General features: G+C 32.1%; 3 protein-coding genes across 8 annotated transcripts; 1 reads left to right on the top strand and 2 right to left on the bottom strand.

The window, feature by feature from the left end:
• Positions 1-23258: 23258 nt before the first annotated feature.
• Positions 23259-26315, top strand: LOC7471841 (eukaryotic translation initiation factor 4E-2). Its single transcript, XM_002316710.4, has 5 exons — positions 23259-23597; positions 24070-24235; positions 24324-24449; positions 25750-25815; positions 25921-26315. The coding sequence occupies exons 1-5, from the start codon at positions 23332-23334 to the stop codon at positions 25966-25968; spliced, it is 672 nt and encodes a 223-aa protein (XP_002316746.1). The 5' UTR covers positions 23259-23331; the 3' UTR covers positions 25969-26315.
• A 2621-nt stretch (positions 26316-28936) lies between these two features.
• LOC7471842 (transcription factor GTE10) lies at positions 28937-32955 on the bottom strand. Of its 4 annotated transcripts, none has more exons than XM_024581532.2 (10): positions 32780-32955; positions 31420-32275; positions 30945-31170; positions 30796-30860; positions 30653-30716; positions 30479-30562; positions 30265-30383; positions 30078-30144; positions 29510-29631; positions 28937-29403 (listed from the first exon to the last, which is right to left on the bottom strand). In XM_024581532.2, the coding sequence occupies exons 2-10, from the start codon at positions 32173-32175 to the stop codon at positions 29152-29154; spliced, it is 1755 nt and encodes a 584-aa protein (XP_024437300.1). In that variant the 5' UTR covers positions 32176-32275; positions 32780-32955; the 3' UTR covers positions 28937-29151. The 4 variants fall into 4 exon arrangements, with proteins under 4 accessions (XP_024437300.1, XP_024437299.1, XP_024437301.1 ...); XM_024581531.2 differs by having other exon boundaries at positions 31420-32324; positions 32780-32952; XM_024581533.2 differs by having other exon boundaries at positions 30653-30704; positions 31420-32324; positions 32780-32952.
• A 17321-nt stretch (positions 32956-50276) lies between these two features.
• LOC7483599 (exonuclease 1) lies at positions 50277-57232 on the bottom strand. 3 transcript variants are annotated; one of them, XM_052445148.1, is made up of 14 exons: positions 56953-57232; positions 56355-56474; positions 55573-55696; positions 55273-55410; positions 54936-55145; positions 54579-54753; positions 54411-54484; positions 53462-53591; positions 52804-52997; positions 52646-52700; positions 52036-52544; positions 51894-51942; positions 50680-50899; positions 50277-50589 (listed from the first exon to the last, which is right to left on the bottom strand). In XM_052445148.1, exons 1-14 carry the CDS (start codon positions 57111-57113, stop codon positions 50508-50510), a joined length of 2241 nt encoding a protein of 746 aa, XP_052301108.1. In that variant the 5' UTR covers positions 57114-57232; the 3' UTR covers positions 50277-50507. The 3 variants fall into 3 exon arrangements, with proteins under 3 accessions (XP_052301108.1, XP_052301109.1, XP_052301110.1); XM_052445149.1 differs by having other exon boundaries at positions 50680-50869; XM_052445150.1 differs by having other exon boundaries at positions 50680-50866.
• Between the last annotated feature and the right edge of the window lie 14857 nt (positions 57233-72089).

Below are 72089 nucleotides of genomic sequence, written 5' to 3'. Positions count from 1 at the left end.
TTAAATTGTCCTAGTTTAATTTCTAACTAATGGTTCTTAATGTGTGTGACCCATTATGTTCCTAATATGTTAATCCAAATATAAATATAAATTATAATTAAATAGAATTAAATACATTAAAAAATTTAATTATTATTAATTAAACAATTAATTAATTCATATTTGAAGATCAGGTGCATCGTCTAGTAATATGTCACGATCCCCCAAATATTAGAAAAGTCATTAGTGGTTTGACTAACCTTTCAATGACCGGTTTCTCAGTGTAGTTAGTATCTTTTCATTAATAATGTTTTGATTTAACATTAAAGCATGAAGTATGTCTGCCATGTTAAATCATGTTTGTTCTCTACATAATAGTCTTTGATCGTTTGAATTAGATTTAAAACTCTTTTCAAATCTCATTTCACATTGACCAAGGATTTCTTAGTTAATACTATTTGAGAACATATAAAACATTTTCTCTAATTCACCTAGGATGATGAATACTTTCTTGATCACTCAAACACCTTCATATAATTCATGTTATACCAAATGTCTACCATTTCGTTATGTCAATTAAGATAACATTTAACAAAATCAAAGCATAACATTCTGTATATAAGATAACTTAGTAATTTCAAGTCTAAGAATTGCTTACAAAATCGTCACGTGAGCTTTTCCATAAACATAAGTGATCTCTCCATATGGAATTCTCATACGGGTTAGTTCAGTGTACGTGTCTTATGACAAGCACTTACATATTAGTTATAGGTGTTTCTTATACCTCAGCTTATAAGAACAACTGTTTTCTTTTATATATATATATATAAAAAGAACATAATATGTATGAATCTTTATGGCTCTAATGAATGTCCAGTATTTAAGAAAGCATCGACCAGGAACATTTTAGGAACAAAGCTTTGATGCAATAGGAATCCCATAATTATAACTTCATAATTTCTTTTGCAAAACATTTTTTATCTCATGGACTTTATCTTTACTCTAGATTCATTAATCTAATTTTACATGAAGATTAAAGATAAATTAGGCCTTTATTAATAATAAATATGTATTTATATTAATATAATAATATCACATGTAACCAACCGATTGGTTGCAGGGCATATTAAACTAACAATCTCTCATCTACACTAAAGTCAATCGCTCATGTATCTAATATCATATTGCTCCATGTAGCATTAATGCTTCTGCATGGATAGTGACTTAGTAAGAGGATCTTCTAGATCCTCTTAGGTGGGTACTCATTCTAACTTTACATCTTTCATTTCATTGATTTATAAAATCAAATTGAATTTTTTAAGTACTTATTTGGATCATTGATGAGACCTTGGTTCTTTTGTTGATGCAATGGCTCCATTATTATCACAATACTGGGCAACTAGATCAACAATGCTAGCAACCAACCTAGTTTATTGATGAACTTTTTTACCCAAACAACCTCTTTGTTTCCTCAAACGTGGAGGTGTACTCTTATTCAGTTATAGAATCAATTGTGCTCTCTTGTTTAGAACTCTTCCAACTCAGAACACTACCATTTAAAGTAAAACATATATTGACTGGTATTTACTATTTTTCAAACATTTCATTGAAAAAATCTTAATTCAAATAATTTTGAACTTCTAGTTTATCTTTTTCAATTATGGATCCTATAGTCAAGTATAGGATACCATTTCCATCGTATCTCTCTCATTATGTGTCTTAAAACACATGTCTTTGGAGGGAGGTATTCCATGCAAAATAGATGAGAATCCAATCTTATATATTTTTAGCATGTAGTCTATATGCATGGATTGCGACAATCAAAACAACCTTCTAGATCTATCTTTATAGATCTTTATATCCAATATATAGGTTGTTTCTCCCAATTTCTTTTTGGAGAAATTCTTAGATAGCCAAAACTTTACTAATAAAAAAGAATATGTCATCTACATATAATATTAGGAAAACTTTACTAAACTTTTGTAAACACAAGGTTTATTCATATTTTTTTATAAAATCAAATCTGTTGATTATATCATCAAAATTGGATATTCCTACTCTTTAAAGCTAGCATTGTACATTTGTATATTGCCTTTCATGATAGTCTTTCTCTTAAAGACTAACTTAGATCTGTCGCGGCGTGCGCAACGTCAAACTATGGGTCTGCCTCCTAAATGATGGTGAAAAGAGGTTTTGGGTTTAATCATAAAAATTATGATTATAAAATTCAGGAGTTGTCACATAGTATTATGGTTACTAGGAAACTTAATGGTTTGCGAGAGTCTAAGTAAGAGACTAATTGTACAAGTGGAAGACACACCACCCCCAGTGCACCTTACCTAAGGTAAGCTATATTGTTGTTTGATTGTTATTCTAAGTCATGTCCCTATCGGTTAGTCTTGTTTGTCTAATGTTCAAGACATATCTCTTTTTGTGAGGAAGTCTTTACTCTATTGGGTTAAATCTTAACCATTATAAGGGTTAGACTTATTTATTTCTTGGATATATCTAAGTCCTAGCATTCTAAATGAAAAACTAATTATAATAAGAATTTTTGTATTTTGGTCAAACTCTAATGGATAATCATAAACTGGTTACGATATCCATTTTGTATTTTTTTAAAACATGATAAAAATGATTTTATCTCTCTTTATAACATATGTGTAAACCCCGGGGAAAAATAAAGGTGGCATAGATTGCAAACTAACTACATGAGAAATAAAAGTGAAGAAATTCATGCATATGGTTAAATAAAAACGGGAATTCAGAAATTTTTGGATATAAGTTTCTGGATGAAATATTTCGAGACATTATAAATCAACCCGAAAATGTTGAGGGTTGGATTAAATAAAAGAAAATAAACTAAACTAAAAGTTGTGGGGTGAAATCATAAGATATGAAAAGAGGTATAACTTAATTATAAGAAGGAAAAAAAAATGTAGGGGCCTAAATGCAAATAAGAAAAATTATAGAGCATAAATACTCGTATTCTCACCCAAAAATCTGCAGAAATCATAAGGAAAGAAAAGAGGGAGTTTTTGTATTCATTCTTGCAAAATCAAGAGAGAAACATCAAAATTTCAAAAAGCCATCCAAGATTAAGGGTTTATAGATGGAATAAACACTTGTGGGCAATGGATTAACAAGGAAATTAAACAAGAAGAGAAGATGGAGGGCTGGCTGTCATTAGATAAAAAATGAGGGAGTTGAAAAATCTTCAACTGGTTGAAGATCAAAACCTTAATTCGTACTGGGTAAGGTGTTCTAAACATGATCTTATAAGTCATTTCAAATTCGATAATGAATTGGTGCCTTGATGTGAATTATAGATTAGGGTTCTTAGACTTGAATTGGGGGAAAAGTATTTGTTGTTAAAATTAAGTTAATTCATGTGTGGTATATGATGTGGGGACGTGAAACCATGATAATTTACCCAGAAAATGTAGTTGTGAAAGTTATGTGTGAAGGGAAGGGGAGGTGACGAATCTGGATAGACTCGTCTCCTGACTTTCAGTAAGATTTCGGATAGGAGGATGAGGGAATTAGAACCAGGTTCCTTACAGAAATTGTAGTTTTGGATGTTAGATAAATAACGAAATTGGTCTTGCTCAATTTGGAGCTGTAGAACTCCATTTATGGGTTATCAACCGAGACTAGGTCATGATAGACCCTGTAGAGCAGTAAGTCTGATTTTTTCATGAGCAGTTTTGACTATCTTAGAGGTAGAACTGGGTTCTCCTTTCTCAGAGAACTTGTTGCCTTGTGTCTTAGCTTTCCAACGAGACCAATATCGCTTGAAATAGAGTTCTATAACTCTAGATATAGATAAAAATCTGAGAAAAAGTTAGACGGTAATGGTTGGACAATAACAGTTCAAATGTCTAGACAGTAACAGTTCAAAGTTAGACAGTAACGATTGGACAGTAACAGTTCAATGTGTAGACAGTAACAGTTCAATGTGTAGACAGTAACAGTTCAAATGTCTAAACAGTAACAGTTCAAAGTTAGACAGTAACGGTTGCACAGTAACAGTTCAATGTGTAGACAGTAACAGTTCAAATGTCTAGACAGTAACAGTTCAAAGTTAGACAGTAACGATTGGACAGTAACAGTTCAATGTGTAGACAGTAACAGTTCAAATGTCTAGATAGTAACAGTTCAAAGTTAGACAGTAACAGTTGGAAATTGGACAGTAATAGTTCAAAGTTAGACAGTAACAGTAGACTTTCACGTGAATACTATAAATAAGAATATAAAAGAATTGAGTCATACGAACACTTGCACATTGAGATACTAACATTGAAAATATACATGATATATGTATGTATGTTATTATGAGGAAATGAACATGTATAGAAAGTAACATATGAGTAATGGATGACTATGGATTCTCTGTAATATCGACTTGAAGGAATGATAACTATGGTTGGATAAAGGAGGACAACATTAATGGGTGTAATGAGAAAAACGTACGATATAAAGAAAGAAATGATTGAAAGAAAGATCTATTAGCTATTGATATGATTATTCTAACACATATCCTTGAATGAGGAAAATTTATGAGATGAGTCTGTGACTGCAGGAGGGACCACCGGTGTGGTGCAACAGCAGCAATAGGGGATCATGAGTAGAGCTTCTACTGCAGGTAGGTGACTTCACCTTCCTTTTTAATAATGTTGAATAATGAAAAATACTTTATCATGAATGTTACTGTATTGTGTTAATTCAGATATCATATTTTCAAATGCTTAAATGTTAACAATTGATTAGCTTCGGCTAATGGCATCCAAAAGGATGGCCGGGACAAATGAATGATTTGTTTTGGCTAATTGCATCTGAAAGGATAACCGAGACAAACAATTGATTAGCTTCGGCTAATGGCATCTGAAGGGATGGCCGGGATAAATGAATTATTTGCTTTGGCTAATTGCATCCGAAGGGATGACCGAGACAAACAATTGATTAGCTTCGGCTAATGGTATCCGAAGGGATGACCGGGATAAATGAATTATTTGCTTTGGCTAATTGCATCCGAAGGGATGACTGCGACAAACAATTGATTAGCTTCGGCTAATGGTATCCGAAAGGATGACCGGGACAAATGAATTATTTGCTGGCATCCGAAAGGACTGCCGGGACAAATGAATTATTTGCTTTGGCTAATTGCATCCGAAGGGATGACCGAGACAAACAATTGATTAGCTTCGACTAATGGCATCCAAAGGGATGGCCGGGATAAATGAATTATTTGCTTTGGCTAATTGCATCTGAAGGGATGACCGAGACAAACAATTGATTAGCTTCGACTAATGGCATCTGAAGGGATGGCCGGGACAAATGAATGATTTACTTCGGCTAATAGCATCCGAAGGGATGATTGGGACAAACAATTGATTAGCTTTGGCTAATGGCTTCCGAATGGATGACCGGGATAAATGAATGATTAGCTTTGGTTGATGGCATTCGAAGGGGTTGGCCGGGGTGAGTGAACGGTTAACCTTGATAAATGATGCCTTAAGAGGATGGCCGGATTTAAGATTATGGCTGATTGTAAGAATTGGTGCATCTATATGTACTGCAAGTTGTGTATACCAAGAACATGAAGGAACTACAAATGTCACGCTTCAAACATGAGATAATGTTAATGCTTCATTAAACTGCCAGACCGTTTTCTTATTATTATTATTATTATTAAGTAATTACATTCTTGTAAATGTTTTGTACTGCAGTAGAGACGTCACACCAACAAGGTGCCTAGGAAACCCAATACACGGGGACCTACTTTTGCAAGGAATCATGTAGTTGCATTCTAAATCATGATGTACTTTGTATGTATCAATGTACTGAATGTATAACTATTATTATATATATTGGGCTAGACCCAGCCCAACCATCTAGGCTAGGCTGAAACAGGTCTAGCCCGACTTAGTCAGGTTGGGTCGACTGGCGACCCATCAACCTTCTCTCCTTTTTTTGCTAAGCTGGACTCGGCCCAGCCATTTGGGTTGGGCTGCAACAAGTCCAACCCGACTAGTTTGGGCCATGTAACAGCCCAACAACTTTTCTTTTTCTTTTTTTCTTTTTTATATGTTGGGCTGGAACGAGTCCAGCCCCGTGACCATGCTTAATTATTTCTTCCATTACATGTAGAATGCAGTGGCCGATGGGGGAAATAAGAAGAAGAAAAGAGAAGATGCCTTTCCTAGCTGGAGGGGTTGCTGGTGGCGTTCTTGATGGTGCTAGGAAGTCTAACGTGTGGCTGGTGGCGGCAACGACAGTGAAGGCTCGTCAAAGGAAGAGGTGAAAGAAGACTGACATGAATAAGAACCAGGGGGAGTTGGTTTTTCTTCGACTTTGGCCTTTAATTTCTGCCTCTTCAATGCATGGAATCCACCCTTATTTATAAGGGGTGGAAGAGGGACATTTTATCTTTATTGGATACAAATATTGGCCCTTGATTTAGCCTATAAGGACCTCAACCGTTGGCCCAAAATGACCATCATGAACTGTAAAATTTTGACAGTTAAAGGTTACCAAACTTGGCTTCTTTTAGGAGGCATCGCGGTGGTTGAGGTGTCAATCAGCCAGAAAGAACCACATCGGGGTGCAATCAAATGTTAGGCCATCATGTTGGTGTGTGTTTTGTCAAATTTGGTGAAGAGACAAAGCATTAAATGCTCCTGAAAAATAGCTACCCGGGTAGCCTTTTCCAAACAAAAAAAGGAGAATATGAACAACCTTTTTTTTACTATTTTCAAAATGACAATGTTTTTGGCTTAAGGGTTTTAACTTAGAAATTTAGTCAAAGTTCAATTTGGTCCTCTATCTTTCGATTCCTATTATTGCATCCCTAATTCACCTCAAACTTTTGGTTTAATGTAATTTTTTCCTTGTTGCACTTCAACATCAGCCCTGAATTTTAGAGTCTTTTTCATTTTGGTCATTGGCTTTGAATTTATGCAAATTGACCCTCAATTGACCATCACACTTTTAATTCTCTTCAATTTCACTTGTGATTTTACTGAATTGAGTCTCTAAAGTTCGGCGTCTTTTCCAAAAAGATCTTTGGCTGTAAATTTCTTCAATTTAACCCCTAATTAACCTTAAATTTTGATTTTCTTGCAATTTTACCCCTGATTTGAATTAATTGACTTTGTAAAAATTAAGTTTGGTCCTCTAAAATTTTAATCTTCTCAATTAAGCTCAAATTGAGCTTCCAAACTTATTGTTTCACCATTTAAGACCCCAATAAAATTAATTTAACCCCTTTAAAGTATAATTAAGTCCTTGCATTTAATTAAATCATTTAATTTGACTCAAATTAATTCTTAAACATAATTAAACTTTTAATTTGGCTCATGATTAAATCAAATTGACCTATTGAAAATCTAATTATGTCCCTTGGCTTAATTTTTATGTAGATTTATTCAATAATCATTTAATTTGACCTTAAATCTGTATTGTCTCTCTAATTTTGGATATAATGGGGTATGATTAAAATCCTGATTCCATTGAAAATTGTAACTTGATTTTTCTATACATTTGACATCCTCCTCGGCTTGTTTTTGCCAAATTGCCATCTTTCTTACCATTATTTTTTATTTTGAAAGGAAAAAATGTAAAATTTGGGGAATAACAAAAAAATAGGTTATGACAAGATCCATTGAGTTTTATCCCTTCAGGTGGATCAGCCAAGATCCATACTTGGTTAGTACATGAAGTTTATAGCTTCAAGTCATTTCTTTGAATAAATATCATATATTACTTCCAAGTAATTGGTATGCTAAAAAATTATGAGCAACATGTCATTCACATCTTCCATGAGAGGTCATTATCTCATTGATGTATGACATTTAGGCTAGCCCGACACACTGTTCACTGCATGAACAGTGGACGTGAATTATAATTCACGCCCATTGTTCATATAATGAACAGAGGAGGATGAAATAGAAACAGATGAAGGGGAAGGGGAAGGGTAACTCACATGGATTAAGGGTCGCGGTCGCCGTCACTGGTCTTGTTGAGGATGGTGGCTTCGCTGGCAGTGCTGGTTGTCGCTAGCAGAGGGAGAAAGCAGAAGAAATAGCTCTGCAGGTGAGAGAGAGGGAGTTCGCAGCAGCCACTCTGTCGCCGGCGAGGAGTTGGGTTGGTGGAGATGGTGGTGGTGAGAGTAGTGGTGGCCAAAGGCCACGGTGAAGAGAGAAAGAAAGAAGAAAAGGTCGCAGAGAAGAAAAAGATGGGGGGAAAAGATGGTTTTTTATCGACTTGGACCCAATCTCCTCTCTTCTCCGGCCATGAAAATCAAATTTATTTATAAGGGGTCGAAGAAGGACACTTTGTCTCTTGTGGTGCCAAATCTCGGCCTTTGGTTCAACCCAAAAGCATCCCAACCATTGGTTCAAAATAGCAATGATGAACTGTCAGTTTTGTGCAGGAAAATGGTTGGTCAAGTTGGCCACTTTGGGGCGGTGTGACCGCCTCTGAAACCTCGATCAGCCCGAACAATTCACATTGACATGTAGTAAGGTGTCAGGTGATCATGTCGGTAAATGTTTTGTCCAATTTAGGAGAGAAACGAGGTGTCAAATGTCTCTGAAGAAGAAGATGAGCAGTCATCTTCACAATGGCGTTGTTTTGGCCAATTGCATTTTAGTCCTTCGATGTGTGATTTATTCCTAATTACACTCCTGATTGGCTTCAAACTTTTAATTTTGTTCAATTTTTCCCCTGACGAACTTCAATTAAAGCCCCAGTTCAGCACCTTTTTCCCTTTGGTCCTTAGTTTTGGATTTATGCAATTTGACCCTCAATTGATCAATAAACTTTCAATTTCTTTAATTTAGCCCCTTATTTGGTCAATTTCAGCTCCTCTATTTACGCATGTTTTCCAGTTTGATCCTTGGTTTTGGATTTCTTCAATCAAGTCCCTAATTGACCATCAAACTTCAATATTTATGCAATTAAGCTCTTGATTTGACCAAATTAACTCTTAAAATTATAATTTGACCCCTGAACTTTAATTTATTCCAATTAAAGCCCAAATTGACTAAAAATATAAATTTTCTTACAATCAAACCCTCCATAAATTCAATTAAACCTTCAATAAAATTTAATTGGGTCCTTAAACATCTGATTTTGGATTTTTCTTCCTCAAAATGAATTCTCTTTGTCAATAGAGCCTTCATCAATAAAAAAATATACCGTCAAATTTCGATTTTTTTTTTGTTTTTGAACTTCCTCAATCAATTTTTGGTCATTTTCTGGGTGCTCTGGCATTCTCTATTCACTGCTATTATTATTTTTTTCTTCTGACTATATATATTTTTTTGTATTTTCTCCTTTGTTTTTGTGTAAGGACCCAAAAATAGGTAACACATGCAATTGTAAATGTGAAAACTACTTTTGGTATCCAATACCTAAGAACTACAATGTAAACTAGTAAGATAGTTTTCAATTATAAACATACCTGAAGTAAAAGCTTCATTAAGCTTTTTTGCATTCACGGTTGCAAGGTATTCCTTGCAATTTCTCCTCCAATGTTCTTCCTTGCCATAATGATGACAAGTGCCCTTGTCTTTCGTGATGCCCCCAGTAGGTTTGTTTGCTTTAGAGACAACACCCTTATTCTTTTTATCCTTCTTCTTAGACATTCTAGAAGACTGAATAAGAAGAACTTGACATTTTTCCTTCTTAAAGGCCCTTTCAGCAGTCTTTGCCATATATTATACAACTTGTTCATGTGATCGTTCATAATGAATTGCAAAAATTTTTAGGGTAATTACTGCAAGACCAAGCCAACACTTAACTCATGGTCCATGACAAAACCCAATTGGCCTAATTTCTCAATATAGCCAATTATTTTCAAAACATGGGTGTTCACTAAAGAACCCTTTGTCATTTTACAGCGAAACAATTCCTTAGAGTTCTCATAAATTATAATATGGGCATCCATATTCTCATGTTGCCCTTGGAGTTCAGGTGACATACTGGCTAACATTACACATGCAGTCTGTTCATCATCATCAACATTACGTTGATGTTCATTTCTAACTTCTTCTTCAGCATCCTTAGCAAGGGCATTTGAAATTGGATTTTAAAGAATATACAACTTTTTTTTTCTTGCTTGAGAACAATTCTCACATTTCGGTGCCAATCCAAGAAATTTGGTCCAATAAATTTGTTAGCATCAAGAATGCTTCGTAGGGATATGTTACTACTCATTTTGATCTACCAATCTATTTATATAAAGATAATGAGTATTAGCTTCATGCATATATATTTATATCCAAATTTAGATAAGGACTTTAATTGTAATTTGATCTCCCATTATTTTCTTTCAAATTAATAGCCCTCCCTATTAATTCGGGAAATCTCACTTAAATTTTCATAGTGAGTTAGGATTCCATTTAATTTATCCAACCTTGAGTGACTCAACAAATCAAAATAAATTAAATTAGATAATTAACATATTTTATTAATCACATCTCTAAGTGATTCCTAGATCAGTTATATGATAACTCTTTATCTAAACATATCTTATATGTTTCGCCTAACTCATGCCTCTAACCTTATATGATCATAAGTAACTCATCCAAATCATATAGGTTAGTTAAGTATAACTCAATAAACATATTCGAATAACGATAACCTTGAGTGACTCAACAAGTTATCCATGAACAAAACTCTGGTTTTATGCATATAAAATTGGAAGGCAACTTTTCATGTTCTCAACATGTACTTAATATTTTAATGAAGGATTTAATAATTAAACAGGTCTCATTAAAAACATGGCATAACAAATACATATTTCATACATAACAATAACAATAACAATAACAATATATATATATATATATATATATATATATATATATATATATCATCCACCCCTAGCATGACATTCTAATTGTATGATTATGGATATATTTAAGTTAATTCCCTCGAGTTATTAAAGGAAATTAGAAGGTTAAATTCCAAGTAGTTGTAGCAAGTCTTCATAAGTCCATTGCAAGGACTCCGGTTGTAGTCTTCATCACCATTTCTTTATTTGTCTTGGATTACATAATAATTTCTTATCTAAATTCCTACATTTCTAAATTACATAACATTTACATAATTAATTTAAAAACCTCAAGTTACATTTGAGGGGAATTAGATGAGAAAAGAATTACAACCTAGAAGAAAAAATAGAGATAAGGCAGGATATGCTGGATATTCAGACCCTAAGTAATAAAATTATAATCATTCAACCATTAAATAAAAGCACAATCACATTAGTCTTTAATGTCCATAACCATCCATCATGACATATTAATATGCATAATAAAATTATTGCATGCTTCAATTCTAATTATTGGTTTTATGTGTAATTTTTTAAAATAATATTTCTAATATTTAGAAATATTAAATCAAATCCAATTTTATAATTTCCCAAACAAAAAAATATTTAACATAATTTCCATGAAAAACATTTTTAAAAATTTAATAAGAAAATTAATCACATTAAAATTCTTATTAATATCCTAAACTATTTTAGGATTAATTAAAAAAATGTTTTGGCTTAAAAAACTCATTATTTTAGAAAAACCATTTTTTCTAAATATTATTTAATTAAACAATTTAATTAAATAGTCCTAATCCTATTAGGATATCATAGAACTCAAAAAACTAAATTAAACATTTTAATTCAATCCTAATCTAATTAGGAAAATTAATTTTATAATAAATTTAATTTAGGGTTTTAATTTTAATATAAAATTATTATTTTATACATGGAGGCTTAAAATTTTAATTTCAGCACTAGATATACCAAAAAGTAATTAGATATAAGTTTCAGGTGTAGAATTGTAATTTTATCACTCAAAGAACCCTAAAAAGGCTGCCCACACAACCACGACCCTCAGCAGTGACAACAGTGTTATCGCTTCACCTGGCGGCACTGCAGGGCAACAACCCTCGCACTACCCCATTTTGGCACTATCGTGGCCTTTTGCCAACAGAGATTGGTTGTGCTCATAGCACAGCCAAGCACGCCAGCCATTACTGGCGGCTGTAGCAACCACCTAAAACTATATTTTTATAAATTCAATGGTGAATTCCAGCCAGAATACTAGATTTCGGTCATATTCAGATAATCTGGCTGGAATAGTAGCCAGTCTTTAAAAAAAATCATGAGAGAAAAAATACTTTTGGGAAAAATAATTTTTGCACGTAAAATTAATTCAAAATTAACACCAATAACAATTAAAATAAACAATCAACAACTCTAATTGTTATAACGAAGGCTCCGCTACCACTGTTGGGTTTCTCGAATATCATGCACGTAACGAAAACTATGAAACAAAATTATCCAAGAGTCCTTAGGATCTCATTAGATAGATCTATAGTTGTTTAGAGATATATTACCTGAAGATCTGATCTTATTCGACTTTGAATAATTCTTTAAGGATGAGTTGTCATAAATCACAAGTCATCCAATTGTCTGGCTTCCAACGGCAATCCACACGAACCACCCGTAATAAATCTCATAAATCCCTATTTAAGAAAGAGGGAATGTTATGCCTAAAGTGTTAGATCTAACCCTGTGTTTTTATAGTTTTTTTGTTTAACAGATAACAACACCTAAAATAAGAGTTATAGCTTACTATTTAGAGGGCAATCTAAAAAACCCTATAAATTGGAAAATATCAATTTATTCCCTGAATAATGTGCATAAATTAATTCAAGACAATTTTAGAATTAACTTAATCAAGTCCTTATTTAATTTTTCTAAGTCTAGAAATATAATCCATGTATTAATTATATTATAATCCTTAATTTCTAAAGTATATTTTAATCAAGTCATACTTAATTAATCATACCAGTTTAATTTCTAACTAATGGTTCTTAATATGTGTGACTCATTAGGTTTTTGATATGTTGGTCCAAATATAAATTCTAATTCTAATTAAATAGAATTAAATAAATTAAACAATTTAATTTGTTATCAATTAAACAATTGATTTATTTATATTTGAAGATCAAGTGCATCGTCTAGCAACGTGTCATGATCCCCTAAATATTAGAAAAGTCATTGGTGATTTGACTAACCTTGAGTGATAGATTTTTCATTGTAATTAATATCCTTTCATCATTAATATTTTAATTTAACATTAAAGCATGGAGTATATCTGTCATGTTAAATTATGTTTGTTCTCTATATAATTGTCATTGATCGTTTGAATAAGATTTGAAAAGAGTTTGAATAAGATTTAAAACTCTTTTCAAATCTTATTCCACATTGACCAAAGATTTCTCAGTCAATATTATTTGAGAATAGATGGAACATTTTTCCTAATACACCAAGGATGATGAATCATTCTTTGATCACTTAAGTACATTCATATAGTTCATAGTATACCTAATGTCTGTCATTTTATTACCTCGATTAAGATAATATGTAACAAGATCAAAGCATAATATTATTTATATAAAATAACTTAGTGATCTCAAGTCTAAGGATCACTTACACAACCGTCACGTGAGCCTTTCCATAGACATAGGTGATCTCTCCATATGAAATTCTCATGCAGGTCAGTTCAGTGTACATGTCTTATGATAAGCACCTATATATTAGTTCTAGGTATCTTTATACCTCAACTTATGAGAACAATTGTTTCTTTTCATAAATAAAAGAACATAATATGTATTAGTCTTTACAGCTCTAATAAATGATCAATATTTAAGAGAGCATCGACAACGAGCATTTTAAGAACAATGTTTTGATGCAATAGGAATCCCATAATTATAATAATTTTATAATTTCTTTTGCAAAGAATTTTTTTCCCCATGGACTTTATATTTACTCTAGATTCATTAATCTAATATTATATTAATATTAAAAATAAATAAACCTTTATTAATAATAAATATGTATTTATATGAATATAATAATACCACGTGTAAACAACCAATTGGCTATAGGGCATATTAAATTAACAGTTGAAAAAGTCTTAGAGTGACTACGAAGCTCTATAAAAGCTACCCTCTTTCTTTGTTTTATAGGCTATGTATCATTGATGAAGATAACAAAACCAGCCTTTAAGAACACGTGGCTAGGAAGCGTGCCTTCATTTAATCAATATATATTTTATCCTTGTGGTTGTTAGTGAGTAGATCAGATTTTATGTAGCAATAATGCATATGGAGTATGATTAGTACTTAAAAGTGCATTTTCATTAAGGCTTTATATCATCGTTTTCATTAAAGTATCATTAAATTCCCTAATTAAAGCATGTTTTATAATAACAAGTCTGATAATATAATATATCTTTAATTTATGGTAAATGCTTGTTTTGAATGCAGGTATATCTCACAATTCAAAGGATTGATTGATGTGATTAACTATTAAAAGTGAAGAGACAAAAGGAGGGCTAGGCTAAGAGGAGAGATGCTGGTTCAATTCCAAACTGGAGCACCATTCTGTTATTGGATCATAACTGGCGTTGTAGAACTCGGATTTAGGTCTACTTTATATGGATGGAAAGCTAAGACATGGACCTAAAACTTTCATGAAGAGTCCAAGACTCAATTCTGCCGTTTTCAAGTTCAAATCTTAGCAACAACGGAGAAGTCGGAACATGTCCTGCAGCTCAAACACTGTTCGGTTTTCAGCTCATATCTTGAGTTCTAGAAGTCCAAATGAGCTCTGGTTTTTTTTGTTGGAAAGCTAAGACAATTGCCCACAGATTTCATGGAACAAATGGCTCAAATTCTGATGTTAGCAATGACGTTTTGGCCAGCCAACAATATCAATAACCAACCACCAATGTCAATAACCAGCAGCCAACAATGTCAAAAACCAGCCACCAAATCAATGGTTGGCCACCAACCAAATATTTTGTCAACCAAGCAATAGTTCCACATCTTAGCCTATAAAAGGAGGCATTTGCCATGTATTTAGTCATCTTGGTTTTGAGATCAAGATCATGTTCTTGCTTTCTTTCTTTATATTTTTGTAATGCTTAAGTTTTGCTTTCATTAATCTCTTGTTTATGCTTTTCATCATAACTATGTTCTTATCTTGTTATTTATGTTTTTCTTCTTCATTATGTTTAGCTAAGTTAATTATGTCAGGGTGAAAAGGTTTCACTAATGGTGTTAGAATAGGTATAATATAAACTCAACATGGACTTCAATGTTTATATCCAAGAAAGTTTGTTATTAACATGTTTTATCTTTTTATCTTACTAATTCTTAATACCTTGCTTGTTAAATGGTTAATCTAGATTTGTGTTGTATAACACTTGGTACATCAAATGTTTGATCCTTCATAGTCTTCGGCCGACATCGTTATTATGATAGGAACTCGATTTGTTGTTAACATAAGCTAGCAACATGAATGCCTGATGATATTTATAAGTATGGTGTTACTTAGATAAGATGATTAATATGATCATGTTAATAAATTATAATGAACTAATAACGATAAATCATTCGATTGGAACCTCCTTTGTGTGTGGTTTCCAATTGAGTAATAAAAAGAGTTTATATTATATTTATTTGAAATACCATTAGTGGATCCTCTAACCTTGACATCTGTTTTATTATTGTTTAATCCTTACATCAATATCACTTCCCAAAACTCTCTTCAACTCTTTTTCTGTTATTATTCTCTTCAAATCTTTCTCTTTATTTGTAATTTATACAATTCACCTCTCTGTGGTTCGACCCCGGTCTTGCCGGGTTATTTATTACTTTGACACTCCTGCACTTGGGATAAGACATCAACTCTTTGATTGTGTCAGAGTAGTAGTTGGCTTTAAAGTGTAGCTGTCAAGTTCGAGGTTGGGCTTGTACGGGATCTCAATGTATTTTTTGTCTAGAGATGTTTTCTTATTAAGCTTTAGCGACTCATCAAGTCTAGCTTGATGATAAGTGTAATGGACTTGTTGAGTTATTAGGGTTTTTAGAGGCCTAAATCGATTATCCTAGTTTTAATGAAGCATTAGGCCACATGATATGTCAGGGCTTAAATGGATGTGAGCTCATTTAGGCCTTGGAATTCCTAAATGAATTTTATGACCCATCATGGCTTTATACTTAAGTTTCTTGTAGGACTTATCTCAAGTTTTAAGATATGGGTAATGTGATTGGGGGTGTAGACCTTAGGCATATCAGTTTCCCTCCAAGTTTTTATGGTGTGGCTGGCATAAAAACTTTACCGATACGAGGTATGTCATGCCTCATTTCATATTTAAGGGTGGTGAGTGCTTCCTTTATGCATTCCTTTATCTCTTTTGCATTCATTCAAAGTGATCCTTGCGAGTATTTTCATATATGTCACTTGATCATTGTCTATTATTCCTTTAACAATCTTATCATTTTATCTCCCTAGAAGCCTTACTATGATAGAGCATATACTAAAAACCTAAAGGCTAGCACATAGGTGTATGAAAGAAAGCCAATAGTTGGTGTCTTTTGCAATTCTAAATACATGTCATCCATCTACTATGTGTTTCACTAATATGTTGGGTTTCTCAAAATTCTTAGATATAGTGAAAATGATAATTTAATTTTTTTTTCAAAAGTTCAAGGATCTCATTAGATAATCTAAGGTTGTTTATGATTTTTGTTAAGATTACTTAATGATTAGATCTTTTTTTAAGGTTTGATCAACTTTTTCTAGGTTGGATTGTCGCAAATTACAAGTCATTCAAGTGTCCAACCTCTAATTATAATCCATATAAACCACAAGTAAGAAATATCCTAAAATCAATTTGGAAGAGAAAGATCATTATGCCTTTGAATGCGAGCTCTTTCTTTTTGTGTTTTAAGTGTTTTTATATCGAATATTCTATATGGTAGCTTTCTATCTGACCACATCATATCTTCATCAAAAAATATAAGGCAAATATAAGGCATAATAGTTTATTATAAGGAAACCTAATAACCCTATAAATGGAAAAATATCACTTTTCCACCTAAAAAACTATTACGTATATTATTTCAGAATAATGTTAGAAATTTACTTAATCAAGTCTCTATTTAATTTTTTTAGGTCTAGAATTTTAATCTCTTATACTAATTACATTTTAGTCCTCAATTTCTAAAACTTATTTACAATAAAGTCACATTTGATCAATCATCTCTTAATGTATATGACCCATTGGGTTCTCTAATAGTTTGGTCAAAATATAAATCACAATCTTAAATAAAATAGGATTAAATAAATTAAACAATTTACTTTATTGTCAATTTAATAAATTGATTGATTTATATTTCAGGATCAAGTACAATGTCTAGCAACATATTATCATCCCTCAAATATTAGAAAAGTCATGTGTGATTTAACTTAACTTTTGAGTGACTAGTGTCTCAGTATAATTATTATCACTTCATCAAAAGTATTTCGGTTTAGACATTATAATATAAAATGTGTATGCTCTGTCAAATCATGTTTATTCTTAACACCATAGTCATTAATTCTATAAATAATATTTGAAAATCTTTTTAAATCTCATTCCACCTTACACAAGAATTTCACGAATAATATTATTTAAGAACATCTGAAACATTTTTTTCTAATGTATTTATGGTGATGAATCCTCTCTTGATCACTCAAATACCTCCATATAGTTCATGTTATATCTTATATTTTCTTATTTATTACCTTTTATTAGCACAACATATAGTTAAGATCAAAGTATAATATTTTCTATATAAGATAACTTAGTGATCTTAAGTCTAAGAATCACTTACACAACTATCATATGAGCTTTTCCATAAACACAAGTGATCTCTATATATGAGATTTTCATATGAATCAGTTCAGTGTACATGTCATCTGACAAGTACCTACATATTAGTTTTATATATCCTTTATAAATCAACTTATGAGAAAATATGTTTTCTTTCATAAAAAAATAACAACATAATATGTATGAGTTCACAATAAAAAGGAATTTATAAAGTTTGACTTCCCTATGTTAAATGTCAAAACCCATTTCTAAGTTATTCCCCTAAATTTACCTTTTTTCCTTTTTAAAATAAAAATAAAAATTAATAATAATAGCAAGAAGACTGTTGATGAGGAAAAGGCTGGTTGAGGAAGGATTTCAAATATGCATAAAATCAAGCAGCAATTTTAGACAAAGTCGGAAGCCTAATCGAACCCCGTTGTTCCCAAAACTAGAGAGACAATGCAAATTCAAGATCAAATTAAATAAAACGACGCATTTTGACCAAAACAACATTATTTTTTACCTAAACAGTAAAAAAAGGAACCTGATGACATGTCTTCTGGTTACTATTCATCTTCTTCATCATTTTTTTTTCACTTAAAAGCTTCTTGGATGGCTATATTTTCAAAGCATTTAATGCTTCATCTCTCAACCAAACCAGACAATATACACCACTATAATGGCCTGACACTTGACCATACCCCGGTATGGTTCTTTGTGGCCGATTGACACCACAGCGGCATCGGCGCCACCCTAAAATAGCCAATTCGGACAGCCTTGAGTTGTCAAAATCTGACAGTTAATAATGGTAACTTTGAATCAACGGGTGTGATCCTTCTGGTTTGAATCAAGGGCCAATATTTGGCACCAGTAAAGATAAAATGTCCCTCTTCCCTTATAAATATGTGTGGATTCCGTGTCTTAGAAGAAAGAAATTGGAAGCAAAAGTCTGGGAAAAAAAAACCCTATCATCCCCCCTGTTTCTTTTGTTTTTCTCTCCTTACTAGCTTTCTCCCACTTTCTCTGCCATGTCTCCACCGCTTTTGTTGTAACCAACCACACGTCGATCTTCTCTGCACTGTCAGCTAGCCACAACCTACGCCAGGTAATGTACTTCTTCCTTTTTGGTTGCAAAAAATTGCAGTCATTTGCATGCAGAACAAGAACCTGTTCTCCATGCAAATGGAAGATTAATTAACATGGTTGTTGGGTCAAGCCAACAACCATATGGGTTGTGGTTTGACCCGTTCCAGCCCAGCCTGGATGGTTGGGCTGGGTCCAGCCCAAACAAAAAAAAAGCTTATTGGGCCATCAGTCGGCCCAACCTAACCGAGCTGGACCCATTTCAGCCCAGCCCATATGGTTGGCCAGGTCCAGCCCGCTTCACAAAAAAAAGGGAGGCTAGGTCTGTTGGGCCACATGTCGGCCCAACCCGACCCGATTGGGTCCAGCCCATTTAATAAATAAATAATATTAAAATATTAAAATAAATATATATAAAAAAATTCAAATTTTCAAAAGGGCATTTTAAAAATATTTGTGGGTCCCTTCATATGTTTTTTCAACAATTTTGCATAATATTGGGTTGTAGACTTACATTGTAAGATACGGACCTAGTATTAAAAATACAGAGTTTCTTCTGAAACTTCAAAAAAAATTAAAAACAAAATTCCATTTTAAAAAAATATTTTTTTTCATGCATACACCCAAATCCTAGAAGTTTTCCAAGCATATCTTCATAAAAAAACAAAAAAACAAAATTGTATATTTCTCATGTTTTAAAATGTAAAATGGATATCATAACCAATTTATAATTATCCATTAAAGTTTAGCCAAAATATCAAAAATCCTTCACTAATGATTTTTTTCACTATATATTTAAAGTGTTAGGATTTAGCTATAGATTTTAATATACACCCTCAAATATTAAAAATACAAAAAAAAAAGTAAATGTGATGCTAAAATTTAGCTCTTAGAACGGTTAAGATTTAAACTGAATAAGGTAAAGATTTCCTCATAAAGGGAGATCTGCCTTAAACCTTAGACAAGATCAACGGACAAGAACACAACTTAGAATAACAATCAAATAATAACGCAGCTTACTTTAGGTATGGTGCACTAGAGGTGATGTGTCTTTTCATTGCACAATCAGCCCTTTACCCGGACTCTTGCAGACTATAGGTTTCCTAGTAACCATAATACTAGGTGGCAACTCTTGAACTCATAATCATAATTTTATGATTATCCTCAAACCTTTTTTTTAACTCACACATCTCATGAGGCAGACCCGTCATCTCCGATGCTGCGTGCGTCGCGACATTAAGCATATAGCACATAAATCAATAGAAGAAAAATAGATGTGAGTGAAGGTACTCTTTATTTTCAACTACTCTAATCAATGTTCAATCTTAACAAACCATCGACCAGAAATATTTAAGAGCAATGCTTTGATACAATAAAAATCTCATAATTATAACAGCTTTATAATTTTTTTTACAAAGTATTTTTGTTCCAAAAACTTTATATTTATAATAGACTCATTAATCAAACATCAATAAATATTAAAGATAAAGGATGCTTTTAATAATAATAATAATAATAATAATAATAATGTTTTTATATGAAAAAGGTCAATGCCACATGTAACCAACTAATTGAGTACATGACATATACATTAACAATCTCTCACTTGCAATAAAATCAATTACTCATGTATCAAATCCCATATCACACCATATGGCAATAATGCTTTTGTTACAATAGTAGCTTAGTAAAAGAATCTATAAGATTATCTTTACATCTTTTTTATGATTCTTTAATCAAATGGAATAGTCTAAGTACATGTTCTGATCATTAGTAAGACCTTGATTCCTTGGCTTATGCAATAGCTTTGTTCACAATATAGAGATACTAGATCAATAATGCTAGAAACCATACCTAGTTCATAGAGGGGTTTTTATGGAAAAGATAAGGTTAGGGATTTTATATGGGAGAGATAAGATTAGGTTTTTTGTGTGGTGGCTCCAATTATCTTCAATTTACTTATCTATTTATAGCCCGTAAATTTATCATCTTTTTTATAGTTACTTGGTTCCCAAGTAACTCAATTTTATTTTTGCCCCTCATTTCTCTTATTTTACACTTTAGCCCACTTGACTTTCATCATTTTCCTTTCTTAATTACTTGGTCCCCAAGTAACTTTATTTTATCTTGATCCCTCGTTTTTCTTGTTGCACTTTAGATCCATGTCCATTTTTCCCTCTATTTTGAATTTTTTTATATTTTGATTTTAAAAAAAAATGCTATCATCAATTCGATAAGAAAAGTAATTAAGAAATACAAAATGGAAGTGAATGCATTAAAAACATATTTTTATAAATTTGATTTTTTCAAAAAGACATCAACGAGAGAAAAATAATTGAAAAACACACAAAAAAAAAGCATGTAAACAACCAATATGCATTGAAAACATCTTTTTTTTAATCTTTTACTTTTTTTGGAAAATGTTTTGGAATTAGAGGACAAAACTTGGATTATGACATTAATATATAAGCAATCTATATGTCATAAATATAGAATATATTTTAAATTGCATCCTGGATAGATAGATGTATAGATAGATTGATACATATAGATATAGAAGTTAGATAGTTTGATAGTGAGCCTATTAATACAAAATATGTATAAGATTTCTAGATTGTTTGGAAACGTGGTGGCACCCGCGTTTCTAAAAAAAATTTAAAAAAAAATTTAGCTAAAAATTAATTTTTTATATATGTATTTTGGATTGTTTTGATGTATTGATTTCAAAAATAAATTTAAAAAAATAAAAAGATATTATTTTAATGCATTTCAGCATAAAAGACACTTTGAAAAAAACTGCAACCACGTACCTTTCATCTGACATGATATCTAGAAGTGATGTTATATGAACAAACTTTTTTAAATTTTTATACAAACAAACGTGACAATGACTTTTTCCATGAATTACAAATTGGTGACGACGTCATTTTATATGAGAATTGAGTATTAAAAGTTTGTTTGCAAATCAATTCATTCATGTTTATCTACATTGCTAATTAGCATTTTCATATTTTGTATAGGTATAGATTGGCTTATAGATAGATTAATTGATTGATAGATGAATGAACTATTGAGATTGTAAACATTAATTTGGTATTGTGGTAATATATTAAAATTATGTTTTTTTAATAAATTATTTTTAATATTAATGTGTTAAAATGATTAAAAAATATCTAAATTTTTTTATATAAAAAATAATTTGAAACTATGCAGTGCAAAAAAGAACTATTAATTTGGTCGGTTATTATACTGAATTTATTTCGGCAATTACAATCTAACCCTCCATAGCTAGCCATTTTATTTTTTTATTTTTGTCTATTAATTCAACGAGTCAAGCTTTGACGGTGGACCCAATTTTCTTAAAAAATCACTTTTTAGTATCTTGAGTTGAAATGTTCACATATAATAAAACTTTCAATATACTTTAAAAAAAATTTAAAATTTTTGAAAGTCATAATCATTTTTTATAAATTTTCTTAAAAAACAAATATTTAATAAAAGTGTGAGTAGTAGAAAAAAGAATTGGAAAATAAGCTAAGGGTGACTTTTTCCATAAATGTTTTTTATTTATTGGAATTAACAATACATGGAGTCCAAAATAGAATAATAATAATAATAATATCTTTATATATTATTTTTAAATAAAAATTTTCTTTTTAAAGAAAAGGAAGTTAATATTGGTTACAAATTAAAATCAAAAGATGCAAATTAATTTATCATATAAAAAAAGGGAAAGAAATAAACAGCATGTGTTTTTCTAGAGAAATTTCATGGTAATTAGATAAAATATATATATATATATATATATATATAAAAGGAAAAAAACAATCCTACGTAAAATTATATTATATTATCTCTCTTCTTTTTATTTATTTATTTCTTAAATAATATCTCACAATTCCATATAAAATTTTCAGGCTCTTTTATTTTAATTAATGTGTATATTCGAGCCAACTTGTATATATTTCAACTAATTTATGGATCCAAAAATTAACGATGTTTTTATGTTTTTGTAAATTTGCAATAACTTTAAAATTTATAAGATTTAAACTATATAAAAAAATAAATTTAACTAATTAAATTACATCTCTTTTTTGTTTTTTGTTTTTGAAAATAAGGCGTTTTGGTTGTGTGTTATGACTCCGCGTATTTCTAGAGAAATTTCATGGTAATTAGATAAAAATATATATATAAATAAAAAAAAATCCTACGTAAAGTTATATTATCTCTCTTTTTTTATTTTTTTATTTCTTAAATAATATCTCATAATTCTATATAAAATTTTTAGGCTTTTTTATTTTAATTAATATATATATTTAAACCAACTTGTATATTTATGTAAATCTTCAATTACTTTAAAATTTATAAAAAACTCATGATTCACAGGGAAAAAAAAAATTGACTAATTAAGTTACACCTTTTTCACGTTTAAAAAAAAAAAATTCAGGCGTTTCTGTTGTGTGTTATGAATCCGCGTATATTAACTTTCATTTTCTCTATTTGTATAATAACCTAACCTAGAACTTGAAGGAACAAAAACAAAAGAAATATGGATGTTGAAGACCCACAAAAATTAGCAACAGAAAAAACTCCAAACCCTAACACCGAAGACGATCTAGAAGAAGGAGAGATCGTTGCAGGAGGAGATGACGACTCATCGTTAAAGAAATCAGTTTCTTTACCATACCAGCCTCACCCACTTGAACATCAATGGACTTTCTGGTTCGATAATCCATCTGCCAAATCCAAACAAGCCAGTTGGGGTAGCAGCCTGCGCTCCATCTTCACTTTTTCTACTATTGAGGAGTTTTGGAGGTTGCGCCTTTTTTCCTTTGTGTGGTTCTTGATTTTCTTGCCTTGTTCTCTTGATCTTTGATGGGAAATTGCCTTTGTTTTTTCTTAAGAATAATTTATCTTTTTTTTTGGGTTTTACAAGAAATCGGTAATGCAAGCTATAGATCTGAAAATTCACGTATACCTAGAGAAAGTTGCTATCCTATGATTTTAATGTTGATTGCGTCAATTATGCACGTCGTTATTGCTTTCTTTGTGATTAATGTGAAGGTTTTTTAATGAAATGTTTTTCTGTGTAATTGTAGTAAACTCATGTTACTATAGAAAGTTGTTATCTTTTGTTGTTGGCTTCTTACGTCTTTGGTTAAAGTTGGCAGCTTGAATTGTGATTTTTTATTTTCTTTGTGAATGAGTACTAGCAGTTTCTTCAGTGATTTAATGGAAATTAGTTTTGATTAATGCGTTGACAATATATATTGTGTGGTTCATTCAGTGTTTACAACAATATACATCACCCGAGCAAGCTGGCTGTTGGAGCAGACTTTCATTGCTTCAAAGATAAAATTGAGCCAAAATGGGAGGACCCTATTTGTGCTAATGGAGGGAAGTGGAGTGTAACTCTTAGTAAAGGAAAATCTGATACTTTTTGGTTGAATACGGTATGTTTCAATGTTGTTCAGATGGCAGTATCTGACTGCAGTTTTATGTTGCTGCTTATTTTGTTTATACACTTGTTTTTTTTGTTAGTTGTTGGCATTGATTGGAGAGCAGTTTGATCATGGAGATGAAATTTGTGGAGCAGTGGTCAGTGTGAGGGCTAGGCAGGAAAAGATTGCTATCTGGACTAAGAATGCTTCAAATGAAACTGCTCAGGTAGTGCTATTGAAAAGAAAGGAGGATTATATATATATATATTGGATTGTTTGCTTTGGATCGTAAATTGCAATGATTTGCATTCTTCATGGACATAGTATAGAACTGGAAACTTTTTCATTCTTGTGGATACTGTTACAGATTGTCACTTCTTAGATTCTTTCTCCTTGGATAAGTGTTGCACCATCATCCATTACTTTTGAGCATGGTATTCCTTATTTTTCATGTACACTCCCATTGGTTTCCAATTAGACAAAGGAAACAAAATCACATGTAGGAAGAATTCTGTTTGAAGATGGCAGTTACTAGGACCTTTGTGTGTCTCTTTGTGGTCTGCACTAATGACAATAAATCAAAGCTAGAACTAAACCGGCTTAGGAGGAAACTTAGCATCATCTTCTAGAATATTTTTCCTGATAATGACATTTCCATTAAGATGCAGCTGTAGTTGTTTATCATCATGAACTAGTCAGTGGCTTGGGGATAAAAGCATATGAATCTAAAGCTGTAACCCTCTATATTGGTGCTTTCAAGTTAGGAAATAAATTTGCATCAAGTGTCTCTCGTATTAATCCAACAATTGTGAGAGCTATGACTTGCTCATTGGTGTATGTAGTGCTAAATAGTTTGGGCATCACAAGGCCTAGATGCTATTACATGTTAGAGCATGTAGGTGCTGGGTCTCATTTATTGCTCTAATCCTGCATCATATTTTGATTGCTTATAGTCTAGGTAGTGATTGGCTTTTGCATACATAACCTTTTTAATGAAGGTTGGCCATAAGTCACCAAATGGTTATCTCCACATTTCATTTGGTTACATATGGATTTTCATTTGCATCCATTAAAGAGGCGCATAAAAAAGTCCTGGCCGGTCAAAAGTCCAATTCCTTTGCAAACGAAGTTCAGAATCAACAAGGTTGGAATCAAAGGGGATGTACAACTGGCACCACTTGATGAATGTAGCCTGGACCTGTCATATTCAGCTTTCTAATGAATAGAACAAGTTGAGCCTCATAATAGCTGTGTCATCTTTGAACAATGTCAAATCTATCATATTGCTTGTAAGGGCGTTAAACTTGTTTACTTCATTCAGCCATCTGCAGCAGATTGTAAAAATAGTAGCAGCTACTGTGCTGGAAAACTTTGAATTTATTCGAGAAATAAACCAAATGCTGAATGGTGAAACAGAATGAGTTGTTTTCAAAGCTATGGAACTTGGAGGGTTATGGATTAAGATAAAGTCAATTAATCTCCTTGAGATTTCTGATCGGGTGAATTGATGAACTGCCATTTTGCAGGTGAGCATTGGAAAACAGTGGAAGGAGTTTCTCGATTACAATGAGACTATTGGGTTCATATTCCATGTAAGGACTTTGCTTTTTATGCATGTATATTGTCAGATACCAACTGCTTTTAGTTGTTTTGCATGGTGGAGGATATTGAGTTTATGTTTTGAACTGTGTTTTCAGGATGATGCGAAGAAAGACAGAAATGCCAAGAATCGCTACTCAGTATGACTTGTAGAGTCTATTCTTGAAAGGTTCATGTTAGGCGGATGCTTCGTAATGCAGGACTCGGCATGGTAGAAGTTTAGATGCATATTAGGGTTCTGGAACTTTTGATTGACTTTTTGTGTTTGCCTGGTCTGCTATAATTTTAGTTGTACAACACCAGCATCATCTTCTTCTTTCTTTTTATTATTGTTTTATGTTTTGAGTTGATTTTCTGGTCTTTGAATCCGAAATGATTGGTTATCTTGGAAATTGTGAACGCGCATGAACTGCCCAGTTTGTGAGTGAACATGTTAGGAACTTGTAATCCCAAGTTTGACCTAATACAACTGTTTCTGCTGTTGCACGCACAATCATCACCAAGCTCGCCTACAAGCCTGATGAGCAATGGCAAATGAAATGAAATGAAAAAAAAAAAAGGGAACTCCTCACAACTTACTTTGCGAGGTTCAACGAGTAAAACAGAAGTTATGGGATATAAATGTTTGTGCTGTTTTGGAGCGAGCAGTTGCACCTTAAATGATAACTAATAGAAACCTGCATTTTTACTGTCAATAGGTTCTGCTCATGATCTCTGTCTGTTCATGGATCTACGAAAACAAGATTGTTGTTGTTCTACCTCTACCATGTGTTAAATGTCTTAATTACTCTATAATTTTAACTTCTATTGATTTCCTTTTAAAAAAAGTAACAAGAAGAGACTAAAAACACTACACACAAAAAAAAAAAAAAAAAAAAAAAAAAAAAAAAAAAACAATATTTTTACGGTTCTATTTTATCTTTGCATTTGGTTCAAATTTTTTATTTTATAACATATATTTTAGAGGATCGGACTTGCCAAATAGTGATTAATATCTATAATTATTAATTTTTTTAGTTCCTAATATATACCTTTAATATTGACGTTTAATACATCACAATATTAAAATACTAGTAATAATTTATGATTTATAATAAATTACATTTGGGACCCGAAAAAATTAGAACCATGATTGATTAACTTATTCATTAATTCTACAAAATCTACTAATTTAATATTAAGTTTGTTAGAACAAAAATTACATGATTTGTAAGTTTAGAAAATAATTAATATTTATGTAAAATCTCCTATTTTTCTTGTATATTCTCATTTAAAAAAAAATACAAAGAAGATTGATTTTAAATTGAATTATTTTTTATATTGTAATAATAGAAGAAATATATTTAATCAAGCTATTTTATCCATTATCAGGTAGTTGTCCACGTGTTGCCGTGAAAAACTTTTTGGAGCTGACCTGGTATGATCTTATCGACTTGACAAGTCCACTTGCTGCTCGAACAGCCTAGCCAAAACTTAATTTAACTTCTTATAAAAAATTAAAACGACATCATTATGACCTTTGTTTTTAATATTAAACAGTGATATTTTGGATTGACTTGATTTAACTTGGGTTAACTTGTTTGATTTGCTACTTAGATTATAGACCCAACCAAATTTAATAACTCTTGCCTTTTAAAAATTTATTTTTTAGAAATAACTATTGCTTTTTAGAATCTATTTTTTATTAATTAAATGATGGCACAAATAAATATTGGAAAGACAACATTTAAATTATGGAGGAGAAAATTTTTTTCATCAAAATTATCTTTTCTGATTCATGTAATTTTATTTTTTCAACAAAATAACTTTTTACTTTTTAGTTGGCAGCATGCTTCATTGAATAAAAACAATAGCAATTAGAAAAAAAAATATCTGGAAAAAATTAAAACGAGTTGAACTAAAAAGGAAAAAACATATATTTTTAATTAAAAACCTAATTTTCTTATTCATGCATTTCTTTCTATTTTAAGAAAAACATGTAAAAAAAAATTTACGAGAAACATTATTTTTAAGTAAAAATTTATTATGATTGTTAAAAAAAAAACTTCAATTAAAAGCTTAAAATATTTGAATCAATCATTTTTACACACTTGTATTAAAAGCCTACAATTAATTTTTTTTATGATATATTTAAAGGAAAATATTATCATCATTAAACCCTTCTCGTCAAGAGGAATTTATTGACACTAGATTAGTCTTTTTAGTAGTGGCCAATAAATCATATTATCTCTCTTGCCTCTAAAATTTCAAGAATAAAAATATAAAATAAATAAAGTTTTAGACTAAAAAAATACTCTTTGTTTTTATGCTAAAGTTGGTACATATTGTTTCAATTTTTTCCAAAATGATAAAATTAATTTTTATTGTAAAAAATTGAACATGGCATGATATTTTTTGATACCATAATAAAATATAGTAAATAAATCAAAATAAATTAAAAATATATTATGGGAGTCGAAAATTGAAAAGAGAATTTAGCATCCGAAATGAATAGTTGTCAAAAGGACAAAAGGAGGGGCTACATTCATACGTAGTGTAGCAATCCACGTCGCTCCTGTGTCTGACGCCACAACAATTGAAACAGCAAAAGACCCTCCTCATTAGTTCATTGTATAATATAATAATAAATTATGGAGGAGGAATAACAAGACATAAGGAATTCTAGCAATAGGGTATATCTTCTAAATAAATACATCCACAATTCTAGCAATAAGGTATATCTTTTCAATAAATATTACAAGCTATTAGTAGTTATGACACTACCCTTTAATATTCTAATGCTCAAGGCCCTAATTTACAGCGGGAATTCAAATGGTTTTCTTTTGGTACTGTGACATGTCTTCAAGAGTTCATGAGAATGCTAAAAGGCATTTTTAGGTTTTTGGCAGGCAAAATAATCGCCCTAGAGCTCGCACATTCATTAATGGCTTATTTTATTATTTCTCTTGCTTTTGGCCCAAAATTGCCTGCCTGCTCGCTACCGAATTCCTGCTTTCAAGTCGCATAGAAGAAGCTCCCTGATATGGTCGATTGCTTAACTCTGTGTGTGTGTGTGTGTGTGTGTGTGTGTGTGTGTGTACACATACATCCAGATACGGCTGTCCACACGGTATAAAACCCAAGAGAAAAAAGGAACGATTTACAAGTGCTCTCAAGAGTGAAGAGAGACGAATGGTGAGTTAACCAGAGAACTATATATCCATCCACCTATAGATATACTAGTTCAGTGCTACATTGATCCCTCTATCCCACTACAAAATTAATACATTTACACCCTATGTTTTCCCTGAAAAAAACTTACTTGACATGCTTAGAAATCTGTCGGGTTTTTAACAGAGTATCTCCCCCTCTTCTCCATCTCCATCCAGAAACTCCCCACCATCCTCATCTTCAATGTCATCTTTCATAAACAAACCCAACCGCTCAAGCGGGCTACCGATGCAAGCTCCAATTTCTCCCTTTTTTACCACTTCCATCTTTCCACTGCCAAAACGGAAATCGAATGATATTGAACAGCCACAGAGCCTCTCCAGTTCTCTTTGGATATCTAGGTTCTGTTCAATCTCAACAGTCTTTTCCATCTGCAGTGGCAACCAAAATCAACAGGTAAGAGGCAATTTAAAGTAACATCAATCAGGAGGATCCACAAATACAAGTTCAATTGTGAAAATCAATTATCAAGTAAACCTTTTGTAGCGCAATTCGAGCAGCTTCTCTTTCCCTCTCCCGTTGCATTTTCAGTTCCATCTCTTCCCTCCTTCGAGAGGCAGCTTCAGCAGCTCGGATTTGTGCTTCAATCCAAGACTTCTCTATATTGTCATGAAATCAAAGTCCACAATTAAAACAAAATATGGGACACTGGCATGAACAAAAAAAGATCGACAAGCCATGTAATAGACAGAGATCAATCTTAGAAATAGAAAACATGTGAATTCACATACCATACGCGTGATCCCACACAAAATAAAATTGGAAAAATTGGACACCGTACCAACACAGACAAATAATATAATCATCTAATTTCAAGAATAACAATGACAAAAATTGGAAAAATTTGACACCAGCCCAACATGCCCATCACAAAGTTAACCATGCCTGAATGCTGAATATCAATAACCAGGACAATTATGTTGAACATTTTTTTCTTTTGATTGTTAATATGATATATAAGGACCCACTACCATGTTTGTGTACGATTCTAACAAGGAATACCTGATATAGCATATTTAGGAAGACAATAAGTGACCTAAATTACCTTCCCGCTGCCGCCTTTCCAATCTTTCCTTCTCCTGCCGCATCTTCATTGGATCAGCTTTATCACCCTAACAATAAGAAAGACCAAATGAAAAATCAGGCACCTGTACCATTGGCTACCCTCATTTCACAGTAAAGAGTCAAAATTCAACAACACCTCAGACTGCCACACAAAGAAAAAGGCTTACATCATGAAGCGGTGCCTTATTTTGAGCTTTTAAAATAGTATCTGCAAATCGATGTTTTATTGTTGCATAACGGAGAGCTTTAGTTGGAGACAACGGAACATCAAAGAGAGAGCTCCAGTCTAACAAACAAAAGCAAAATTTAAAAAAAAAATCAGAATTAAAATCAGGTTAAAACACCAGCACCAGCACTTAATTCAATTACATGAAAGCCAACCTTCTCCAGATGCTGCATCTGCGGCCGGAGTTGTAAGCTGGGAACTGGGACATATATTTTCATCATCCAAAGCACTAACAGCCCCTACATATCAGTTGGAACAGCATTACAGATGTCAGGTAACCATATGGTATGCATTTTAATATTACAAATACCAAAAACAAGTTTTCTCACCATCAGAATCTGGATCTGATTTGCTCATCTGTGGTACAGGCATGCTTTTTTCCTGGAAAAATAACTGACAAGCATGCTTGATCAGACATTGCAGAAAATTGAATTTTGACCAACACTGGATCATGATGGACATGTTACCATACCGGTTTGGAGGTATCAGTGCTACATGCACGCTGATCTCTCCCTGATGATCTCTCAGATGATATATCTAAGCCAAGGAAAAACATACAATGGTCAGAAATAATAGGTAACAAAACCATGGCAAGGGAAAAAAATAAAGTTAGCTATCCACCTGAGTTTGTATGGTTTGAATCACTTTGGAGCCTGCATTGACAAGTATTACTGCCACAGCTACTACAGTTTGAGGCAACTGGGATCAACAATGGCTTCACATTCTTAGAGACGCATGCATGTCTTCCACCACCATCAGTGCCTATAACACTACTCTGCCACTTCACACCTTTGTAAGAACTTGGCACGTGAGACTTGCACACCCCTGCTGGTTTAGTAGGCTTTGCCTATAAACAAAGCAGAAATATATAAACTTCAACTACAAAGATTTTGAAAATATATAAATATACATTAGAAAGTCAAAGTACTTAGAACATAGCAGACTTCAATTACTAAAAAACTGCAAAAATATATAATACAATAGCCAAAACACATGGGTCAGATATATATACAGCAATCAGAGGTTTCTAGTTAGAGCTGTATTCTAATTTTTCATTACAGATCCAATCCATCCTAAATCTAAAGGAATGACTTACTTCCAAAACAACACTTGCATTGGATGAGCACCTTATCACCTTTTCTTCAGATGGTTTTGACTTCTTTGGCAAAGCATTGCTGTGCAGAGGAGGTGTTCTGGGACAATTCGGTCTGGAATCAATGATTTGTGTTGTCTGTCCACTTATAATCTTTCCACTTCCAAACTTAGGTCCTTCATGATTCCATTTATCCTCTAAAGCTTTCCAACTTGTCTCAAAAATCCCATTCAGTTCCTCTGCCATTTTATGGACATTATTTGTCGGAGGATTATACAGCATGGCATTTGAAAAGGTCAGTCTGATATCATCTGCAAACTCCTTGATGCTAGCATAACAATTCTTTCCCAGCTTAGACTTTACTGTTCCTAGATCCATGGGAATTGATATAATAGAGAAATAATCAGGAATATTCAGTGCTACTGGATCCACAGGCTTATTGAAAACCCAGCCAGCTGGATGAACCATCAGTGATTTTAGAAGGGCAGAACACTGTTGTGTCACTGCACGGTCCATCTTCAGCCTCTTCTGCTGTTTACACTCTATCATCTTTGGTGGTCCACGCTTCCTAGAACCTGACACAGAAGATTTCTGCTTCACAATTTCTGATTTACTTGTCTGAGAACCAGGATTCTCACTCACAGAAACACTGCAACTACGTTCAGCAGCAAGCAACTTTTTCCCAGGAATAACTTCTATTCTTTGGGAAGCAATCTTAATTGTCAACTTCTTCATCACTACACTCCCAGCAGCAATCATTGTGATGAGCTGAAAGCACCTGAGAGGAGTAACCTCAGATTTCCAGCTTACCAGGCACCACCAAAATTATATGACCAGCAGCACTGTGCCAAGCAGTGCCCTAACGTCAACAAAACCAACATGCATAAGCAAGGGAAAAGTATACAACCCTGCATAAGTTTCAAAACAAATACGGAAGGCCCAGAAAAGGAAAAAAAAAATGTAGATTTAAATGAAAGAAACCAGCAACGCAGGCGAGCCACGAAAAACCCTCAAGTCAAATATCAAACAGAAAAAAATATTTATATATATATTCAATTCAAACTCGCATCACACACACAAAGTTTTAATGTTCTTCGCATTGCATTAAATCACAACAACAGTTATTTTACCATTAACTTAATTCACAAAAGCAAAGTATAAACACGAAAACCAACAGAGAACAAGATTGGGGTTTCCAGAATTTGAAATCGAATAAGAAAAGCAATCAAACAAAAAAACCCAGATATCGATATCCAAAAAATAACCCTAAAGTCCGATGAGTCTAGCGCAAAAAAAGATAAATAAAACAAAATCCGAAATCACAATTCAACAGTTAGATATTAGGATTTAAAGAAAGACTTACCAGGATCCAAAAGGGTAGATCACAGGCTGCTCTGGAAGAAGATTTGACTGCAAGAAGGGCAAGAGGCAAGGTAGTTTTGTAGGGCAGTGTCTACTTGAGAGTGAGCTCTCTCGCTCTCGCTCACGCTCTGTAATCTATTTTAGGGTTTTTTCTTTTTCTTTTTTTTTTTATTTTTTCTTTTGTCTCTCTCTCTCTCTGTTTGGCTTTATTTATACTACTGGCCTACTGGGAGTTGGAGTAGGAGATCCAAGTAGCATTACCGCGTTTTGTTGTAATGACGCTTTTGTCCTCGTTAAGGTCCGTCGCGGTTTTAATTTTAGTAGCGTTTCTTTTTTCTTTTGGTTTAGATGATGTACTTGTTGGTAATTCTAGAAATTTGTGTTAAATAGAAAATACGATAATTGAGTTTTTTATTTATTAATTACAAAATCGGGCGGGAGTGAATATTTATAATTATAATTATATGTAAATAGAAAACGTCAGGGGAATTCATTGGGTAAAACGCACTATGTTCACAATGCTTTTTTTGCATCTATTTTTTTTAATAATTTAACCCTTATTAGACTTGTAGATTAATTTAGGCTAACTTATCATGATGAGATTGAAAAACAAATATTTAAAATGAAAAATATAGAGAAAGTGGGTGGTTTATTTAATATTTGCGGTGAAATATCTATTTTACTTTTAAAAACTAAACCAAGAAACGCATTGTTAGGGACATAAGATCTTTTTGTTTTTTCTTAAAACAATATAATTACCAAAGTAATCTTATAGGCAAAAAAATAATTTTATGTTCAGGGGTTTCATGGTAATTTTGCTTTTTGTTGCATAGTAAAATGATGAACATACCCTCATGAAAAAAAACTAAAACCATCTTGTAGGTGTATTTTATTCTTTCTATCTTGGTTTTTTTGTTATATTTAGAAATAATAAGGGACATTTTTATATTTTAATAATAAAAATATGAAAAAAATTGATGGCGTGTGTCACTCATGCGCCAATGAGAGGATGTTGCTTGCATCCTTTGGGTGACGCGTGTGGTTGCGATTGGTGGTTGAATACTGCTTTCCATGACGACATTAGAATCATCACCACGTCCTCTTGCATTTAGTATAATGCGTATAGACAGCAGGTGGTTGGTTCATCGCTGATGAACATTTTTTTTTTCTATTTTCTCTCTGCTCTCCTAAAAAGTACACAATGGTCCTTTTTTTGTTTGGTATTTTAATTTTAATTCCAATTATTTTTTTTATTTCTGATTTTTTGTGCTTAGCTCTTTTATAAAAGTTTTATTTGTTTTTCAATTTAGTCTTCCCATTACAATTTCTTATATATTATTTTGTCCAATTTGGTCCTTATTCTTTTGGTTTCTATATTTTTTTTCATTTGCTTTTTTATTAAAGTTTTATTAGTTTTCAATTTCATCATTCAATCAAAGTTTATTGTATATTATTTTTTCTAATCCGGTCTTTTTTTTTGTTAAAGTTATTTTTCTTTCAATTTAACCCTCCAATAAAAAAAATTTGGTTGCCCTCCAGTTTATTTTTTTCATTTTTATTTCCACTCTCATTCTTTTAATTATATTTTTTTTGTTTTGGATTTTTTTGTGTAATTGATTTTTTTTCCTTGTTTAATCTTTTAGCGTTTGATTTGTTGGGGATTGGACTTCACGATCTTTCCATTAATGGTGATTCTGATCTAATGACTTGGGTCATGGGTTTGAAAAGTTAATGTAGATTAACATCCTTTTTTTAACTCCTTTTCTTTTTCGATTTCATCGTTTGATATTAGTTTTTTTTCTAATATTAGCTTTGTGGTTTTTTTCAATTTATTTTTTATATGGTTATCTCAATCTTATAACCCGTGTCACGGGTTTTGCAAGTTAACTCAAGTTTTCTTGCCTCTTACTACCGATATTATATGTCTATCATGCTACCTCAGGTTGACTTGGCCTTTTTTTTTCTAGATGATATTTATAATGTGTGCAACCTTACATAATATTTTTTTTCTTTTGTTTTATTCAATCAATTCCACGTGTGTCTGTTCCTATTATTGTTTGATTTTAAAAAAATTATTTTGATAAAAAAATTCCATAAACACAACTGGATAAATGTCACATATTACGATATCAAACATCTTAATCTATATTTATCACTTGATTTTTCCAATTTATTTTTTATTTATCGTTAATGGTTCTATCTTTATTTATTTACACATATAATTCTTGATTTATTTAATAAGATATTTGCATGAGATTTTAAGATTTACACTCAAAAGAAAAAATATACAACCCACGACATGGCACAGGTTAACTAGTACATGTTATATATTGGGTTAGGTTAGTTCAAGCAATGGTTATCTTATGTTGTTTAAAATCAGGATTTATGAAAAAACGAATAAAAAAAGTTGATGATGGGATGGGATGGGCACGAGTGAATTTATCCAAAATTTTAATTTTAATGGAGAAAAAAAAAACAAAAACAAAGATGGTTCGTAACTAATGTGGCTTAAAGGTATTAATAAGTTCCTAATTGATGGTTCGTCTATAACTTGAAACAAAGATTTACGCTCATGAATAAATATAGTATTTTGAATTTATTATGGGCTCGTATATACAAATAAATTATTGTGGAAAAAATTCATATAGGTGACCTGACAAGGTTCACCTTTCATGGAAGGCGAAAGGGTTTACCACAACTCGTATATTATGGTGAAAAATACTCCCAATTAAAATTGGTAAATATCTGAAAAAATTCTCAGAATTTTCTAATCAACTCCTAGTATTTAAATACCAGCTTACTTGTAAGTCTATTATTCATATCAAAATGTTAACCATTAATTCTTAGAAGAAAAAAAATTAGGATTTTCAAATATTGTCTAAGTTCTCATGGATTCAATAAATCAGTTATTAAATCAAAAAATTACATGCAAAGATATTTTTGAATTTTTGTGTATATAAAAAAATATTAAATCATACCATGTATTTTTTTTATATTTTTTAATCCAAAATATGATTTTTATTTTTTTGAGAGATTTGGTTATATGTACACCAAATAAAACACATTTTTTGTATTTTTTGAAATGAGAGTTTTTAGAAATTGTGCAACTTTTTTGAGATTTTGACGAAAAGAAAGTATTTTAATACTAAGACAACATATTACAATATAAGTTTACAGTCCCAATATTAAATAAAATTACTGAAAAAACATGCGAAAGACCCATAAATAATTTTAAATTGGTCTTTGAAAATTTTTAGAAGTATTTTGGAATTTATTTGGAGACTATTTGGAAAAAAAAACCATTTTTTATTCAATGCAAAATTGTCAAAAATAGGTTTAAGGGTGTGTTTGCCGTGTTTGCCGAACAACCCCTTAGGCCAAAAATTCCTCAACAAAAAAAGTAACCAACCAAACAAAACCTTAGTACCTGACCGAGAATAAAATCAATCGGGTTAACTCGAAAACACTGGTTTAACCTTGAATTGAATAGAAAACCATGATTTGACCCGAAACTAAAGCAAAACAAACAATTAAACCAAAAACATAAAATTTTCTAACAAAAATAAATCAAACACCAAGAACGTGAAAAACATGATAAACATTCAAATCGAAACCCAACAAACACAAATCACAAATAATTTTTTTTTTTCATACAATCAAAGGCAAAGGCAAGGTTTTGTTTATAATCATGTGTGGATAAAAAATCAAGCATCCATTTTCTTCGATTAACACTCAAATGTCACGATTTGATCAAAATATATTTGGTTAATCGAAAGAACCCTAAAATCTAAATGGATGAATACATGTTATTGGTGCGTTTTAACCCTAGATTATTTGCTAAAATGACAAAGTAACATGTATGTGCTAGGAATTAACCTAAAATAGCTCAAAAACAAGAGGGGCAAAGTTCACGCGATGAACATAAACCCAAAATCTAGACAATTTCTAGAAATTAAAGAACTAATGCCAAAAACCCAAATTTGGCCTTCTAGGCCTTTAAACACACTACTTTTGGTCCTCACAAACTACATTATCAATAACAAGCATAGTTGAATCCAAAGAACTAACAAAAAATATCAAATCATCACAAACATGAATTAAATTCCAACTTCATAACTGCAACCTCAATAACAACCAACAAAAACATCGAATTTCAATTCAAAACTGACTCTTTAAACACTTGGAACCTAAATCATGCTCAGAAACCAAGAACATACACTAACAAAAATAGAAAAAGGCATCAAACACTCACTGTCAACTTTTAGCAGAATCCAAAACTACCATATTTTATCAAAATCAGTCACAAACATATTATCTTGACACTTAATAACATCAACACCAACTCCAAACAAGATTTAAACAATAAAATTGTTTTACACATCAATCAAAATAAAACTCGAAAACATTATAACACTAAAACAAGTTTAAAAAACATCAAAAGATGTTTAAATATTAATAAAGCATGAATGAACATGTCACATGGACTTCACCTTTGAGTTGTTACATGACTATACCTTTTTCAAGCTTATTGACTATAGGCTGATATTTTTTCTTCTATTTTCCTTCATTCTTTTCCTTTCACTCCTTTTTTTTCCAAACCTTATTAGACCTTTTATATTAGGCTTTTGAAGCTTCACAATAGGTTCTATTAACAGAGTATTTCCCCACGTTTTTCCTCTCTCTTTTTTCTCCTCTAATTTTCAGGGGTATTTATTGGGTTTTTCTAGGTTTTTTGGTGGATTCTCTCAAAGATTGACCCCTTAGCACTTTGATCAAAGCGAGAGGGTTCTGGACAAAAGTTAATAGTTGAAAGCTCTTGTACTAGGCTGATTTTGCAATTATGGTTTCGGTTTTAAGGGTATTTAGTGGTTTTGCTAGACTTGGAGGGTAAGAAGCTATTTCTGGCCTTTCGATCTTGAGGGGAAGGTTTTAAAGCCATTGATAAGAACCTTTTTTTTTCCTTACCTGAGTATCCTCACACCCTTTTAAAGGGTGAGACTAGTCTCATTCGGGGTTTGTGGCTGCCCCTCCCAATAAGTGCGCTTCCTGGGATCGAACTTGTGTTCTCACCCTTACAGGGATATAGTAGTGCCTTAACCGCTAGACCAACACTTCATTGGTATTGATAAGAACCCTTTGAGAAGCTTTAAGTGTGAACACATGAAAAAAATTGTGGTTTTTGAAAAACAAGTATAACGGTCAAAGCTGGCTAGGTTGACCATTTTTTAGGCTTCGTTGGAGCAACTCTAATGTGAACGTCATCGGAAACCACATGAAGTTGGTAGAAGAGATGCACACCTTTCATTTGGATCTAACCTTACTTAATTTAGAGGTCTGTATCTTCATATTCATTCATTCAAAGGTGCTAACTTGATCAACCCTGAATCTAAAAATATAAGGAAGCTGATCAGGGACAAGATATTGGAGACTTCTATGGAAGTATTAGGGTGTATACGTTCAATTTAATAGGCATGGGGTTCTAAATAGGGTGTTTGCCAATTAAATGGTGGTGGTTATAGCCCCTGAGGTGGTCGGAGATGCCACATTTATTTGCTAAAAGATGTTCACTCGATCATCCAAAATTGCCAATGAATGAGATGAACAATAGGTGAACAACACGTCGTCTAGGTTAAACCATAGAAATTAGGGCCTTTTAATTTTATATTTGGCCAATTTTAATTGTTCCTTATTCTTCAAATTCCTTTTAATTGCACCCATAATTATCTCCTAACTTTTAATTGCATGGAATTGCACCCCTGCCAAATACAAATATCAACCTCAGAGATCAGCGCCTTTTACAAACGAGTCCTTGGTTTTCAATTTTTTTCAATTTCATCTTTAATTGACCACCAAAATTTCAATTCCTTTCAATTTGGCCCATGATTTGACAAATTTCTACCCCAGAAAATTGCATGCCACTTATAAGTTGGTCCTTGATCTAGGGAATCTGCAAGTCCTTAATTGCTTTCAAACTCTATTTTTTTTCACAATAATTTGACCAATTAAAACGTCCAAAGTCTAATTTCAATCCCCAAACTTCAATTTCTTCTAATCAATACCCAAATTGACTTCAAAAACTGATTTTCCTTACAAACAAGTCCTCAATAAAATTAATTAAGCCTTCTAAAATTCTAATTGAGTCCTTAACCATCCAAATTTATATTTCTTTACCCCAAATAAAAATATTTTCACCAATTAGGCCTTTTGTCAATCAGAATTAAGTTGCTAATTTTGTTAATCTTATACATTTTGGTCCTTCAACTTTTTCACTTATCATCGTGGTCCTCCACTACCAATATTAGATTATCTTCTAGGCTTTCTTCATGTATAATTGTATATCCTATTATGTATGTGTGTGTATTATGTGGTCAAAAATGGATAACAACAATAATAATTATAATCTGAACAGTAATCTTAAATGAATAGTCTAGATAGACTAAAAATTGGTAAATTTCTACCTTGCTAGAAAAGTTGTTTTGATGGGAGACTTGAGCCGGTAATGATTATAAGAAGGAAATTTGAATGTGCATATTTGTGCGGGTGAGTTACTAAAATTTGCTTTTGTTTAGAGAACAAAGGAAAATGAATAGAAAAAAAAGTAAAACAAGAATTTAATTGAAAATGAATGTTAAATTGATGAAAGTAAACTTAAAATAATATCATGTGGAATGAGAATGCAAAGGAAGAATAATGTGGTATACTTGTTGATACAAAGAGGCCACAAGAGCTATGTAGCAACAGGGAGGTACTACTCGAGCTCTAACAATAGGTAGGTGTCATACACCTTGTCATTTTCTTCCTTAATCTGTCATTGTATTATGCTGGAAATGTTCTATTATATCATATTTAAATTATGGTTTTTGACAAAGAAATTAGTTTCCTAGTAATAGGACTAATGTCTGGTAATGAGACTAATGCTCAGTAATGGGTGGAGGAATTAGTTTCTAGATAATTGTATTAATGCCTGATAAAGGGAGAATAAATTAATTTCCTGATGATGGAACAAACAAGAAACCTCAATGTGGTGAATGAATAATGTAGATGAATAGATGGATTATGTTGATAAATAATTGAGGAATAATTGACAATGACGACCTATAATTTAAATGCAATATTTTATTTGTTCTATTTGCTTTAGTAATTTACATGTCATAAGGTTAATTGATATTTATAAATTAAATATAGCTACCTCACAACCTTGAATAGGATGACAAATATTTATAGGACAACCTTTGATCAAAACTTGTATTAAATGCACCTTTTGTTTTGTAATGAGTTATGTATTTAAGTATTAATTATACCAAGGTTTATGTAATTTGAACTCAACTTAATCAAGTAAACTTATAATGCCATATTAGTTCTTTTATCGTATCCTAGATAATTAGTGTGTGATTAGTTAAAGATTTGAATATTTTGTATTGATAATTATATGCATGTGGTGAACCATAATAAAATATGATGAATGTGATGTGTGAAGTTGTGATGAGATGAGTCCAGGATGATTGAAATGTGAATTGGTTGAATATTGAAGTGTAACAAGTCTTTGTCGATAACTTCGGATCTCCCGGTATAAAAGAGACTCTGCTGAAATTTCGATATATATCCAAAGAAAAAAAATCACTCTAAAAGTTGTAATATTCATGAGAAATTAAGTAATGATTGCATGTGTTTATGAAGAATGTTATAGTTGGTATCAAAGCCTTGGTATGGGTTCAGGAACTATTATGAAAATTTTTATATGTTGAATTGTTTGAGGATGGTTCGTATGAGATATGGCACTATGATAGACCCCTCTTGAGCGAGGATGAGAGATCGGGATGTAGATCTTGAGAAGAGTCAGAGGAGGATCCCCTAGCTGATATTGCCTCTTATGCGCCATCGACTTCCATTTAGAAGAGATGGGATGGATCAGTTAGACTCCTAGATGATACCACTTCCAGACAAGCTTGGGTATCACTTATGAGAGCCCCTGCTTTGTATACTAACCCTATTTTTATTGCACAAATAGTGAGGTTAATAATGGAAAATATTAATAATGTCCTGACCCTTGCAGCCCAGTAGCCTTAGTAGTGCCACCATCTCCAGTGGTTATGACACCTACAAACAATGTAGTTGCCTTGATATAAATTGTAAAGAGCATGAAAGAGATGAGCTATGAGCCTTTCCTAGGGGATTAGGATGTAAAAAATTACTGGCAGATGAATTAGAAAGATAGAGAAAACTCTAATTTAGATAAAGGTGCCAGATGAATTGAGGGTAGATATGACATGTAACTGTTGTCTGATATAGCATGGTTATGGTGGGAGACAATACAGTTGAGGAGGGACACCGGGTTATGGACGTGGGGTGATTTTAGAGTTAATTTTGAAAATCAAGTTTACTCTAGATATCACCGAAAAATGAAGAAACATAAGTTTTTGACATTAACATGATGACATGTCAGTGCTTGAGTATGAAAAGAGATTACACGACCTCTCTATAATTGCCTTGTATCATGTTTCTACTTCATAGGTATACTTCATTTCATGGCACCTTATACACTACAATGTTAGTATCTAAACCAAACATATCTGCGTAGGATCAAACAAACACATCGACATACTCGTGTAGTAGTGAGATCAAGTTTTCCCTTTATCTAGTAGTTATTAGAGTCCCTATTTTCAATTATCTTTCATACTAACATTAATTGTCTCTAATTCTTTTTTTTTTTCTGGTTTCCAAGCTCACTCTGATTGTTCTACTAGCTTAGCAAATTCTTTTACATCATCCTCTTCCCATTCATTTTCTTCCATTGCAATTGTGTAGTCATCAAAATTTGGCCATTCATTCTCAGTGAAATGTGCTCGTGATTTTATGGATGATCCGCTTTCAGATTTCCTGAAAGCGGAAGGTGTTTTAGTGTAAGTATGTATTTTGCAAAGATAAAAGGGTGGAAAAAATTGCAAAAATACATGATCTCATTGATAAAAAAGAAAGGCTCAACTACAACAAAAACCATATATTAACTTTCCCATGAAACTCTTTACAGATGTTTCTTCTACGATATGAACAATTACTAGTAGTAACAACTCTTCTCCTTCCATAGTCTTTCCTTTCTCACTACAGCTCTTAACCTTACTGCTATCATGTTCCAATATGTTGATGCCTATAATAGTCAAGCCTTGGGTAAAGACATTCATCATATCTTCAGAGTGCATTACACAAGCAGCCTTAGGGAATGATACTTAAATTAGAGGGATGGCAATCTCTTCCTCTTTTCTCGTTTAATATTGGCAACTCTTTAATAGTCTCTCTTTTAAGGCTTAAAGTCAAGCACAAATCTCTTATTTGTAGTCTTCAACCGTATCAGACTTATCCTCTCAAGATTTTAAGAGATAGAATCATACTAGAAAAGAAATCTGTGCCTTAAGAAATATTTGGCCACCATTCTTGTGGCTTCAAAAATTACCAGTTTTCTCAATACCGTGTCTTTTGGCACCCATTTTGTATTAACAATTTCAAAAGCATGGAAATTTCCATCTTTGCTCCGCTCCCTTTGACTTTATATAGGGAACCGTCGCGTTCTATACCATTGATAAGGTCTCTTCGACCTTAACTATTACCAATGTTCCATTCATAATATACTTCAAACACTGATGCAAGGATGATGTCATGGTGCCAGCGGCGTGTATCCAAGGCCTTCCTAATAACATGTTGTGTGATGTTCATCACTTGTAAGGTTACTAAAAACACTTGCGGGGATAACTTTATTTCAATGGTCCCCACCACTTGCCTTAGGAAACTATCATAAGCCCTAACTATTATGGTGTTTTGCAGCATATGTGTTGAATCAACTGACATTTCATCTAGCACATACTTTGGGAGTACATTTAAAGCTAAATTGTTGTCCACCAATACTTTGTCAATGGTGCAATCCTTGCACCTCGTAGTGATGTACAGAGGTTTATTATGACTCGTTCCTCTAACATCGAGCTTGTCTTTAGTGATGTATAGGTAATTTGTCGCATTGATTCTTTTGACTAGATACTTCATAGTCCTTTGGGTCATGTTCTGGGGCACATATGCCTCGTTCAATACTTTCTGCAGTGTATTGCAATGTGGCTCAGAACTTAGGATAAGAGACATCAGGGATATCCTGGCAGGGATTTTCTTCAGCTGATTTACCACACTATACTCACTATGCTTCATCAGCTTCAGGAGTTCACCGATTTTTTTCTCACTCGTAAGTTTTTTTTATTTACATCTCTTTGATGGCATCTACAACCTCTTTGCCTTTAGCTTTTCATTTCATTTCTAGTTCTTTATGTGTAAAGCACCTACCATTTCAAGTTAATCCATCAATCTTAGTCTGAAACATAGGAGCATGACCCTCAATATTGGGAGAATTTTTGTAATTATAAGGCAATGCATTATAGTTCCCATTATAGGTAACGACATGCCTTGTTAGGACGAGCTTCGATGGATTGTTCTCGGTATGTTGAAGCCTACACATTTATGCTTTCTTCCCTTGAAAACTTATCATGCCTACGGTATCATCATTTTCCTCATTCTCTATTTGTAACAGACCACAAGTCATCATTTGTATTAGCTTATGGTGAAACTGTTCACATTCATCAATGTCATGTCCTATTACTTCGTAGAACCTATAAAAATTATCACTCTTTCTTGAACCTGATTCATTTTTTATTGGCAAATAACTTACTTGCATTAACATGTCATACAACTTATCCATGATTACCCTTAAAAGCTTCTCTTTCTTTCTTCCAAACTTCACATCATTTACTCCTTTATTATTGGAAGCATGATTAGGCAAGGGGTTGAAATTGATGTTAGGGTTATCTTCAAAGGTTATTCATCTTGCTTTGAATAATTGCAAGAGCTTTCTTTTGAATGTTGAACAAGTATCAATATTGTGGCTAGGGTTATTGGCATGGTACTCATAGGTTAGGTTTGGTTTGTACCAATTGGGAAATGAGACTTCAGTGGTGGACATAGAAGAGGGGCCACATGACCCATGCTTAGCAATTTTGTATATATTTCTCCTAAGGGCTTAAGTAGAGGTGAGAGTTGTTCCTGGTTTCTTTGGTATGCTCTCGTTGGATTGTTTTCGACTTGGTTTTCTAGCGGGTTAGTATGTTGGTTTATCATAAGAGGCTTAACAGAGTTAATACTGGATATTTGAGAAAACGGGGTCTGATAGCTTTGGGTTTGGTAATTCTTCTTACCTTTATACCCTATTTCCACATTACTCACTTTAGCATTCTTTTTCCTCCTAGTAAACCCCTTCTTCTTGGTAGGTTTCAATATTCTACAAGAGGATATTCTATTCTCTCAGCAATAACAACAACATCATAAAAATGTTGGGTAGAGCTACCCATCATATGCTCATAATATGAGAACTTTAAAGTATTGGTAAATAGAGTCACCATCTCTTTCTCCAAGGTGGTTGTACATGCATTGCATTGTTTTTCCACATATAGGTGTACTTTTTTATGGTTTCCTTATTGCTTTTGTCCATCACCATTAAACTCGTTCGGTATGGAGCGATGTTAATATTGAATATGTTATTTCAATAAAACATTAGCAAGATCACTTTATTTCTTGACCCTTGTGTTATCCAAGGTTATATACCAGCTTAACACATAACCAATCAAGTTGTCTTGGAAGAAATGGATGAGCAACTTCTCATTGCATATGACTTCTACCATTTTTGTTTACAGTTGACCTCATGTGCACATTAGGGCATTTCAATCTTATATATGTGACAAATTTTAGCACCCTAAAATTCTTGAGCACCACTACATTTAACATCAGCATATCCCAACTGCTCTAACAAGATCATAGACGTCAAATTCCTCAACAACCCTCAATATTTCTTCTCGGGCAACCCACTTTTCTTGTTCGAGAAGATTGGAGGATTTAACCCCGTAGGATCCCTCCATTGTTAAATCTATTATAGTCGACACTTGAGTAAGTATATCAAGTGAGTCATTAGAATGCTCGTTGTTCCTTGTGGTCTAGTAGCAGGATTTGCCCTCAAGTTTTGTGAATCGAGGATAACTAGAGTTGTTAGCGGCGGTAACATGATTGGCTACTGACTGGATGTCCCTTCCCTAGACTACGCTCGTAGGAATTACTCGAGTAAACTAGTTATATAAGCCATATTATTTTTAACATCTTCCAACTTTTTTTGGTAGTGGGCTTCAAGGTGAGCCCCGTTTTCATTTGCTATATTTTTATGAAGCCTAGTATTATAGACTCTAGCAAGGGAACCTATATTTTAAATATCTACCATGCACATTCTATAATTTATAAATGCATATGGATTTATGATTATGCTTGATGATGTATATTTGATATTGAATAGCTATACCTTAGGCTAATACATAGCCACCATTCCTATATAAACGGATAGGGTTCTGATCCTTTCATAGTTGTCGAGACAATTTAATCTGAGCCAATGCTTAATAAAATATACTCATCATAAAGAAATATTGCTCAAAAGGTTAGGTCTAAGACCTTTTCATTAATACTTGATGAAAACTTTTACATTTGAAAGCTAGTCTACTCATCATCATCGTTTATAGGAAGAAAGGCAAAACCTTTATTTTTTATGTCCCTAAGAAAAGCATTAGTCCCAACCATACTTTATTGATATCGATTGACATCCCTTTCAACCTGCTAGGCATTGTGGTGGATTCTTCAGGCATATACAGAGGCTTGGTTAACTACTCATCCATATTTCTCATGTTCTCCAAGAGTAACACGTTCCTATTCAGTTGATTATTGTTGGTGTCAATCATCTGGTTATGACACTCGAGCAGTTCGTTCTTCTCTTCCAAATGTTTTTCCTTGGCTTTTTTTTTCCCATTGAGCTTCTTCTCTAGTAGGTTGATCTCATTTTTCTTATTATCTAAATTAGTTTTAAAGACCCCGACAGCTTTTTCTTTAGCTTTAGCTTCAACCAGCTCACTTTCCAGCATCACATGCTTCTTGTAAAGCATTTCATACTGCTCAATCTGACTTTTTAACTCAGCTTGGGTCCTTGAAGACATATCAGCCTTTTCTTGGCAATCATTGAAATTGGTTTTCAAAGCCTCTAGCTCAGTATTGGTTTGCATCCAATGTGTTCTCAATTCTCCTCGCTCTTCCTCAGTTTGGTTTCTAATTGTCTTTTCTTCTTTCAATTGCTTTTTTAAGAACATGATTTTCTTGTCCTTTTCCTCCAATTGTTGCTCTACAAACTTTCTCAATTTCTCTCAGTAAGGAGTTGCTCCTCAAAGGATATCTTGAGGGCTTTATTGGCGTCCACCTCTATTTAGAGCTTTTCCAATTGTTCTCTTAACTCTTCTTCCTTGTTAATCCTATTTCTTTTAATTGGTTCAATAGCTTGTGAAGTCTCAACTTCAAATCCAAGAGTCACGAGGATGGTGACTAATGATGGATTTATCCATTTTGGATATTTTTCACTAGTAACTGGATCTCTCAAACCATCTAATTCCTTTTTTACTAATATCAGAAGCTTCCAAACTTGGTTGATGTTCTCCACAACTTCCAAAATAGATTGGTCCTTGAATGACCTGGAGAATTGGGATAACTCAGTTGTCATTGACACATGTTATATGCCTCTAAGTTGCTTTACAACCAAAGCGGATGCATAGCTGACATATCCAGTCACTCCAATCAGAGGCATCCATTGTCTTTGCCCACAACTCATCAAGCAATTTGTTGCTCTCATCCACAGGGCTTTTCACTCCACTTCTTTTTATAGGGTTCCTTGCAATTTTACTTTCTAGTTTTCCTCGCTCAGGTCCTTCCACTCCTTTTCTTTAACTATCTCTAGTGGTTTTTAACTAAACCATTAGAAGTTGTTTAATACCAGCTTCTTGGTTTCAATATGGCTAATCAGCTGTATATACAATATTTTATTCACAACATCTCATCGATCCCTTATCAACCCTCCTACAATGGTTGAGCGCCAAGATAGTTTCTACTAGTATCACCACAATGAGATTTATCTAGTATTTTTATATACAACAAAAATTGTGGTTGCCTCTAAACTGATTATTCTAGTGAGGTTTGAAAATAAAACCAACTCGAAGATTCCTAAAACATGTATTATGTTCTTTTCTTTAACATATCTAGAGTCATTCTTTTTCCTCACGAGCACATCTTAAATCATCTTCCATTTCTAACCATTAGGACTTTCTCTAATATCTTATTATGATTTAGAACTCTGATCAATTTGGTTAATTCAATTAGCACTTTGTCACACCTTTGGTTGGAGTAAACTTTGTATATATTTTAAGGGAATTCAGTCAGTAAACCATACCCTTACAAAATAGAACACACGTCTACATTTCTAAAAGTGAAACACCGGTACTCGTGGTTCTAAAAATGTATCAAGGCTTTAGTTATTGAATTCTGCATAGACACTTTTGTGATTTCCACCATCCTCTCATATTTCTTCAAAAACCCATCCTCGTGGATGCTTTTCATGTGTGATATGAGCTTCTTCAAGTCATTTCTGGAGCAACTCATATTTCTGATGGATAGTGATTTACTATCATTCAATATCAGACAATCCTCTTCTAATAGCTATAGGGATTCAGAATCCAACCCGTATTCAACAAAGGTCATCTCTTTAATAGTGGTCATTTTATCAGTCCTAAGTCCTACAATTCAAAATGTTTTTTAGAGTTGAGCATGTCTTAATGCAATAGTGTTTAATTGTAGAACATACATCCTACAAGCAAGTTTTATGTCTTTTATGTGAGACATTGATGTAAGTACGATCTAGTCTTAAAAAAGTCTCTTGTTGTCCCAATGATTACCCTTGTGAAGGTAATATAGGGGTTTAGTAGGTAGTGGGATGGTACGTATACCAATCATTATCAGTCCAAGCACTCTACAAAAAGTTGAATGGTTTCACGAACTTAAACCCTGATTGAAAGTCATAGGGTAAGTCGTTACTCTCACACCAAACCTAGAGTTTCCAAGTGTGTGTATTCCAAAGCAATATATCACAAATGGACTAGTGATGCATGAAGATATTCATCCATATCCAATATACATGCATAAGTAGAATAAAATATGCTAAAACATAAATAAGTATATAAAAAAGTAAGCCAAATGTGAAAATTTCAACATATCAAATCACATAAAACACTCAAAGTCTGGTCCAATACTGTAAAAAATAGAAGATCCCCAGTGGAGTCGTCATTCTGTCGCACGTGCGCGCACGACATAGCAGGACATCAGGGGGTCAAGGAGTTGCCACCTAGTTTGGTTTAGGGTCACTAGGAGACCCGAGTGGACTGGTCTTATTTGAAATTCCTGGGTAAGGGGATGGTTATACCAAGGGAAGGTATTAGCACCCCCAATACACCTTACCTGAGGTAAGCTGCATTGTATGGTCTGAATGTGGCTTAAAGGCTTTGATGGATTCCTAATTGGTGGTTCGTCTATGGCTCGAAACAAAGATCTACGCTCATGAACAAAACTAGCATTTCAAATTTATTATGGGCTCGTATGCTCAAATAAATCCTTATAGGAAGAATCTATGTAGGTGCCCTGACAGGATTCACCTATCCTGAAAGGTAAAAGCGTTTTCCACAACTCGTATATTATGGTGAAAAATACTCTCAATTAAAATTAGTGAATATTCAAAAAATATCTAAGAATTTTGTAATCAATTCTTGATATTTAAATATCAGTCTAATTATAAATCCAATATTTATACCAGAATGTTGACCATTAATTTTTAGATGAAAAAAATTTAGAGTTATTGAAATAGTGATCAAATTCTTAAAAAATCTCACAAACATATTTAAATTCCCAAAAAAATATAAAGAAATAAATTCTAAAACAATGCTAAAAAAATTCTATTTTTTATGAATAAAATGCAATTTTTTTTTGTAAGGATTAGATCGTATGCAACAAATATAATTTTTTTTTTTTTAAAGGCCATGTTTTGCAAAACTCATTTTTTAAAAAAACTAAAATTGTTAAAATAGGCTTATGAGTTATTTGCCAAACACACTCTTAAGCCAAAAGAAAACCTTTAGCAAAAACAGTGTCAGCCAAATAAGGTTTTAACCTTTTACCTGATTTTGACTCGACCGGGTTGACCCAAAACTTTTAGTTCGACTATAAACCGAACCAAAGTCCACTAGTTTCACCTGAAAAACAAACCAAAACCTATACCAGAATCCAAAATGAAATTAAACTTAAAAAAAATATAAAAACTCAGACTTTTTATCAAAACCCAAAAAAAAAAAGAACACCGAAGAACATTCATCATGAACCCAGTAATGTAGATTTCAAATTAGACCATATATAAACAAACCAAGGACATAGGCATGTTAGAAAGCATGCAGCCATCAATAATCTAACATTCATGCATTTCGATTATCACTCAAACACCGTGATTTTGTCAAAATAAATTTCAGTTCAAAACTAAAACCCTAGGGTTAAAACCTACTAAGAACATGTTATTGATGCAAATAAACCCAAGATTATTGACTACTAAAGTCTCCCAAAGGATTTTGTGTAAAGAATATAACCATAACTAGTCAAATCATGGAGCTAAGACAATGTTCTTTCTAGGAACACGAAGAACACCGCCCAACAACCCAAAAATAGCCCAGAAACCCAGCACAATATCAATCCTCCAAAACTAGAATTTTTTACTTCTAAAATATGCTTTATTTGTTCTAACAAGTTACACAACCATACCTAAACAAGTTTGAATAAAAAAAAAACTAACAAATAATATCAAAATCATGCAATAGGTTTCAAATTTCAAAATTACCAACTTAAAATAGCCTAAGAAACATCAAATTTTAATTCAAAACTAACTCTTTAAATACTTGGAATCCAAACCATGCCTTGGAACCAAAAACACATTAACCAGCCAAAATAAAATAAAATCAATAACCCTACTGTCAAATTTTTATATCACTATATTTTGTTTAATATAAACATCCAAGCATATTTTAAACATCTAGCAACATTAACAAATAACTCCAAATAAAATCAAACAAATAAAAAAATAATATTCTATGCAAGCTAAAACTCAAACAATAATTGTGTTACTCTTTATTTCCTTCTTTTCTATTTCCTTGTTTCCTAAATTTGTTACTCTCTAAGTTGTGGAAATCCTTATGCTAGGCTCTTAAACATTCATTTAAGAGTTTTTCTATCAATCTTTTCTTCACCTTTTTCTCTCCTCCTACTCATTTTCTAGGAGTATTTATAAGATTTGTTAGGATTTTTGATAATATATATTTACAAACTTTGATTTACAAATCCATTATACATGTTAAGATAACACCAGACAATAACTAGAGTAATCGGATTCCCTATAAATATTTGTGAACAGAATAATGTTCATATTAGATGGAAGAAAAAATATTGAACGTCAGCATCCCAACTTGCAGCAGTATCATGCGTAGGGCACAGGTTGTACGGATATCAATGCAACTAAAGGCCTCAAATAAATCCAAAACGAGCCTTAAACATATACGCCACCTAAATTAGAGGCAGTTCTAAATATCAATACTATAACAATGATGATGACAACATAGGAATATAAAAGGAAAAAAAAAATAGTAAGAAGCTTAACAATTAAACATTCAGAATGAAGGAATAGACGGTGGAGCTCTTATGTTCGAAATACATCACGATCCTCAGCCGATTAACATTTCTCTTCACATGTTTTCCAAAAGTCAGCGTCTTAGAGATGCTACTGTGGTCTTCTGGTTCTTTGGAATGTAAGCAAATTGGCTAAAATCAACGGCATTATTCGACCTTCCATGGAAAGAAAGACACATCATAGATGAAGAAATTGCGTAAATTTAATAGCACAACACAACTCAGCATTAGGAAGAAATATATTACCTATTGGTACAAGTGTTCCGAATGTCTTTCAGAGGGGCTCGCAGTCCACTGGCACGAGAACCAGATGAGTTGTATCTAAATGAAGATATCACAGAAATAAAACTTTCCATTGATTTCTCTGCTATGTTGGAATAATGGCTTATATGTGAAATGTCAGATCCAAACTTCCGTTCCTCAAGTTTCGTCCCTGCTAATGTCTCCTTGAGGTGAGGATCGCAACCTTAACAGTGATGAAAAGAAAAGGCAAGAAAAAAAAAAGGGAAGGAAAGAAATGAACATGAAATGGTTTCTTTTGAGTTAAAAAATTGTTACTTTTAGAGAATGAACAAATGGTTGATGTATATTCAACACCTAACCCAATGCATACAGGTTCATCTTTTATGCCTAAAGAGTCGCAATTCACAAGTCCTTACATGAAGATACATATCATGCATGCACTCAATATGTCTGACTGTGAATCATTATTTTTCATTATGTGTATTGTTTTGAGGACTGGAATTGGAAAAGAGGTGAGGTGAGGTGTCAATCACTACAGTATATATTAACATATCATTTGGCACAACAAAGACTTGATTATTAAATTAAATAAATTTACCCGTAAAAGTATTAAATAACTTCCAGGCAATTATATCTGAATACCTTGACCTTTTATACCGCATCAGGTATTGACAAAATCTTAGTGTGTATGCGTGCTTCATTCAATATGCCTCAATGAGTATTAAGAAGCCATATTAAGCTTCCAAAAACAAAACAGAGCATTATATGATGATGACAGTTTAAATATAACAATTGCAGTTATGGGAGAGGAAAGTAGCTATCACATGTTGGCCTAAAAATTAATATAAGGCATATAATTAGTTTGATAAGCTTGATAAGTAATCAATTGACAGTTCAATGAAAAAGAAAGGTGCCTTACTCAAAAAATTGTACTTTCCATGGTTGAGTAAACTAACTTGAAATCTAATTCATCTGAGATTTCAAAAAGAACAAATGGATATGATTAATTTGTTTCTTGATTCCAATTGATATTTGGTCAGATGCCCAGTTTAAGTAGGTCTGTGTTTGAATGACATCTTGATATTGCATACCATTATACTACTGTGTCCATGCCTACCATAATATTACTGTGCAAATCCATATTGGATTTCATGTCAATGCACAAAAAGTTATTTTCAGAATGAATTCTGGAAAGCAATCTCATAAATAACACATACCATCATCAGGAAGAGATGCATCTGTGCGCATGTGCTTCACTTCCATGTTCTGAACAATCAAAACGATGAAGGAGTCCTGGTATTAATAGATATATTTTGAAAATGAAATGGAAAAAAAAAGGTGAAAGGTGAAAGCGCCTACTCTTTGAACATTGTCATCTGGGGATGTCTTTCTTTTCATCATGATGCCATTTGAACATTTATTGTCAGAAGGGCTCTCAAGAATGAAATCTTTATAAATATTGTTGGCTGAATCATCCCTTTCTAAGAGCTTTTCTTGTTTATTGCCTTGATCATTCTCATTAACTGACTTGTGCTGGAAAAAAGAGCTCCTTATAGTGATCTCTCTGTTCCCTGTTCTATTTTCAGATCCCTCAAGGATGCTATCTTCAAACGTATCACTGGCAACATCATCCTTGACTCTGATCATTTCTTGTTTATTGTCTTGGCCATTCTTGTTCATTGACTTGTGCTTGAAGAAACGACTCCTAACAATGACCCTTTTGTTCTCTGTTCTTGTTTTCCCCTCAACAGAAATTGGAGCGTTCTCATTATTACACTCCTTTAGTAATGCTTGACAAGGTCCACGCATTGAATGACCAATTTGTTGTAGCAAAATACTTTCAGGAGGCCCCTTCTCATCCACCATGCCTTCATGTTTCAAAAATACACGTGTAAGCACTAAATGCTCACTTAACTCGACAATTTATACCTGTATGAACTATGAAGAAAGCTATTTCCTTCATCCTTACCAGGACTTGGAGACTCCATAAACTCATGAACTCCATCTGGAAAACAACTTTCCACCTGCAGGAGGAACTTCCGAAATTATAAATAAAGACAAGAAAAGGAATTCAACTGAAACCAAATCACATCAATTGAATTTATCATCTCTTATAGCATTACTCACATTGTTGCTGTGGAGGTTGTTTCTGTCACTCTTAGAGACAACTAAGGATGCTGAAGAGCAGCTGGTATTACAAGAAGCAGCCTCCTCACTACCATTATTGCTGGGACTCGAAGAAGTGTGAATCACTAGACTTGGACTTGTAGGTGACAACTGAGGTGCTCTGAAGTTTCTCTTTGCTTCCAGAGATGAAAAGCCTTGTAGCATTAAGGAAAACTAGAAAGAAATAGGATTTATGCATACACAAAAACACATTATGCATATAAATATATCATCTCCATCCAGAATTCCATCTTAGAAGCCTTGCCCTTTTCTACCATAACCTCAAGGCACAACATCTGTTTGCACCTCAATGCCAGACCTTTGATGGAGGTAGAACCATCACAAACAACTTAAAAAGACATCTCGTATAAACACAGAGAGAGCGGGACAGATGAGAAGCATTACAATGATTGGCCAAAAATTAAAATCCCCTGTATCTTTTACCCTTGTTTGAAAACATTCAACGGGCAACTAATCTAGTACATGATAATTGCAGTGGATTTCAGTTAAAACAAAGTATGTAATAATTTTCCAATTCACTTTCTAAAATATTCAGTATATACATATGAAAACCAAAATCATCTAGCCAACTCTTACAGAAAATTCTTTGATTGGATACAGAAGTACTTAGTCAGCAGATTCTTCTGGACAGGCAAATCTAGCTTTTTCTTTCCACTTTCCAGTTTATAATTTTTGCATTTGGGAGTTACATTAGGTACCGGCACAGAACTGCTACTTTCTCCCTGTAACTGCGGAGAAAACTAAAATTTAAGAAAAACACTGCTAGCAATATTGAGATGCTAAGCGAAGTGTTAGTTTGTTATGTTCTCTTCCTTGAGGGAAAAAAATACTCAGCAGAAAATCCCTGATAGGAAGTATCACCGCATAGAACAAGCCATAAAGAAATGCAATTGGAAATCATGTAATTGAGATGTTATAATGTCATTTTCAGAAGACAGAATAGCTCACTGAAGCCCTTCATTTCATAGTCAATTCATTGTTTTTTCTATATCTAAGTTCCTCAACTAATATCTTCACTGTTGTTAAAAAGGAAACTGTCTGTACGCCAAATTAAAGTTTGGTTGACAGTTTTTTAAATGAGAAACTCCAGAGCACTGAACCAAGGGCTTATAGAATTTTACCAGTCAGAGAAGCAGGTCAAATCCTAACAGCAACAGTTGCAGATGCTCTAAATCTTTAATTCTTAGTGGACTGCATCTAGTGGATAATTTTGCATTTGCAAGTGAACATCAAGAATGCAGGCTACTCATCTGTTATAACACTTAGATTTTGTATATTTTGTTGATCTCTCTAATTTTCCTTCTCCTGATTTTGTTAATTAAGCAACATCATTGGCCATTCCACATACAATATATGTAACAACAGTAATCTACCAAAATACTATCTGAGCATTTTAGGTGTTGCAGAAATAAATAAGAGTTGCTGCTAACTACCAAAATAAGTTGACTAAATCCATGGTCTAAAAGAAGAAGCATCTACAATCTTGAAACTTGAAGAAGAGGAGAAAGAAGAGATGAAAACAAAGAAAATGTAGACAAAGAAGCTACCTGGAATGGCATTTGAGTAAACGGATCCAGATCCCCTCTTGCTATACCTGTAGCTATCTGTTGCGGTATCAATGTATTTCACATTAAGGTACAGCCCAAAGAGCTTCAAAAATAAATAAAAAGTTGAATGAATAAGAGAATAGTGACAAATTCTGTTTGAAGGATATGGGCCCAAAAATTCCAAATCATTGCCAATATTGTCAGGCAGGTCAGACAAATGTACAATATCTTTCATAGTAGGATCATAAACACGTTGATGCCTGAAAGTCAATATTGCTTTCTTGAATGATTCTTCATAAAGTGGAGGAACAGACACTGTGCTATATCTCAAATGTTTGATCACCTAAAAGGCATTGATCGTCAATTGGTCTATTGCAGAAATAATAAAAATCTACTGAACAGAAATTAAAGCACTTGAGTAATAGGGAAAAAGTCACAAATGAATTCTAGCATCCAATCACAATATGATATACATCCTGCTCGTTTGCAAGGAAACTTTTCTTATTACACGCACAATAAATTCACCTTGTCATAGCTTTTGAACTTTGTAATTAATGCATGTGCCCTTTTCAGTCCCATTCCTGGTAATGATTGTTGATAGTCACAACCACTGAAAATGCACATCTCAAGAAGCATTTCGTTTGTGAAACCCACAAAACTTATATCCTTGTTCTGTTGAAGCCTGGAATTCTGAAACTCAACTCCTTGCCCATACTTGTCCATTTTGAAAATAATCTGAATTTAGAAGGAAAGGAATGGTTAAAGCGTCTTAGGGATGAAAAGAGTGCAGGATTCAACATAAGTGTAAAAGAGCAACAATAACAAGAAGTTTTTTAGACAATCCACTGCTAAAACGACTCACTCGGTGACAGCCAAAAGGTATTAGATCAGAGTCCTCGGTGATAACTGCATCCACTTGTTTGCATACCGACAAGAAGGTCATTTGGGCATCTGCCTCATAAGGGGCCACAACATATGATACATTCTCCTGCCTTAAGACCTTTCACATGCAATCACATCAATAGAGGTGTTAATATCAGCAGAACTAAGAATAACCATGAATGAAATTGCAGATAAGATGGAGAGCTTTGCTTCCCTGAATGCTAAAAATCTGATTGCAAATAGATTTGAGAACTCGTCTTCCATGATATACAGTTTCTACCTGGATTAGTTCGTGCGCAATTGAAGGGGAAATATCAACAGCCTTCTGATAGCACTCATAAGCAGCTGCAGAATTTCCATTTGACTCATGCTCAATAGCACGCACAAGGTTCTCTTTCCTTGTCCTGCATTTGTTAGAGTGCATAACATCTCAACGTTAGCAGTTTTGCATGATCACATGTTTTGGCCAGTGGAATGTCAAAACAAGTCCCAAATCCATATTAAAAGTGAGACTAAACAGTGCGATATAACTAACAAATGTTTAAAATCGATCAGGCTAAGAGGGGAAACAGTCTGGTGTCAGAACTGTAGGCCATCAAGTGAAGAAAACTTTTTTATAAGAGGAAGTGAAAAGTATAAAAGTGTCAGGAAGTGTTTTCACCAGATAGGAAACACGAAAATTAAACAGCTACAGACAGAAGACAAACATTTTCAGCTCCCCATCTATACAACCACATACCATAAGCACATAGAAAACAGAGACACTTTAAAGCATTGGTACCCAGAGAAAAACTACAGACATTACCAACTTACACTCCAAGAGAAGCAATTGTTGACAAGATTTGGAAGAAGAAAAATATTTCACTAAACCAAAGACAACAAATATAGGACTGCACAACTGACACCTGACAGTCAAAACATTCAAATAGTCAAAAGGAATACTTCTAGCCAATCTCGGCTGGAAGTATTGTTTTCAGTAAGTTTTTAAGCGCTTGAGCTTATGCATTTATAGCATTGTCAATTCGAAAGCAAAACTGAGATGTTAAAAGATATGTAACATACCTTGCACGTTTGTTCTCTTGTTCAATCTTCATTGGCAGAAGACCTCCATCAAAGACTAAAATTGGCTTAACACCATAATGCCGCAGCAAATTTACTCTGTGCATGCAATACTCAATGTGCCTAAAATACCAGACACAAAATGCAACCATTTTATAAAAACGCATAAGAAATACATAATTCTTTCACCATTTTTTTCCTTGGAAGACAGCAATTAGACGTTACATATCCATTACTTGTACTTTAGCTTTCCACCAAGAATGTCAAAGAAATTTAACACCAAGTCTCTGGTGTTCCTAAATTGATTTTCAGCAGAAAATCAGAAAAGAAAAGAGCTGAAATTTCAAAAAAAAAAAAAATTCGCAATGATCCAATAAGACCAAAGCAACTTCATGGCTATATCAAGCTTTTCAATCAAAAAAAGGTAACACGTTAAATCAAGAAAACCCATTACCCCAATTCAATCAAAATTGTCACCATTATTTAGATTAAAAGAAAAGGAAAAAAAGAAAAAGAAAACCCTTGCTCAGATAGGTTAAAGCTCGAAACTTTTCAACTGGGTCATTACAAAAATCGAAAATGCAGGCATAGAAAGAGGAACCTGGAAGTGGGTAATCCTTTGCAAAGCTGAGTGCTGCAAGACAAGGCACCTTTGTGAAGCCAAGAATAGGTATCAACCGCAACAGAACAGCCCTCTAATTCCTTAATATGGATTGGTACCATTATTGATTTCAAGAGAGGTAAAAGCCCTTGTATTCCCATTTTCTCTTCTGCTCTTCACCCTTGTTGACACCCCCCAAAACCCAGAATTAATTAAAAATGACGTAATTCTTTTTGCTCTGGTGTTTCAGCTATCAAAATATTCACCTTTATGCGCCTAAATGTTTTGGTGCTGGCGGGAACCTTTATTTTTGGACGTCAAAGTGTATTTTTGGGTTTTTCTGCACGACTTGTCGGTTGAGAGCAGAAAAGTGTGAACTGTGAAGTTGGAAGGGCTATTGAAATACCTGTCGTTCATTGGAGGACTTGAATGACTTGAGGGCTATGAAAACTAGGCCGGTGGCGAGCAGTGGAACTCATTAATTAAATAATACTAGGTGTGAAAAAAAAAATCGATAAATCAAGAAAATTAAAAAAAATAATTAAAAAAATTAAATCATAAAAAAATTGATTAACTAATTAGAATATTTTAAAAAATATTTGATTCAGTTTCATAAGCCTGAAATCAAAAAATCTCAACCGAACCGAACCAGTTTAGTTAAAAATATAAAATAACCGAATCAAAAAAATCGAACCGAACCAAAACCAAGCCCGTCATAAAACCCATTAGAAAGTCCAAAAAAAATCTCAAAAAACAATATAGTTTTTGGTTTTTAATATAAAATAACTGAATCGAACCAAAACTGATGGGTTGGGTTTCGGTTTTGAATATAAAATAACCGAACTGAACTGAAACCGGTCGGTTGAAACCGGTTTCAGTTTTATTTCTTATATTTTACAAAATTTTAATTTGTTATTTTTATAAATAAAAATCAAACCATCAGTGACTTTAATTTAAAAAAATATATATTTATTGTTATTTCACTGCCATTATCTTAATCACCTCTCTCTCTCTCTCTCTCTCTCTATATATATATATATATATATATATATATATATATATATATATATATATATATTTAATAAAAATAATTATTTTAATCATTATTAATCCTTAAAAATAAATATTAAATTTTGATGTTCATTCCACTTTCTTTTCATTATTCAAAATACGGTATTGAAATTAAAATACCATTTTAATTTCTTAATTAGTCATTGCACCCGGCATTAAGGGGGCTTTCAACATTTTTTATTTATTCTTTATTTTTTTATGTGGTGACTGTCTTATACACCCTTATTTCAAATAAAACTTACTTTCTTTATTGTCTAAGTTGTTATCGTTAACATTAACAAATCAATATTTTCATTGTATATCATCTCACAAAAACGTTTTGTTTTTTTGTTTTTTATTTTTTTAATCTATATATTTTTTAATTTTAATCTTATTTATTGAAAATTAGACTTAATAGTTTGTTTTTTTTATGGGGTTATCCGAGACTCATGATTCAGGTTATGAATTTAACAAGTTAACTTTTTTTTTTAATTTCATCTTTTAACATTTGATTTTTTAGATTTTGAACTTCATGATTTATTCTAATTTTCTTTATTTATGTTATATGAGATCACAAGTTTGGTAGGTAAACCATGTTGACTCGAGTTTTATATTTCTCTTTTTAATTGACTTTTTTTTTCTCTTAAATTTTATCATTCAGTACTTTACTGATTAAGAGTTAGACTTTCTTGTTTATTTTAGTTTGCTTTATATGAGATTATCTCGATCTCATGATCTAAGTCACGGGTTTAACGGATTAATTTGGGTTGATGTAGTTCATTTTTTATTTTTTAAAATTGATTTTTTAAAATTTTATCATTCAACATTGGGTTAATTGAGAATTGTGTTTTTAAATTTATTTTGATTTTCTTTTTATGAGATTATTCTAGTCTCATAACCCAAGTCGTGGGTTTGGTAAATTAACCTAGGTTAACTTTGATCATATTTTTGTTTCTTTTCATGAGATAATTCTGGTCTTATGACCTATGTCATGGTTTTGACCAATTAACCTAGTTTGACTCGAGTTATTTTTTGTTTTTTATTTTATTTTATTTTCAATTTCATCTTTAAATATTGGATTAATCAAGAATTGAATCTCATAATTATTTTTTATTTGTTTTCTATGAGGTTTTCCTAATATCAAGACTATGGTCGCAGTTTTTTGGCAAGTTAACCCAGGTTGTTTTTTAGATTTGTTTTAAATTTTATTATTCAACATTTGATTGATTGAGAATTAGCTTTATAATTTATTTTAATTTTTCTTTCTATGGAGCTATCATGGTTTCCTAATCAGGGTTGCGAATTTAACAGGCTATACCCAGGTTGATTCAATATGTTGCTATTTCAATAGTTTAAAAAAAATATCATCTTGAATTTTTTTTTTAATCAAACTATATTTTTACTAGTTTTTTAAGTTGTCTTTGAACGTATCAAGTCAATTGAATTATACCAAGTCAACCTTTACATAATTAAAAAAAAACAAATATGCTAGAAAAAATATTAGCAGCGCATGAATATATTTTTAAGTTTAAAAACATTTAATCCAGCCCATAGCATAATGCATGCCATTGATGTCGTTATATTTTTTACCTGATATTAATTGAATTTGATGAGTTTTTTTTTTTTTTTTGTTATGTAGCAACTTTAGTGTCAATAAAAATATAATAAAGATGAATATTCATTAATTATCAATGAGTAAATATATTGTATAATTGTTATTTAATTAATATATATTATTAATAAGTGATATTAAAGATTTCGAGTTATTGTCGTCTGGATATTATTCAGCTAAATAATTATTTAATTCATGAATATTAAATAAAGATGTCATGTAATTATTCTTTAATTCAATATGGTGTAATGCATAATAATTTATTAATAATAAATATTTTAATAATAAAGTTTCTAAAAAAATTGTCAAGCTAAAATACTCAAATAATATAATTTACTGAATGTTAAAAACCTGATTGGCATGGAAAATTTATTGTCTGTAGATATAGATTATTATTAACCTCAATAGAGTAATTATTATTTTGCTTTTCAAATAAAAAATCAATGAACTTCCTATTTGGATTAATATGATATTTTCAATATAGGCATTAATTATTATGAAATTAATTGAGGATAATTTGATTTTTATACATTTTAAATACATAATGTAAAAATTATATTACTCTTAAAAGTAAAAAACATTATAAGGTTTATCAACGATGATTCAATATTTTTTCTTGTATATACACGGCATAACATTATATTACCTTTATAAACAAAATTTATTTAAAGGCTTACATGGGGTAATTCGGTCTTTTACATTTTAAAAACGCAATGTAAAGACTATATTACCCTTATAAGCAAGATTTGTCAAGCTTGCATCTAAGGGATTTTTTGTATTTTCAAGTTGGTTTTTTAATTATTAACAAGTTGATTGGGGGTAATTTAGTCTTTCAACAAACATTAATATTATTAAAAAAGTTGTTGGTGTCTACGACGCACGCGCCAACGAGTGGGCGATATCCACACCATTCAAACAATGTGAAGAGTGTCATATCACATCCAAACGCTGCCTTTTAGAGTAGTGTTGGAAGCGTCTCGTCATGATTTTTCTATTGGTGTTGCCCATATACATAGAAGAGCAATGCTTGGGCTCCAATGATTTTTTTTTTCTTCTTCCTCTTTTATCTCTCTTCTCCATGTTAAAATATAAAAGTTTCCTTCTTTTTTTTTTATCTAAATTAATCCTCATTATTTTGATTTCTATTTATTTTATCTTTTTAATTGATTTTTTTTCTTCAATTTTGTCCCTCATCATTTGATTTCATTTAATTTTTATATCAAATTTAGTCTTTATTCTTTTGATTTTTTTTTTTTTCTTAATTAAATTTTGTTTTCAATTTTATCCCTTAGCTTTTGATTTCAAATTATTTTTATATCTAATTTATTCCCCATACTTTTATTGTTATTTATTTTGTTTTGGATCCTTTTTTATTGTATTTTGTTTTCAATTTCATCCTTTATTTTTTTGTTGATTTAGAATTTTATTGTATTATTTTTTAGGATTTGCCTTCTATGGGGTTGAGCATGAGTTTCAAAGGTTAAAACAGGTTGATTTTGGTCTATTTTTAGGTTCTTTTCAAAATTGATTGTTTTTCAAATTCTTCCTTCAACATTTGATTTATTGAGAATTGATCTTCATGCTTTTTTCACTTTTCTTTCTATGGGGTTTTCTCAATCATGTGTCTAAAGTCGCGGACTTAGTGTGTTAACTTAATTGACTCAGATCTTTTTATCTGTTACTCTTTTTTAATTAATTTTTTTTAGTTTTAGCATTCAACATTGAGTTGTTTTATAATTGAGTTTTATTATTTTATTCAATTTGCTTTCAATGAGCTTCATAGTTTTTTTTATGTTGTCACTTTTTTTATCAGTTTATTTATTACTATTGCATTTTTTGTTCACGTTATTTAAATTAGTAGAGCTTATTAAACTCAGTCGAGTTAATGACTTGAGTCTTGGATTTGTTTTGGCTTTTTTAGGAACACTTGCATCACCTTAGTATCTTTTTTTTTATGTTGGACAAAAATTTAGGTCAACCCGTGATGTAACGCAACCCTCTATCTAGTTGTAACTACAAATGAAAACTCGTTGATAGCAAATAAGTAAATAAATTAATTAATGGTTCATGCCACACATAAAAAGAAATAAAAACTATACTCGCATTTACAACTACCATTATCATTTCATGTTTTGTGTTAATTTCTAGATAAATAACGAAGTATGTGGAGTGTAGCTTATGATATATTTTTGTTTATCAATTCTTATGACTTCAATACAATATAAAATTATTTTTTCAAATCATCATAAATAATTTATTAAGGTTTCTTTTAATTATAGGTACACATGATCCTTCCTCTAATCTCTTTTGTTTTAAATGACGCCTACTTATATTTCAAAGGATTTTTAAGGCTTCAATACAACATTTTTAAAGGAGTAAAAACAATATAGGACTAAAGTCATTGATTTGAATAGGTTCAATAATCTTTTTAATTTAATAATATGATAAAAAAAACCAACAACAATAAAAAAAATACCTTAAAAACATAAATGACTAATCGAAAAATTTTTATTGTTACTACCTACCTCAACATCCAGAAATTCTTCGTCTTCATTCTCATTACCTTCAATCATATGCAATTCTTTAGCAGTACATTGATGTTTGGTGCAAATTTATCTCCACACTTAAAACATTTTCCTGACCTCTACCTCTGTTCATACAAGGTCTCAGAAGCATTTTTATTTCTTTGACCTTCATTCTCACAAATTTATCTGTTGGCTTTCCCATGTGAATTGTAGAACTAATTGTTGGCACAAGCTTGTTCTTTCTTGCTACAACATCGTTTGATTCTTTCTACACTTGGCTTGCTTAAAGGATGTCATTAATGATATTGGTTTAAGTATCTTTAACATATGTTTAAGATCTTCTTTTAATCCATTAACAAAACTAAAAATTTTAGGTAGTAAAGAGTTCAAATCATGCATAAGGGATTTTAATTCTTCAAACTTCTTTACATATTCATCCACACTGCTTTCATGCACTAGTTTATTAAATTCTTCAACTACATCATCTTTATTGCCAAACCTATTGCACACAGCTCTTGAGAACTCATCCCAATCTACTACGCTTTCTTTATTACACATATAACTTTCAAACCAAATCTCTGATTTTTCTTCTACGTAAAGTAATGCTACCTTTACCCACTGTTGTATAGGAATCAAGTTGATCTTGAAGAACTTTTTATATTTCTGAACCAACTCCTAAGGTTGTCTCCCTATAATGGTGACAAATCAATCTTTGGAAGAGGTTGATTATACCCCGTCCTATGATGTTCTTGATTATTAGTTTGATCCCCTTCATCATATTGCTCCTGAATCCTTGTAATACTTCTTGATTGTTGTGAGTTCCAATCTCTTTTCCCATTGTTGAAGTGTTCAAAATTCCTTTAGGCTATGTTTGTTTCCTGGAAAGTGGTTTCCGGGAAACCACTTTCCAAACTTTTCTGTGTTTGTTTGCCATTAGAAAAGTTGGTCAACGGAAAACACTTTTCAATCAAAGTAAAATTTGGCTTGGTTTCAAGAAAAGTGTTTTCCTGGAAAATTTGAGCGGAAAACACTTTCCGGAAGTTGTTAAAAATTTAGAAATATCATATTATTTGCTGATTATATCAAATTTGGTCCTTAAACTTTTTATTGCTATATATATTTTGTTTTGAATATTTATTTTTCAATTTCATCTCTTAATTTTATAATTGTTATTTGTTTTTTCTTTATCATTTTTTTATTGAAATTTTTTATCTATCAAATCTGGTCCTCATTCTTTTGATTGTTACTTATTTTATTTGAAATAATTTATGAAATATTAATTATTATTATTTTAATTTCTTCATCTTTCTTTTTTTATTTTATTTTTTAGATTTGATTTCTATTATTTTGATTATTATTTATTTTATTTGAGATAATTTATGAAATTATATATTTTTTCAATTTCATTCTCATTCAACTTTTTAATTTGTAAGATTTGTTCCTCATTATTTTAATAAACTTGAGAAAATAAAACATTAATAACTTATTTTCCAGCTCATTTCCCATGACATAACCAAACACTGGAAAGTGTTTTCCAACTTATTTTCCATTACACTACCAAACATCGAAAAATAATTCACTTTCCTGGAATTCACTTTCCAAAAGGAAACTACTTTCCAGCAAACAAACGGAGCCTTAAAGTTGACTCCAATTTCATTTCCTGCCATTTGAGTAGTAAGAAACAACGGGAACTAATTTGATAATGCTTTAATGTGTACAATGATCTGATCAACTCTTTTACTTTATGTCGCACGTGGATACACGACGTTAGAGGGAGGGGTCGTTGGAGTCACCACCTAGTTGTTTGGTTCAGAGTCACTAAGAAACTCGAGTGTGCTGGTTTTATCAGACATTATAAGGGTAAAAGAGACTGATTATGACTAAGGAAGATATTAATACCCCTAGCGTACTCTACCTGAGGTAAACTGCATTATGTGGTTTGAATGTGATTTAGAGGGTTTTGATGGGTTTCTAACCGGTAATTTGTCTATGACTTATGATGAAGATTTATTCGTTTGAATAAATCTAGTGTTAAGAATTTATTATGGGCTCGTGTACCCAAATAAATTCTTATAAAAAATGGTTTTTTGTAATTCATATGTTGCGATAAGAAATGCTCTCAATTAAAATTGGTAAATATTTAGAATAACTCTTAGAATTTTCTAGTCAACTCTTGATATTTAAATATCAGTCTTACGTGTAGGTCCAACATTTATAGCAGAATCTTGACCATTAATTCTCATAAATTAAAATTTATGAGTTATTAAGATATTAGCCAAATTCTCATGGATTCAGAAAACTGGTTATTAAATCCAAAATGCATGCTAAAAAAATAAAACATATCATGTATTTTATTTTTTAAACATGATATGAATTTTTGTATTTTTGATAAACTTGACCATATACAATTAAAAAATTTTTAATTAATTAAATTTTTTATCTTTTTATCTTTCCCTTTTTTACCATTTATTTAACATAAAGTAAAAAAAAAAGCAATAAAAAGAAAATAAACACACACACACACACATTCTCTTTTTTACTATATTTTACTCATACACAACCGTATTTTTCAATTTACAGGGGTTGATTTATCATTAATGTTGATCTATCGATATGATGGTTCTGATAAGAAACAGGGGTTGAAGCTGGTGAGGTTTGTTGCTGTCACCGTGAAGCTGGCTTTGCTATTGTCATTTGTGGTGAAGGAGGGGTGGTCTGTCACGGTCAGTAAGAAGAAGCAGGGTTGTCATTGAGTGTTACTAGTCCTCTACCACCGCTTGGAAGTGAGAAGTTGGTGGAGAAGAGATAATGTTTGTCCTAAAGGTGCTGTTGGGTTTCACTGGAAAAGGAGAGTGACTAGACCGTGAGGCTGAACAGATTTATCGATGTTGGTTTTAAAAAATGCAAACTAACCATAACGAAGAAGATCCGATGATGTCTATGGAAAGGAAACAAATGTGGTTGACCGTGAATTGGTGGAGGTAAGGTGGGGGTTGACAGTGGTGATGGTTATGACAATGGGTGCAACTGGGTTATTGGCAATGATGGATGAAGTTGTTTTCAATGGAAAACAATGGGTATGTTACGGGTTGGTATGAAAATGATGGAGATGTGACTGATTTCATGTTAAAGGGGTTCTATGTTTGAAGAGAGGCTCTGTTTATGTGTTAGTTTATGGGAGAATAAAAAGGATTGTAAGGTTTCTGTTTCAGGTTTCGGTTTTGGTTAGAGACACAAGATTTGGGACTTGGATGGAAGGGAAAAGGAAAGACTAGAGAGGTTTGTTCTAGTGGTTGTTGGCTAGGAGAGTGGTGGCTGGCTAGATAAGTTTAATGAGAAGAGAATCAACGATGAAAGGAAAAGTTGGGTTAGACATTACTGCTTGGTTTCTCTAGGACTAGGGGTTTTTTTTTGTGTTGTGTGAGTATAAGGAAAGAATCTGGGAATCCTTTGCTGTTTTTGTTTTTTCTATTTTTATGGTCTTCCTCCAATTTCTCCCTTAAATTTATATCTCTAATCTCTCCTCTAATCTTCCCTCCCCCCTGGTGTGTGTTTATAACCACCTATTTATAGGTGAAAATAGTTTGTTATTTTTAATTACTTGGTCTCCAAGTAGACTTGGTGATCAAGCAACCTAAAAACAATTTGGTCCTTTAACTTCTTTCTTTTCATATTTGGTCTCTTTGTAAATTTTGATTTTTTTTCTTTTTTTTTTTGTACTTTGATTTTTTTGAAAAAGAGTGCGTTAACAACCAAATGCATAGAAAAAGACGTTGCAAGTGATGCAAAGATGTCAATAACATATTTTTTGGGTTTTTGTTGTTTTTTTTTTTTTTGCTATTTTTTCAAAAAAAAAATTCAAAAATAGGGTAACAACATTTTGTTCCATCCATTGTTCTTGTTACATGCTTTGTTGATTAGCCATTGAATCTTGAATTCCTTGTGAAGGCCTTGCAATCTTTCCTCTAGCCTTCTGCAATGTTTTGCAATAGTGTTCACCTTATTGTTTTCTATCATTTTTAGTCAAGATTGATTCCAAGCCTAGGATAGGCTCTGATACCAATTGTTAAGCTAATAGCTTAACAAAGAGAAAATTAAGAGGGAGAACGTAAGAATAGAGCAAAGAAGAAATGAGAGAACATAGAAGCTAGAAGAAATGCACTAAACTTTTATTACATGACAATCACAAAATACACTTTACATCATTTGTACAAGTCAAGTTCTACAACTTGACTAACTAACTTTCTTACCTCCTAACTAATTCTCAATTAACTACTAATAGTGCTTAACTACTTTTAACAGCATGAATCATTTGGAATTTGCTCTACAATCCATTTAGCAGTTATTGCAACAAATGTTGTTAAAATTGTCATTCTTTCTTCTTTATTAACATGTGCATTCCTTGATTATAACATGTGCAAAATGTAACATAACACTCACCAAGAATGAGAAATACCTAGAAATTGCTTAAATCAATTTATAAAAATTCCAAAAAAATAAATCAAAACACTATAACAAAACACCAAAATCACACCAGCCCACAAACCCTAACATACGATACCACACTAATCTTGAAGTGAATATCAGGCAAAATCAAAACTTTATAATAAACAACTAAACTCGAAATGACACGTGGTAATTAACAAGGAAAAAAATTAAAAGAGCTAACAAGAAGTTAGACCTATGGAGAACTTACCAAGATCTTCAAGTAAAGATGATGTATAAGCAAATTATGTCAACCAAACGCTTGATTTCTCTGATCTCCCCTTGCTACGCCATGATTTTTGTAGATAACAACAATGTTTTGTGTTTTGGAAGGGTGAATTAGGACCTCAATGTTGTGAATCGATCCTATGAATAGGTTAAGAAGACAAATTATGTTAGACTTGAAACTGCCAATCTTGCATGCAAGATTTGGAGGAGATAAGGTTATTTTTGTCAAATTTCAATAGGGTTTGTAATGGTAATAAATAGAAAGCAGGTGTTATGAATGAAAAAGATGTTATTTTAGCTTGTGCAAAGCTTCTGCTTGAAACACACTTATATATAGGATCCAGTGCAAAACCACATAGTAGATTAGCTAATCAATTTATGAAACTATAAAAGTGGTTGGGGTAAATGTAAAAGTTATCACAATATCAAACGAGACTCTTAGCATCTTCACCACTTTGTAATGTTTCTAACCACCAACATCCTATAATTCCACCACTTCATGATATTATATAGTTCATAGTTCATAGTTCATTTACTTAAATTAGTTTTTTTTATATAATAATTGAGTGTATTAATCAAAAGGTAGTCATCTAGAATATGACACTTGAAAAGTTAAATGATTGATTATAGGAAATTGAAATGATTGCGTTATATATGAGATAAAAGGAAACAAAAAGAAACATGATAGGAAAGAGTAATCAAATTAGTGATGTGTATTTGTCCACATTAAAAAATTGTCTGCACTACGAATGAGGTTGTTACTAGTGTAGCTAAAATTAGGTTCACAACACATTAGCCAAACTGATAGTCTATGCAAGATTGAAGAGAAATTGGAATCCTAACCGACTGTACCTTATTAAAAACCATATCATTTTTTATAAGCCAAACACTCCATGCTCTGCCAAAACAAGAAAATTCCAAACTCGAGATCGAAATCTACCTTTCACTAAAGAAGACCACTGACATTCCAAGCCAAACACTTAATTAATGTTTTCTAATTAACTATAACTAAAAGGGATTAGTGTTTTACTGTAGACTGAATTACTATGGACTGTGAGTGCTTTTACTGTGGATTGCACTGTTTGGTACTGTAGAGTGAATTACTGTGGAGTGTGAGTGATTTCACTATGGATTACACTGTTTGATGAGGCATGGTGAGGCTGCAAACCCCAGGTGCCTGGCTGCAAACCTGCTCCCCTGGGTCTGCAGACCCCGCATCAAAGAATAACAAATTTGTTTAATGGGGGCATAGTAAGGCTGCAGACCCACTCGACTGGGTATGCAAACCCGCACATTGGGTGCAAACCTGCTCGCCGAGGTCTCTTCTAACCTGCACCTAGGTTCTGCAAACCCCCTAGGGGTTGGAGACCTTTGTGGCTGGGTCTGCAGACCTTGTAGAGAAGAAAATTAAAAAAATATATAATAACAATTGTTGTTATTATTGTTATTGTTAATAGTTACTAATTATTTTAAAAAAATTATTACTATAAAAACTTTGGCCAAACAAGTTTAATATTATTATTAATATGATAAATATTATTATTTGTATTCTAAATATTATTATCTTTATTATAATTAAAAGTAATAATATTAAGAATATTATTACTATGATATAAATATTATGATTTTTATTATAATTAATATTGTTAATATTACTTTTTTTATTATAAATATTATAATGTTGATTATAATTAATATTATTCATATAATAATTAATAAATCTATAGAAAATATTATAAATATTAAAAAGGAAAAATAGATTTGATTTGTAGGGTAAAATTAAGAATTAATATTACTACTATTGTTATTGTTATCATCATTAGTAAAACAAATTTTAAAAAATATTATTGCCATTGAAGAAAAACCATAATTTTTTTTAAAGATTGAAAAATATAAGAACTTGGATACATACACTTGGTGTTAGGGCTGCCAGGCCAGACCCGCGCGCCTGGACTCGACCTCGGGTTGCAGACACCTAGCGCTGGGTCTACCCAGCCCTGAGCGATAGGGACTGGCCCGCGCGCCTGGCTGCATACACAGGCGAGCTGGTCTGCATGCCCCCGCCCTAAGGTTTGCAAACCCGCGCGTAAAGGCTGTATACTGGGGCGGTGGGTGCATGCCAGCGCAAGCAGGTTGCAGACCTGTCTGCTGGGTGCAAACCAGCCCGCCAAGTCTCTTTTTACCTCTGTCAGGGTTCTGTAGCAAGTCCACGTACTCTATACTTGGTCCCCTTCCAAGGCCAGGTACACTGGCCTTGGTCGCTCGCCAAGTCCAGGACTCTCGTGGACTTGGACAGCACCCAAGTCCACGTACCCAGTGTTCTTGGGTTTGACATTTAAGATGGACCTAAAGCTCTTGGTCATGGTGTTGCAGCCAGACCCACTTAACACATGGGTAAGTTTAATATTATTATTAATATTAAAAATATTATTATTTGTATTAAAAATATTTTTTTTATTATAATTAATTTTATTGATATTAAAAATATTATTATTTGTATTATAAATATTATTATTTTTATTATAATTAAAAGTACTAATAATTAATAAATTTTTCAAAAAATATTATTAATATTGAAAAACAATAATAGATTTGATTTGAATGGTAAAATTAAGAATTATTATTATTAGTATTATTATTTATTGCTATCATTAGTAAATTGAAAAAAATTAATTATTATTAGCATCAAAGAAAAACCATACATTTGTTTTAAATAAAAAATATAACTTGGACAAACAAGTTAAATATTATTATTAATATTATAAATATTATTAAATTTACAATAAATATTATTACTATAAAAAAAACATAAATTTGATTTTAAGGATAAAAGCAATTATTATTATTATTATTATTAACTGGGGTCTGGCATCCCCTTCCAGACCCAAGAAGCTTGGGGCTGGAAAGGTACACCTGATCCAAGTTGCTTGAGACTAGCATGAGCGTAAATTGAAGTCACATGGGTCTTGCAGTACTGCCTAACCCAAGACCCTTGGGTCAGGTGTGTGGACCCAAAGCAAATGGGTCCGGGATCCTGACCCACGTCTAATGGGTTCGATGTTACAGCCAGACCCAAGGCTTTTGGGTTTGACATTTAAGATGGGCCCAAAGTTATTGGGCTTGGTGTTATAGTCAGACCCACTTAAACATGAGTAAGTTTATTATTATTATTATTATTATTAAAAATCCTATTATTTGTATTATAAATATTTTTTTGTTATAATTAATTTTATTGATATTAAAAATCATATTATTTGTATTATAAATATTATTATTTTTATTATAATTAAAAGTATTAATAATTAATAAATTTGAAAAAAAATATTATTAATATTGAAAAACAATAATAGATTTGATTTGAAGGATAAAATTAAGAATTAGTATTATTAGTATTATTATTTATTGTTATCATTAGTAAATTGAAAAAAATTATTATTACCATCGAAGAAAAAACATACATTTTAATATTATTATTAATATTATAAATATGATTAAATTTATAATAAATATTATTACTATAAAAAAAGATTTGATTTTAAGGGTAAAATCAATTATTATTATTATTATTATTATTATTATTAACTTGGGTCTAACATTCTCTTCCAGACCCAAGAAACTTGGGGCTGGAAAGGTACACCTGACTCAAGTTACTTGAGACTGGCATGAGCGCAGACTGAAGTCCCGTGAGTCTTGCAGCACTGCCTAACCCAAAACCCTTGGGTCACGTGTGTGGACCCAAGGCAAATGGATCCGGGATCCTGACCCACGTCTAATGGTTCGACGTTGTAGTCAGACCCAAGGCTTTTGGGTCTGACATTTAATATAGGTCCAAAGCTCTTGGACCCGGTGTTGCAACCAAACTCACTTAAACATAAGTAAATTTAATATTATTATTAATATTAAAAATATTATTATTTGTATTAAAAAAATTGTTTTTTTGTTATAATTAATTTATTGATATTAAAAATCCTATTATTTGTATTATAAATATTATTATTTTTATTATAATTAAAAGTATTAATAATTAATAAATTTGAAAAACAATATTATTAATATTGAAAAACAATAATAGATTTGATTTGAAGGGTAACATTAAGAATTATTATTATTTGTATTATTATTTATTGTTATCATTAGTAAATTGAAAAAAATTATTATTACCATCGAAAAAAATCATATCTTGTTTTAAAAAAGATTAAAAAATATAAGAACTTGAACAGACAAGTTAAATATTATTATTAATATTATAAATATTATTAAATTTACAATAAATATTATTACTATCGAAAAAAATATAGATTTGATTTTAAGGGTAAAATCAGTTATTATTATTATTATTATTATTATTAACTTGGGTCTGACATCCCCTTCCAGACCCAAGAAACTTGGGGCTGGAAAGGTGCACCTGACCCAAGGTACTTGGGAGTAGCAGGAACGCAAACTCAAGTCCCATGAGTCTTGTAGCATTGCCTGACCCAAGACACTTGGGTTCGGTGTCCAGACTCAAGTCTAATAGGTATGGTATTGCAGCCATACCTAGGGCTCATGGGTCTGACATTTAAGATGGGTTCAAAGCTCTTAAGCCTGGTATTGTAGCCAGACTCACTTAAACATGAGTAAGTTTAATATTATTATTGATATTAAAAATATTATTATTTGTATTATAAATATTATAGCGCTCGGGGGGTGTTGTTTTTGCTATTTGTAAGTAAAAAATTGTGGCTGGGTCGTTGGGTCCTGCTGTCACCAGGACCCAAGATGTTAGGTAAAATCAATTATTATTATTATTATTAATTTAATATTAATATTATTAATATTATTAATTTCGTTAATATTATTAAATTTGAAATAAACTTTATTACCATTGAAAAAACATAAATTTAATTTAAAAGGTAAAATCAATTATTATTATTATTATTATTATTAACTTGGGTCTGACATCCTCTACCAGAAAGAAACTTGGGGCTGGAAATGGTCACCTAACCTAAGTTGCTTGGGAGTGGCTAGAGCATAGATCCAAGTCCCTTTAGAGAGTGCTTGATAGTGTGGTAGCGGTTGCTTTTCAAATAACTTTTTGTGCCGAAATGCATGCCAATGATGTTTTTTTTATTTTTTAAAAATCATTTTTGATATCAGCACATCAAAACGATCCAAAACATACAAACCATATTAAATTTTAATAAAAAAAAAATTTTTTTGAATTTTTTGGGAACGCGGTTTACACTGTGTTCCCAAAC

This window comes from Populus trichocarpa, chromosome 11 (assembly GCF_000002775.5).
Source record: "Populus trichocarpa isolate Nisqually-1 chromosome 11, P.trichocarpa_v4.1, whole genome shotgun sequence".
Taxonomy (NCBI): Eukaryota; Viridiplantae; Streptophyta; class Magnoliopsida; order Malpighiales; family Salicaceae; genus Populus; species Populus trichocarpa.
The sequence above is the reverse complement of the archived record's forward strand: the minus strand, read 5'-3'. Positions and strand labels throughout refer to the sequence as shown.

Coding starts and splice junctions, on each gene's coding strand:
- LOC7471841 (XM_002316710.4), top strand. CDS start 23,332: ATGGATGTTGAAGACCCACAAAAATTAGCAACAGAAAAAACTCCAAAC. Junction 24,236..24,323: donor ATACTTTTTGGTTGAATACG/GTATGTTTCAAT, acceptor TTTTTTTGTTAG/TTGTTGGCATTGATTGGAGA. Junction 24,450..25,749: donor CTTCAAATGAAACTGCTCAG/GTAGTGCTATTG, acceptor GCCATTTTGCAG/GTGAGCATTGGAAAACAGTG.
- LOC7471842 (XM_024581532.2), bottom strand. CDS start 32,175: ATGATTGCTGCTGGGAGTGTAGTGATGAAGAAGTTGACAATTAAGATT. Junction 31,171..31,419: donor ATGCAAGTGTTGTTTTGGAA/GTAAGTCATTCC, acceptor CTTTGTTTATAG/GCAAAGCCTACTAAACCAGC. Junction 30,145..30,264: donor ATAAGGCACCGCTTCATGAT/GTAAGCCTTTTT, acceptor TCTTATTGTTAG/GGTGATAAAGCTGATCCAAT.
- LOC7483599 (XM_052445148.1), bottom strand. CDS start 57,113: ATGGGAATACAAGGGCTTTTACCTCTCTTGAAATCAATAATGGTACCA. Junction 54,754..54,935: donor AGTTCAAAAGCTATGACAAG/GTGAATTTATTG, acceptor AATGCCTTTTAG/GTGATCAAACATTTGAGATA. Junction 54,485..54,578: donor TGATTTGGAATTTTTGGGCC/CATATCCTTCAA, acceptor TAATGTGAAATA/CATTGATACCGCAACAGATA.